Source organism: Gopherus flavomarginatus, chromosome 3 (genome assembly GCF_025201925.1).
Source record: "Gopherus flavomarginatus isolate rGopFla2 chromosome 3, rGopFla2.mat.asm, whole genome shotgun sequence".
Lineage (NCBI taxonomy): Eukaryota > Metazoa > Chordata > Testudines > Testudinidae > Gopherus > Gopherus flavomarginatus.
The window spans coordinates 123,722,671-123,784,634 of NC_066619.1; the positions used below are offsets into that span (position 1 = coordinate 123,722,671).

Genomic DNA, 61,964 nt, shown 5'->3' on the forward strand with positions numbered 1-61,964 from the left:
CATCGCCCTTTGCTTCTCTAGAGTCTCCCCAGGCCTAGGCATGGGGTCAGCATCAGACACTGTGATGGCTTTAAGCTTCTCACAGCCCCCACAAAACCAGATCATCCTGTCTCCCTTGGGGATCAGCCCCATGGATGAGGCCCATGGGCTGTAAAATGGCTGGATTCCATCTAAAGCCAGCATGTTCCTGACCTCTCTCTCCAGGTTCTGGGTTGCTTTCCCAATGACTCTGAATGGGGAACACCTGATGGGGAGATTGGCTCCCACCTCAGGGAAGAGATCCCCCCGGGGGTCTTCCCCTTTCTCCATCCAATCCTCCCTCTTCAGGTCCAGGGGTCCCCTCACTCTCCTCCCATCCAGCAGCTCAAATGGGAAGAGCCCTGTGGATTCCTGGAGCACCACCAGCTGCCTCCCGATTCCCCCCAGTTCTACTTCTCCTTGCGGAGCCCATTCCCGGTAAAGGAATCCCTTCTCCTGCAGGACTCTGTCCCTGCAGCCTTCCCCAAGGAGGTTTGCAGCTCTGTGGCCAGCAAGTTCTCTCAGCTTCTCCAAGGAGGGATCCTTCTGCAGCTCGGTCTGGGATTCAGCAGCTGGGGCAGGGAGTGGGACCTGCTCCCTCTCGCTGGCTGGGCCTGGGGTCACAGCCCCCCTGAGCCCTGTCCCTGGTAGCTCCCTCCCTGCTGTGTAATCACTTCCCAGCAGCACGTCTGGACCAGGCAAACCTGTTTGGCAGCTGACCTGCCCTGCCCGGGTGTTCCCCCACTCAGCTGGGGTCTCAGCTCCCCCCGTGCTCAGCGCTGCCCTTGCTGTCCCAGTGGGGGCAGGCAGCGAGCTCTCTGCTCTGGTCACAGCATCAGAGCCAGCCTGAGCCCCCTCTCCGGTGTGCAGGGGGGCGGGGAGCATCTCTCCCTCTCACTCAGCCCCAGGGGGCTGGTTATAAGTAGGCAGGTATCCTAAGCCCAGCAGCCCCTCCCCCCTGCCAGCCAGGTTATTTGCATTTTCACTGACCATTTCAATCCTAGCCAATTGGTTCCCTGGATTTGAATTCAAACCCTCGGCCGTTACAGGAGCGGGGCCTGGATCCTGTCCCATGGGAGACAGTCACCCCCCAACAGGGCCTCCCAGCCGATATCCTGGAGAACCCCAACTACCAGCTAGCCCGACCCCTTCTGGGTCTGTACAGGGATCTGGGCCATAGGCAGGGCGAGGGGCTTCACCCCAGGGAACTTCACCCAGGTCCCACAGTCCCTCAGCATCTGGGGCTGCACCACCACAGTTCTCTCTGTCCCAGGGTCTCGCCCCCGCAGGCGTGTTTCCCCACTGACCCCTGGGCAGCCCCCTATGTGTCTCTGCTCCACCATCACCAGTCCATGCTGCTGCTGCTTCTCATGCAGCTTTTCCTCGGGCTCTTGCTTTCTCTCACAGTCCTCTCGCTCTCTTGGGCTCTGCTCCCATCCCATCCATCTCCAATCTCCTGATGGGGAACCCAATCGTGAAGACCCTCGTCTGACTGGGGACCAGATTCTCGGGAATGCCTGGCTGCTGCTCCAGCTGCTCCCAAATTCTCTTGTAGCCCCATCGGGGTCAGGAATCTGCTCCTCAGAGTGGTCCTCCTCCTCCTCCAACTGCACGATTAACTGTGCCTTGGTGAACTTCCCCGTGCGTAACCCTCTCTTTGTGCACAGGATCACAATGTCCTTCTCAAGGAGATGGTGATAGGCCATCACTTCACCGTTCCCAAGTGGCTCTGGACTCACAGGCCTGTGTGCTCTTGGCTCCCCCATGGTTTCCAGGAAGAACCCCTGGTGTGCCAGCCCTTCTCGTGATCACCACCTCTTTGCCAGGGTCGAGCTGCAGACTCCTCCACCCCTGGGACTGCTCCTGCAATCCCCAGGGGAACCCTGCTACTGCAAAATCCTTCTCTCTCCCAGGGTCGAGCGGCAAGCTCCTCCGCCCCTGAGATTGCTCACTGCAATCCTCAGGGGGACCCCGTTACTCCAACAGTCCTTCTCGCTGGTCACACACTACCAGAGGTTAACTGCCCCCTGAAACTGTCCCTCTCTGAGCCTTCAGCACGCCTGGTCCTCATTATCCCTCCTTTGTTTTACTGCTCCCCAGTCACTTACTGCAAGCAGCGCCATTCACGGGGTGCAGTACGTCCCGCTGCTGCCACCAGTTGTCACGGAGTCACCGGGCGATGCTCTGGAACTGCTCCCCAACAAGCCAGTCAGGACTTTGGGGAGCCTCCTCTCCCTTGGAGCAGACTTGTTCAGGGCAAGAAGCTCACATGTCAGCTGGCACCTTTGCAGAGGAGGGGCCCAGGCCATCAGTTGCTAGGAGACAGAGTGTCAGGCATTTAGGTGCACTGGCCCTTTGCTCTGCCAAATACTTAAGAACTGCCATGGGGACACTGAGGCACCAACACAGTACTCAGAGAAAACATTAAGAACGTTCCCAGTTTGTCACACTAGGAGATTGCTTTGGACTCTAGGGCACGTGCATACAGAGGAAGGGTCAGTCCTGCGGTGGGCCCACTCACTTTAGTTAAGTTAGTCACATGCTTTGGGTCCTTCCAAGATCCAGAGCATAGTCTGTGCACACTCTGTGTATCTCTGGGTACTGCTCTATGACCAGGTCTACCCCTAAAAGTTAGGTTAACCCTGTTACATTGCCATGTATTTACGCCAATGCAGCATCGGTGTAGACCCTGCGTTGCTTATGTTGCCTGTTGATGGCCTTCAGAAGCTGTCCCACAATGTCCTGCACTGACAATTCAATCGGCACAAACGCTCCTGGGGAGGACATGCACATCAGCACAAAGAGCAAACTGTAGATGTGCACAAGTACTCTAACTGTATGTCAGTGTAAATTAGGCCAACTTAATTTTGTAGCTTAGACAGGCCCTCAGTAATGAACCGTTAGACTAGACTGTTTGAAATGTATTGTTTTCCACAATTAAAAGGCTGAGCTGAAACCAGACAAGAAGGACAGACTTTCAGGGACACTATTAGTGAAAATCAGATCAGTCTAACTCGTTAACTGCCGTAATCTGGCTCCATTGATTTCAATCTACTGTGAGTGACATCTCACTTCAGAGCTAGGAGGGGGATGGTGGTTAAGACAGGATTGCTACTTATTTCTTCCCCCCGACCCCCCAAGAAGAAACACATTCAATAAGCGCAATAGGGTATGTGACGTCCACTGAGGGGGAACCAAACCCACGGTGTCAAGGATTCTATTTGAAGTCCATCTAGCAGAAGTCACACTCAGTGGAGTCTAGCAGAGCACACAGGATCAAACTGTGAACATCTATGCAATCTGGACTGGTTGGAGCTTCTTTTGGAGGTGCAGTTTGGAAGAGTACCACTAATTTATTTATTTTTTTTAAATGTGACTCATGCTTAGGGCAGTGACCCCACTCCTGTGTATTTGCAGGGGTGGGGCCAAACAGAGTGTCTAGTTCATAGAGCCAGGGGAATTATTCAGTATTTTCCCCATAATTATTCACTCAAGCAAAAACTGAAATCTTTTGGGCTCTCTTTAAGCCCTATTTGTTTTTGTGAATACTCTAAGACAGGTTTTTCTGGGAGGAAGGTGCACATATATTACTAAGAGTATGCAAATAGAGTATATTAATGAAAAGTGACTTTCCAGGCATGTCCCTATGAGAACAGGAACAATGCCAGCTGCCATAGGTGTCCAGTGAAAACTGTTCAACACGGCTCCGTGTTTGACTTTTGGATGCTGTGTACTCACGACAAACTGCCTCTGAGCAATCTGCAGACCAAGAGTTATTTACAGAATTTATCTGACTCAAAATTCTGAGGCCATCCAGTACATTTTTTCTGATGTAAACTGATTGCAGAACAGAAAAAGAAACTAAATTTCTGCATATCTATTTTGCTAGATTATCACTGAGTTCTAATACCCCCCTCCCCAGTATTAGATTGTGAAACCCTACTCATCTGGGCAAGCACTTATTCATGTGAGTCAGTGGGACTAGTCATATGAATTAGACCTTGTCCAGATGGAAGTTTTACCTCTTAAATCAGTAGAAATCAGTAAATCAGTTTTTAAAACTAATTTAGTTAACTCAATGCAACTCCCCCTTGGGAACAACCTTTTTCGACAGTGGCTTATTTGGTTTTGTGTAAACCAATACTTAACTGCCTTACTAAACTGAAATAAATCTGAATTATGAGCATGCAGGAAGCTGTGTGCATCAGGTTAACTAAACAGCTGTGAAATCACACCTTTAATTACACTGGAGCAGCTTTCTTGAGTGGACCAGCCCTAGGTGCTCACCAGTGTGAAAGAGAGCTGCTCACTCAGGCCCTGTGTATTCAGGAACCAATAAAACATGTAACAGGGCTTGCACAGGGCAGATATTGATACTATGAGTTGGAATCATCAAAGGGGCCTTGGGCATTAGGTTTTCAAATCCTGTTGGGAGTTGGGCCTTTTCAATATCCACCCATAAGTCAGAGGTGATGTGTGTTTGTGTGGGGTCACATACCCACCCTGATTTCTACCTTTCATTTAGCACAGAGGTTTTCAAGCTGTGGGGTGAACCCCCTAGAACTGTCACTTCCTGCCAGGAGCTGCCAGAGTGGAAGCTGGTGGGAGCCACTCAAGCCCCTGGCTCTTCACGCTGTGGGAGCTGGGGCACTGGCTGGCTGCCTGGGAGCCCTTCCTGCTCAGCTCCCCTAACTAAGCCATCTCTGCATGGCCAGGAGCTCCCCAGGCAGGGTGGCTAGTACCGCACCGAGCTGTGCCCTGACACTCTCTTGCCTCTCCCTTGAAGAAGCACGGCCCTCCTGGAGCTGGCCCCTGCCTGTGGAGTCTGGCTGCTGTGAGATGATCCCCGAGCTGCTCGCTCGCTGCTACCCTGGTACTCCTGGCTGTGCTGCTGCTCTTCAGCCCAGAGACAATACGTTAGGTGGTCACATGCCCCCCACCCCCAAACCTTTAAATTGTGCCCCTCCCCACAATCAAGAGTTGCACATCATCTCTGCCATAACTCACTCCTTTGTATGAGGGATAAGTCCCAGTTTCTAAACTCAGTGGAAGCGGGGGGCTTTCAATAGGCTCAGACAGTGACAGTAAACACAGGGGAGCAGTCACGCAGATCCTCAGTTGCTGTCAGTTGTCATAGCTCCGCTGACTTCAAAGGTGCTGTGACAATCGATGGCAGCTGAGGATCTGCCCCATGTAATTGAAATCTGAGAAGCACTAAATTGAGTGTCGTGCTGTGAGTTACATAATTAGATGTGTAGACAGGGAGATCTGTTGGCACCATTGACGTGGAAGCAAAATACAGCTAAGAATCCTGTAGAGTAATGATAGAAAATGAAATACCATTTGTAACAAAAAGTTGACAAATACACTCATGTAGAAACAGAGCCACGGTGAATAATAAAACATACAGGTGAAAAATGTGTCCAATTAGTGAGCAAACAGGAGTCTGAATGAGTTAGCGGTGCTTTAAATACCATTTTTTTGAGTGTGGTGAAGGGTAGCGATATAATTAATCATTGCTTGTACGTGAACTGGGTGTTCATGTTATCTCACAGTCAATCTCAGGAATTCCTAGACTTACACAGAAAATGAGATCGTTTCTGGAGGGGTTTGAATCATCCCGTTAGAGTTCAGTAGAGAATTGTGTCCTTACTATAGGTTTCATAAGAGTGGACACAGTAAAATGATACAAAATAATGAACGATATGCTTGGAGTAGATTGGAGTAGATTGTTCACCTTCTCATGAGACATGAACAAGAGACCATTCAGTGCATTGAAAGGCAGCAAATATTTCACTGAGAACACGATCTTAACACAAGAACTGGATAGTTACATGGATAGTGGATGAAATCCTGGCCTGACTGAAGTCAATGGCAAAACTTCCAATGACTTTACCTGGGGCCATCATGAATAGCCTGAGTTATAACAGTAGAGTTAAAAATCCTGCCTACTGACAGTGACCAATGCCAGATGTCCCAGAGAGAGTGAATCTAACAGGTAATGATCAAGTGATCTCTCTCCTGACATCCATCTCCACCCTCTGACAAACAGAGGCTAGGGACATCATTCCTTACCCATCCTGGCTAATGGCCATTAATGGACTTAACCTCCATGAATTTATCCAGTTCTCTTTTAACGGCTGTTATAGTCCCAGCCTTCACAACCTCCTCAGGTAGGGAGTTCCACAAGCTGACTGTGCGCTGTGTGAAGAAGAACTTCCTTTTATTTGTTTTAATCCTGCTGCCCATTAATTATGGTGGTGTAAGGGGTGAGGAAAGGGGGCATTACTTAAATAAAAGGAACATGTAAGGGGCGGGTTGTGAAAGAGTTAGTTCATTGTTTTTCCTAGCCACCAGAGCAGAGTCTAATGATCATTGTAAAGTACAGCGTTCCCAGATTATAGTTCACTAGAGCTCGTGAGAAATTTTCCAGTTAAAGCATTTTCTGATGAAACTCTGCAATGAACCTGAAATGTCTCATGAAAAGATCTTGGGTTAAAAGATTTTTTTTTTGTCTAATCGCAGACAGGTTTCCAAGTCAGAATTAAATCAAACTTCAAAATATCAGAATTTCCCACAAACCAGAAATCTCCAACTCTAGTTCATACAGATGTGACATGAAGCATCCATCCACACTCCCAACCAATGCCGCAAAGCTCCCACATGCCCCTCCACGCAGTTTCACACACAGGATGTTAGGACAGTCCCTTCATCCCCTGAGCTGCCAGGTGAATGGAATGAGGCAGGGCTTGAATCAGACTGTCGCAGCATGCGGGATCATAGGCATGCACAGATGCCACTGTCTGGGAGTTTTGCAGGCAATCGAGAAAAAAATTCTTGGCAAATACAACTCACGTTGAGACCTCTGAATGTTGATCTACACAAACCAGTAATTGTTGACTGGCTCGTGTTTGTGGAACAAGGATAACAAGAGGTTTTTAAGGCCAGCCTCAACAAAGCCCTGGCTGGGTTGATTTAGTTGGGGATTGGTCCTGCTTTGAGCAGGGGGTTGGACTAGATGACCTCCTGAGGTCCCTTCCAACCCTGATATTCTATGATTCTATGAATACAAAGAGTTGTGGAAGGGATATAAAGACTTCCTACTGCAGGGCTAAGACAACCTCTAACTATGGGGATTAGAAGGAAACTTTCCTTGCTGACAGGTTATCTCATAACTGCTTACTGCTTCCATATTCCTCCCTTTGAAGCAGCTGATGCAGGCCACTGTCAGAGGTGAGATACTGGACTAGATGGATCATTGGTCTGACTCAGTCAGACAATTCCTAATGCTCATACAACCTAAAGAAGAATCTGTTACATTTCTGTAACTTCTTAGAGTAATTTTTATAGAACTTTGTTACATTTCTAACCCTTTTGGATTTATCCTTATTAAATTCAGTGTCACTTTTCCATATGGGAAGATACCAGTGAGAAAATATGACTAATCACACTGACACATACATTTACATGTGCTTCAAACAGAAGCAGCAGATGATCATTTTATCCTATACTGCTGAGGTTTGCTTTTAGATTCACATGTTTTCTTCTTTGATCCAGATGTGTAGGCTTTGGACTTCAATGATGAAAGTAAGGTCAGTGTTAAAATGAAAAGTTTGAAAAGTTCAGTAAGTTTATAGGGTCGGAGAACATATCAATCTAGGTTCATTTGAGATTCTGACAAGTTCAGGAGCATCTTGTTGGATAAGAACAAATTTTTTTGGCACTCAAATACTTTTATCTTTGAAATATTACTCTTTACATTTCAGAGTAGCAGCCGTGTTAGTCTGTATCCGTAAAAAGAACAGGAGTACTTGTGGCACCTTCGAGACTAACAATTTTATTTGAGCATAAGCTTTCGTGGGCTACAGCTCACTTCATCGGATGCATAGAATGGAACATATAAGAAGAGCACATATATACAGACAGAGAAGATGCCATACCAGCTCTAAGAGGCTAATTAATTAAGATGACCTGTTATCAGCAGGAAATAAACTTTTGTATGATAATCAAGATGGCCAATTACAGACAGTTGACAAGAGGTGTAAGGATAGTTATCATAAGGAAATAGATTCAAGTAGTGTAATGACTCAGCCATTCCCTGTCTCTATTTACATTGTTTTCCAAATGCTTCATCGACTTCCTTCAGTTAAGCACATGAGCCCCCTTTCCCCACTGACTCCGTTCCTTGCTCTTCTTGTGCTGGCTTCTTCAGCGTGTATATCTTCACTGTTTGTGTGAAGCTCTCCCGCAGCTTCTGCTATTTAGAACAGCCTGCCTGTATCCCACTGCCTCTTCAAATCCCCATACATAGTTACAATTCAGCCAGAAATACAGGGTTTCTCTTTTGCCTGCAATCCTTGCCTTCCCTTTCCTTCTACTGCTACTTATTATTTAAGGTCTTGATTCTGAAAACACGTGCTTACCTTTAAGCATGTGAGTAGTCCTATTGAATCTAACGGAGTGGCTTGTCTGAGTAAAGTTAAGCAAAGGCCTGAGCATTAGCAACAGCCTAGCTTTGCAACTGCAGCATATGACCTAACTAATGTTTCTGGGTATTTCTTTTTATGAAGGATACCATACGAAATAAAGTTGTTTTGTATTAATAAGTGGTGTTTAAAAATGCAAGACACATGAATGAGTTCATTCCCAAGCCTGTCAACTTTCAAAATTGCACAGGATCTGGTTTATCACTTATTTATGAGCCTTAATATTCCAAAGCACTTATATGCTTGCCTAAGCATTTCACCCGGTGTCTGAAGCTTCCTTAAAAATCTTCCCATTTTTCCTTTCCCTCGACCTAACTCTCTGCTGCCCTTCTCTTGTTTATAGTTCCCAAATCATTGCAAGCTTTCCTCCAGTAGAAGAGGGCTGCCTTTGGCTCCCCCTGGAGCACATGAATGCTACTCTATGGATTCACCAGAGGGGCCCATAGAATACTCTGAGGTGCTCCTTTTTGAAAGGGGCTGAGGGCAGTCCTTACATAGTGAATTTCAACCCATGTCAGAACAGACATAAGGAACTGAATTGAGTCTCTGCATAACAGTTCTGATGCCATCTCCAGCACGGTTCTTTCCTAGCTGCCTGTTTTTTACAAATGCTTTAATGCATCAGTGCAAGTATACCCATACCATGAGGGAGAGATATATGCAGATTGTTAGTTTCGGCAAGCACATTTATCACTCTGATCAGACCCGCTGTACCTCTTGTAGGAAGTTTGGTTTATGTGCACAATGTTTTAGTGACAATAAAATCACTAAAAATTGCATCGATTGACATACAGCAGTTATTCCACACCGCCAGGGTTTTGTCATAAAGGCTATGAAGTTCCAATTTAGAGATTGCAATCAACATTATTAATCCTGGATAACTGAAGAGAAGGTACTTAAATCCATCTTCAGGCACCTATATGGAAGTATTGATTCTTACATCTGCTGAGCACTCAAAACCTCCACTGAAATTAATGGAACATCTCTAAAAATGATTTCTTTTTTATTTAGGAGTCTAAACAGGGGCTTAAGAACCCAACTTCAGAGGATTTGAATACTTTGGCCCACAATTCTGCTGTTTCATAATGGCCTCAAATTCTCAAACATCACATGCTTCTAAGATGTGTTGATGCAAGAATGGTGCAATATTTTCCAGTTTGCGCTGTCTACTTTCCAGTTTTATTTCCTCCACTTTATAAGAGGAGCTTCCATTCATGGAAGGATTGTTAATGGTTCTATTAGAAGCATTTTTTTACTTATGCAACTTTATATGTTACAAGCCTTCAACTTTTGTCTTTTCAAGGTGACCTGCAAGTCTTTTTACTGAAGTCTTTCAGCTGTAACAATGGTGGTTGATTGCTCCCAGTAGCTAAGCTACCAGTGATATTCCACACAGTATTTTATAGCAATGCTCAAGATGAGGTGGTGACAGAAAAAGCTGATCAACCCTGACATTCTATGATTCTATGTAATAACTTATTGCTGAGAGAAATGGAGTGGGGACAAGAATGAGGAAAAAGTTGGTACATATCATGAGGCAACACAGAATCATCATCTTTCCCCTCCATCCCCCATGCCGTCCATTTGAGATCAGTTTTAAAACGGAGTTAATTTAGCTGAGCAGAGCTGTGATACATCCGAAAGTGTGGGACAATGATTCTAATTTTCCTTCTGTAGAACATCTTTCCGAGACTTGTGTTTGACGGATGATTTCTTGATTTTATCCTTAACTCTATGGATGCAAATGGTCTGAGTGCTCGATTCATTTCTAACCCCAAATAGAGCTGGTTCCAAATAGCCCTGGTTCCAAATAGCCTAAATGAGAAACTTTGGCTCTGGATCCAGAACTGCATACCCCAGGCCCATTTCTGAATGCAAAAAAATAAACTCAACCCCACATCTATACGGTGTGAGCAGTACTGTCACTTTTATTGCTGCAGCTGTCAAACTACAGATCAAGGCTTTCTCAAATGAAAGTGGCAAATATTATTAGTAATCCGTGAAGAGGAAGCTTTTATCGAGGGCCTGTCAAAGGATTACTGTTACTGGGGAAGTGCTTCTTTGACAACTTCCGCCTCTGCTAGGCTTGCTTTATATTGGAACTAGAGAGACTTAAGCAGTGTTCCCAGACTGGAAAGTTAGATAAGTTTGCCTTTATTTGCATGGTGGGATGTTATCTGTTATTCATATACAGTATGCTTTTTGTTTAAACATTTGTATAGTGCCTAACACAACGTGGCCCTGGCCATCACTGCAAGAACAGCAAAAGTCCCATGAGAAACAATTTATTTGGCTATCCCCTGAAACACTGATTCAGCAAGCTCCTTAAACCATACACATGGGTAGTTCCACTGACTTCAATACAATTGCTCACATGCTTAAAGTTATGCATATATTTCAGTACCTGATTGAACTGGAGCCCGAGAGAGGAATGACTCAGTGGCCTGAGCACATGGGTTTGAGAATTAGGGAAGCTGGGTTTCTAATCCAAGTTCTGTCATTGTGTAACCTCGGAAAAGACACTTTGCCTCCAAGTGCCTTAATTGTCCCCATTTGTGAAGTGGAGGTAATACTGACCTCACGGGGGAGTGGTGAAAATTAATGTTTATAAAGTTCTTCAAAAGTGTACTTGTGTGACAGCATATGAGTGTGCAGTTACTGCAGGTGCATGGGTAAGGTATTGCATGGGAAACCAGCATGGACTCTGAGTAAAATCACAGTAAGGGCCTGCCCAAACGTAGGTGTGCAATTTTGCATGTACAGGTGAACCTCCCTCCAATATTTCATCCTGTAAGTCCCAGGTATAGTATGGTTGTTATGTAATGGCTGTCAAGCTTGTAGGGATGACATCTAATGTCCACAACCATGTAGAAATTAGTCAGTGGTGTGAGGCTGAAGTGAGACAGAGGTGGATCTGATTGAATCAGGTCCGAGCAGAAATTCTTCAGCAGCAGCAATAATTTGTATTCCTTACAGCAGGAATTTCTTGAAGCCCCCAGGATTTTCCATTGACTTGGAGCCAAATTTGGAGATGACAAATTACAGCTTGGTAAATCAGTGAATGGGAGCATGAGCTGGTGTAATTTTTGCATGAAAGACAGGGGCAGACTAATTGGATCACTGCCCAGGATGTTCTGCTAGAAACCGGCCACAGCAGATGTACCTCCAAGCTAGCTCAGGCATATATCCTCCCTCTTCCCATCAGCACCCCTAGCACAAGAGAGGCAAACACAGGTCCTGCACACAGCCTGGTTGGTGATAGTGCTGGGATCTGGGTTCAAATGGGTGGTGCTTGGATCTCGGGAACAAAACACAGTATCTTTCTGATCATCCACGAAGGACCAGAGCTTAGAGGAGTCTACTGGGCCTAGCAGCATTTTAGACCCATAGTAAGAAAATTCCCAGGGGGACAAAAATGGTTCACATGTAGATAAAGTTAGATAGCTGTTGATTTCATGGGATGGTGAACCCCATTGTAACAGAAAGCAGAATTTTGTCTCTTTGCTCTCTGTCTGTTGTTGGTTTACTGATCATTCCTGGTATTGGCATGACTGTGAGACTTGGTAGTTACCATTTCCTTTCAGCAGAGCACCCAGAAACACTTCTCCATCCCCCATAGCTTGTTCAGAATGCACATTGACTAATTTGTGTGAACAATAGTGAACCTGTTAAGCTCACCCAAGGGGGGGAGGCCTAAATGCTCCTTGTGACAGCAAAACTTCCATTGACTTAAATGGGAGCAGAGTGCGGCCACCCCTGAGCACTTTGGAAAATACATATGTTCCATTCAGTGACTCTAGAATCTACAGCTGTTTCAGGTTTATATTGACAACCTATGTGAGAAGTGTTTGTGCTTCCCATCTTTCAGGATTCTCATAATTATGTCTTAGTTGACTGTGCGCCTATGCTATGCTGGGGTCGTAAAATGTTGAACTCATTCTCCATCTACTCACTTGTGTTACAATTATACTTGTAAGACTTTTCTTTTCCTAGGATGCTGTTCTGAATGTCTGCTCTTGGGGTCATGTTGATACTGATTTTTATTTCCCTTGTGTTATCATGTTAGGACCGCTCTAATTTCCTTTTTTAACTAATACCAGTAATGAAGGTGAGGGTAGCATTGTGTTTTAATTGCAGCAGAACTTTGATTAGGCAGACCTCGCTTACCTTATCTGGCCACAAGGTTGTTTTCTCCTGAGGGTTTCAGATAAGTGAGATTTGAACTCTTATTTCACCTCCTTTGGCAGAGAAGAGGGTCTTGTTTTATGGTGTTTCTTTCTAACAAAGAACATGGAAAACAGTATAGGTTGCTAGCTGGTTTATCTGAGACATATGGAAACCAAGAAGTCTTTAGGAGACATTACAGCACAAATTATTTTGAACAGAATTTACTTCAGTAAATAAAAACCTCCTCCTAGGTAAGCCTTCATATACTTGAGTCTCTTTGGTGCACGAAGGCTTCTCTTTGGTATGCTGAGTCAGCTTGTACTTATGGGGTAACTGAACTCATTTTAAAAGTGAATGATAATCAGGGGAGTAGCTCAGGGTGGTTTGCAGTGATTACTTGAATTTCAAGTGCCTGCTTTCAAGTGTCCCCCACCAAGGCCTTCTCATTTAGGTTCTGCTGTACATAGTATGTATTTTTTCACTTGCAGTATTTTAATTCTACCATACCTCAAGCATCTTGATGGAGGGGTCCCTTCAGAATAAAATTATGATTATTAAATCCTTAATAAGGAGATAAAAATAAAATACAAAAAATCTTGCTGCCAATTATGAGCAATAGGTTCCTCTGAAGAGACTGACATTGTATGTTAATAATGGATTTTGTCATGTAAAATTAATCTTGGCCTATCTGCTTTTAAATTGCAAACATATGCTTCTTGGGAGCCTACCTTTGCTATTGTTAATTTTTGAGGGAATATATGCAACTAAAAATTCAGTTTTCCATCCTTCCTAATAGGCTCTCCCTTCAAGTTCTCACTCAAGCAAAACTCTTTTTGTCTTCACTTGAGTCCAGATTGAAGCATCAGGGCCCAGAATGGAAATGCTCAGATATAAAATGCTCTGGGGATACTTTTGTAAGAGACCAGTCTACACTCATTTCATTTATGGGATGCATGTACAATAGACCCTTTTTAAAAATTCCTATTTATCCTAAGCTGAATAGAAATGCACTGGATTTCTCAATGACCACTCTCATTTACAATCCAGCCCCTTTCATTAAACTGATGAAGAAAATCAAGATTACCTGGAATGTACACAGCCACATCTGTTTCTTTAAATGCTCATGACTCACCAGTTTGTTCCTCATTTTTTAACCTTGTATTTTAGTTTGAAAGCCAATTTAAATAATGTTCATAGGCAATGATTATGGGCTTGTCTACACAAATATTTAGAGCACAGAAAGCTGGGGTGTAACTATTCACTGTGCTATACTAAAACTGTTCATAATGGACCCTGTTGATGCTCACTAACGGTTCCCCAGTGCACAGTAATCTACCTTGCTTTGAAATAGAAGTAGAGGTTGTTTTTCCTTCTGAGCTTATGATGGATTGGAAGTGTAAGAGTCCTTAATTTCAGCCAGTCATTTCAAGTTAGTCTAGGAAGGGCCTGGCTCAGAGGTCATTATTGCTTTGTTTGCTTTCATATTTATTTTTGATTCATAAAATAGGGCCCCATCCTTCTGAATGAAGGGAATTGGACTCAATTTAATAAAGAAAACTTAAGACTCAATTTTTCAAACTATTCACTAGGGCTTCCATTTGTGGGTACCCATCTTCAGATGCCTAGAAGGGGGCTGATGGTCAGAGGGCAGATACTGAGCACTGCTTGAGAGCCAGGTCCCCTTAAGATGGTTCATGTTGGGAACCCTGAAAATGAGGCACCCCAAATCACTAGTCACTGTGGAAAAATTGGGCCATCCTGTACAAATTTTGGATCTATCCATAACAATAGATAGAAGGAGATTTCCTGAAGTAACCCATCCTCTGTTCCCTCACCAACCCTCTTGGGGTCACCTGAGAAAAGCTGCTGGCCTTACACTGGACCCTGAAGGCCAGCAAACATGGTCTCTGTGGAGCAAATTCCATAGCTTGCAGCCCCTCAGTGGGAACACCTTGCGAGCAGCTCCCAGGCAAGAAAAATAATGACCCGAGTGAAGTGCTGAAAGCTTGTAAGTTGTATTACATGTTGCCATGGCTGGGGTATTCATTTCCAGCACTGGTCTTTCGCTAGCAGTTAAACCAGACTAGAAGATAGATTCACCTGGAATCTAGAATAATTCTATTGACTTCAATGGAAGCAGCACTGGACCCTCAGCCTCTGCATGGCAATGCCACAGAATCCTAGTAGATGGCAGCATTACAGAGATGCCTCAGCAGTCGATTTCTCCAGTGCCAAGTGAGAGCAAAACATGCATCCTGGTTTTGCATCTGTCTGGCATTCAAGTCAATGTGCTGCATTATTTCTTGGAGTATAAACGTCCTAAAAGGGGAACTTCATCTTTCAGAACAAGCTCAAGTCCCCCATAGGAAGAGGCTGGCTCAGCAGACCAATGCTAAGTCTTCATAGAATCATAGAAGATAGGGCTGGAAGAGACCTCAGGAGGTCATCTAGTCCAACCCCCTGCTCAAAGCAGGACCAATTCCCAACTAAATCATCCCAGCCAGGGCTTTGTCAAACCAGGCCTTAAAAACCTCTAAGGATGGAGATTCCACCACCCCCTAGGTAACCCATTCCAGTGCTTCACCAACCTCCTAGTGAAATAGTGTTTCCAACCTAGACACCCCCACGGCAACTTGAGATCATTGCTCCTTGTTCTGTCATCTGCTACCACTGAGAACAGCTGAGCTCCATTCTCTTTAGAATCCCTGTTATCAAATTCCCCCCTCACTCTTCTCTTCTGAAGACTAAACAATCCCAGTTCCCTCAGCCTCTTCTTGTAAGTCATGTGCCCCAGCCTCCTGATAATTTTCATTGCCCTCTGCCAGACTCTCTCCAATTTGTCCACATCCTTTCTGTAGTGGGGGATCCCCAAAACTGGACACAATACTCCAGATATGGCCTCATCACTGCTGAATAGAGGGAAATAATCATTTCCCTTGATCTGCTGGCAATGCTTCTACTAATGCAGCCCAATATGCCGTTAGCCTTCTTGGCAACAAGGGCACACTGCTGACTCATATTCAACTTCTTGTCCACTGTAATCTCCAGGTCCTTTTCTGCAGAACTGCTGCTTAGCCAGTTGGTCCCCAGCCTGTAGAAGTGCATGGGATTCTTCCATCCTAAGTGCAGGACTATGGTACTTGTCCTTGTTGAACCTCATCAGATTTCTTTTGGCCCAATATTCTAATTTGTCTAGGTCCCTCTGTATCCTATCCCTACCCTCCAACATATCTACCTCTCCCCATAGCTTAGTGTTATCTGCAAACTTGCTGAGGGTGCAATCCATCTCATCATTCAGACCATTAATGAAGATGTTGAACAAAACTGGCCCCAGGACTGACCTCTGGGGCACTGTGCTTGATACTGGCTGTCAGCTAGACATTGAGCTGTTGATCACTACCCATGGAGCCCAACAATCTAGCTAGATTTCTATCCACATTATAGTCCATTCATCCAGTCCACACTTCTTTAACTTGCTGGCAAGAATATGCATACCCTGAAGAGTCTTGAGCATATAAAGGGTCATCTAGAGGGTCCTCTGCTACCAGAGTAGGAGTATGGATGGTGAAGGGAGTGAAAGAGGGAAGGAGGAAGAGTGGCACTCAGGTAATTGGTAGCAAACTTGTTCACCAAGGATTGCATTGTCCCCTACACCAAACTTCTGCCAGGCTCCTACTGCATAGAGGATGGTGACCTTTCAGGGCCCAGTTCTCTGTTGCCCTGCTCCTTGTGTGGCTGTTAACATGACTTCAAAGCAGGTGTCAAATGGTACGAAATCAGGATAGAAGTGTTTTGCATTCACTTTGCTCTGGTGTAAATGTGCAAGATGCAGGGTGATGGGAAATCTGCCCCTCAGACTTTGTGCCTATGGAGTTTCTTTGAATTCTTCCCTTGGGAGGGGCAGGGCTTGATGCTTTCCAGCCTCCTCAGCACTAGCAGGGCTTTGGTTCCCTGCACCAGCAGGTTCCTGGGGATTTGTGGGAAAAGGCTCAGTCTCTGCAGTGGCTCCCAGCCCCATCTAGCCTGTTATCAGCTTTCTTGACTGCTGCTTCCTTTCTCAGGCTTCTCTGGCAGGAGGCATTCCACAATGTTGGGAAGGAAAACAGGTGGTTACCACTGCCAGAGTTAGCACTGACTCATCTGCTGAAGTCCCACAAGGTTGAAGGGTGTTGTGTTATCCCTACACCTTTCAGCCCAGTCCAACTGACAGTGGAGAGGCTTCTGCAGTGTGAGGGAATTGAGAGCACTGTGTACCAGAGGTGACCCTTCCCTGCATCTGCACAGTCATTATCCTCTTCAGAGGCAATATTTGCAGTTTCCATGCTATCATGGACAAGACCATATTATTCACCTGTGCCTTTTTGGTAGGTGTGCCTCTTGTGCAATGGAAAGAAAAGCTACTTACATTTTTATTAGGCACAAAGAGATGTGGTAAATTAGTCTAATGAATTCTGTTTTTAAAAAGGAATAATTGGCTCAATACTCAGAGATTCAGAATGTTGTTATTTACCTACACATAATGAATGGGCCAGGCACACTGCAACGCTCCAGCAGCTTCGCATCACGCAGGCAACACAAATCAGCCATGGAACGAGCGTAAGAGGCGGATTATAGTGGATTTATGGTTCATTTGTGCCACTGGAGTGGGATGAAGCAGCTGAAGTGTGCCAATGAATGTGGCCCACGAAATTTTATTTGTCTGATCCTGCATCGCTTACAGACTGTGAAGCCCACCCACGCTCCAGAAGTTTCAGAGCTCCCATGTCTACACGGCTCTTTTTAGCACTGTAGTGTGATCCCCAATCTGTAGACCTGGGCTCTAAGATTCACTGCTCTGGGCTGTCATTTGCAGTGTAGCTGTACTATAAGTCAGCAGCCAGGAGGAGCAAGAGCCTAGTCTTGGCGAAGCTGCAGACTGAGCCTCTAAATCCGGCATGGGACACTACAAGAGGATGGGTTCTCCGGCAGCAGAGAAAGGTGAGAAACAAACCTCTTCACGGCCTTCAAGTGGTTGGGTTCCAAGGAGAGAATTTGTGTCTGGTCAGTCTCCTTATATCAAACAGCTGGCACCTTACAAAGGAAAAAGTGGATGAAAGAGTCCAGTCTATGGATACTTTTGTCCACTCGCAGCATGCTGAGCTACAGAGTGAAGGAGAAAGGGATTCTGAGGTGAAAAGATAAAACCAGGCGCAAATGCTAGTCTTGGTCAGCATCATGGCCTCACAACCTGCTGAGTATAGAGATAGACCACAGGCACAAGGGAGCGGAGAAGAAGAAAATTCATCTCTGAAATTGGTAACTGTAGAAGTTCGACAACGACGTCGTGCTTAATGGAATTGAGTGCTAGGCTCTCTGCTATCCAGATGGTGCCCTTTTTGGAGGCTTCAGTCAGCAATATTGTTGAAATGACAAGTCATGACAAAGATCCAATATTAAAAGAATTCTTTACCTGGGTTACTAAAAGAGGCAGCTGAATAGCAGAAAAAGTGATTCATGAGCAATCATTAATGCACAGTGAATATTAGTCAGAGCAAATAATGTGAATAATTTCAGTTATTAATGAGCTCTCACTTTTGATTTTGATATTGTATGTTGGATGTCTCTTCTTTTTTCTTGGCAGTGGTGCCATTTAGTGTTTGTATGTTATTCTGCTTGGATAGTAAAATGAAACTGGCCAGTTTCACTTTCTCAGTGGCTCAGATTTATGAATTCGTATGTAACAGTTCAACTCTATTGTGTTTGGGTTTTCAACATTGGAGGGGAGTATTGAGATAAATGAACTCTGAAATGTTTTTTTTAATACATACATATTTCTTTTCATACTGGGCCAATTTAAACTTGGTGTAGCTCTGCTGACCTAATGGAGTAATGGTCTGTCCATTAGGTTTTGTAAAACCCAAGTTGAGGCATAAAGTACTTTCCCATGTATTTATCTGTACCCAATAATTGAGCATCTCCCAGATGTTAATGGATTTAGTCTTCCAGCTAGAGCTGGGAGGGAAATGTTTTTCCCAGTCTGTGAATATTTTTGAGAGTTTGAAAGTTTTTTCCTGTTTTTCACTGAAACAAAATGGATCCCTTTCAAAACTTGGATGGAAAACAGAAGGCGAGAGCTCCAGAATGGCAAATAGTACAGTGATTAGAGCACTCACCTGGGATGTGAAAGACTGGAGTGCAAATCTCTGCTCCAAATCAGGTAGTGTAGGGACTTAACCTAGGTATCCTACATCCTTACTGCCATACTATTGACTGTTCTGGGGTAGGAACGTCTCCCCTTCTCTCTCTCTGGTTTTAACCAGAAATTCCATTCTGGACCTGAGAAATCTTTGCGGATTTAGAGTTTCATTGAACCTGGTATGTTCCCATGAGCAGTTTTGGTTAGGATGAATCAGCAATTTCTGATGATAAAATCTGCTTGACACAACACTGAAGCATTATTCTTATTATCCCTGTTTACAGATGGAGAAATGGGACACAGGAAGTAAGTGATTTGCCTAATTTTACACTGTGAAAGTAGCAAAGAGTCCTGTGGCACCTTATAGACTAACAGACATATTGGAGCATGAGCTTTCATGGGTGAATACCCACTTCATCAGATGCATATACACTGTGAGTTTGTCATGGCCACAAACTGAATCCCAATACCAAAATGCCTTAACCACGCAAGATTATCATTACTCTTGACCGTGTCCATTTGTCTTGGAGTTTGCTGAAAGCTTTTGTTTCATTCCTGACAAATGAAGGAGTTGTGGCCATTTGTATCATGTGCATGGCATAGGGTGAAGGTGTCACGTGAATGGAGAAGTCAATGGGGTCACCCTGATAACACCAAGGGGAGAATCTGATGCCGGTGTGTTGAGACAAAAACATGAACAGTTACAGCATAAATAAGTGAAGGTAACAGCTACTATGAGAAAAAAATGGATTCTGTTCTTTTTAGGAAAGCCCGTGAGAGATGATTGAGGGCAAATGGTTGGATTAAATTCATTAACTCCTAGGCATCAATGCTAATATGCATTAGAGATTAGCTATGGCAAAGCTAATGTTAGTGATAGAAGAACCTCAAAGTTTTGCTTATCTGATCTATCGAAAGCTCTTGAGTTTGCAAAGCTGGGCTGAGAATCACAGAACAAACTTTCATGAAAGATTACAGTACTTCATAGAATCGTAGAACTGGAAGGTACCAGTCCTCTGCACTCATGACAGGAATAAGTATTATCTAGACCAAGCTTGATAAGTTTATGGAGAGGATGGTATGATGGGATAGCCTAATTTGGCAATTAATTTGGCAACTGATCTTTGATTATTAGCAGGTAAGTATTCCCAGTGGTCTGTGATGGGATGTTAGATGGGGTGGGCTCTGAGTTACTACAGAGAAGTCTTTCCTGGGTGCTGGCTGGTGAGTCTTGCCATTGCATCAGGTTTTACTGATCGCCATATTTGGGGTCGGTAAGGAATTTTCCTCCAGGCAGATTGGTAGGCCCTGGAGGTTTTTCACCTTCCTCAACAGCATGGGGCACGGGTCACTTTCTGTAGTATTCTCTGCAGCTTGAGGTCTTCGAGACCACAATTAGGACTTCAATAACTCAGACATAGGTTAGGGGTTTGTTACAGGACTGGGTGGGTGATATTCTGTGGCCTGCATTGTGCAGGAGGTCAGACTAGATGATCATAATGGTTCCTTCTGACCTTAAAGTCTATGAGACATACTGGCTGCCGCTTCCAGCAGCTCCCATTGGCCTGGAGCAGCGAACTCTGGCCAGTGAGAGCCGCGATCGGACAGACCTGCAGACGCAGCAGGTAAACAAACCAACCTGGCCTGTCAGGGTCTTTTCCTACACAAGCAACATCCCAAGTTTGGGAAACACTGATTTAGACCATCTCTGACAGGTGTTCATGTCACAAACAGATAGTTAAGGGTTAATGTCTCTTTTAGCTGTAAAGGGTTAAGAAGCTCAGTGACCTGGCTGACACCTGACCAGAGGACCAATAGGAGGACAAGATACTTTCAAATCTTGGTGGAGGGAAGTCTTTGTTTTTTGCTTTTTGTTTTGTTCATTGTTTGCTCTCGGGACTGAGAGGGACAAGACGTATACCCAGGCTTTCCCAATCTTTTTGAATCAGTCTTTCATGTTTCAAAATAGTAAGTAATAGCCAGGCAAGGCAGATTAATCTTATGTTTGTTTCCTCAACTTGTAAATGATGATTTTTCTGGAAGGACTTTTTACCTCTGTTTGCAGTAACCTTGTATCTAAGGTTGGGAAGGGGGTCCCTCTAGTCTATATGAATCTGAGTACCCTGTAAAGCATTTTCCATCCTGATTTTACAGAGATAATTTTTAGCTTTTCTTTCTTTAATTAAAAAGCTTTCTTTTTAAGAACCTGATTGATTTTTCCCTGTTTTAGAATCCAAGGGATTGAGTCTGAACTCACCAGAGATTGGTGGGGGAAGAGGAGAGGGATGGTTAATTCCTCTTTGTTTTAAGATCCAAGGAGTTTAGATCTGTGTAAGCCTCTCAAGGCAACCCAGGGAGGGGAGAGTCTGGGAGGAAAAGGAGGGGGAAGGTTAATTTTTCCTTGTTTTAAGACCCAAGGGGTTTGGGCCTTGGGTTCCCCAGGGAAGGTTTTGGGGGAACAGAAAGCGTGCCAGACACTGATTCTGGCTGGTGGCAGCGTACCAAATTTAAGCTAGTAATTAAGCTTAAAAGTAATCATGCAAGTCCTTACTTCTTGAACTCTAAGGTTCAAAGTGGGGAAAAAACCTTTTATCTACCCTGCTCTTAAAAATCTCCAATGATGGAGATTCTACAAGCTTCCTCGGCAATTTTTTCCAGTGCTTAATCACCTGACAGTTAGGAAGTTTTTTCCTAATGTCCAACATAAACCACCCTTGCTGCAATTAAAGCCCATTGCTTCTTGTCCTACCATCACAGGTTAAGGGCAACAATTCTTCTCCCTCCTCCTTGTAACAACCTTTTATGTACTTGAAAACTGTTATCATGTCCCCTCTCAGTCTTCTCTTTTTCAGACTAAACAAACCCAGTTTTTTTCAATCTTCCCTCCTAGGTCATGTTTTCTAGACCTTTAATCTTTTTTATTGTTCTTCTCTTGACTTTTTCCAATTTTGTCCACATCTTTCCTGAAATGTGGCACCCAGAACTGGACACAATACTCCAGTTGAGGCCTAATCAGCGTGGACTAAAGTGGAAGAATTACCCCTTGTGTCTTGCTTACAATACTCCTGCTAATACATCCTAGAATGATGTTTGTGTTTTTTGCAACAGTGTTACACTATTGAATCATGCTTAGCTTGTGGTCTACTATGATCCCCCAGATCCCTTCCGCAGTACTCTTTCCTGGGCAGTCATTTCCCATTTTGTATGTGTGCAATTGATTGTTCCTTCTTAAGTGCCAGTTAAAAACTGACTTTCGTGCAATAGTTCAGCCCTTGTCCTTTGGGTTCTGGCCAAAACCAGGCAGTATAGAGTAGACACAAGAATCAAAACCTTTTAACGTAGCTTTGTTAGTTTTGGATGGGCTTGTGTGTTGGGTGAAATTTTGGGTCAGTAGTTACTTTATCCCATATGGTTTCCCTTATTCCTATGGTAGTAGAGGCAAATTGGGACATACTGTTTTCACTTTTCTCACTTACAGTGGCATAAATCGAGAGTAAGTCTGTTTTCTTCAGTAGACTTACTCAGGATTTAACACTGAGCAGAATGTAGCCCGTTGAGACACATTCCTCCTTGTTGTAACTGCCCTGATCTTCATGGAGCTACATCAGTAATCGATTTGGCCTTTTGCATGGATTATGATATTATTAACAAGAGGAGACAAACAAAGCTCTATTTCTAAAGATACTCTAGGAATGGAAATAAATACTTTCACATGGCTGATACATGAAGAGCAGAGCTGGCCTGAAGAAGTGAGCAGTGATGCATGGATGTGCACTGACATTTTATAATGTCAACTGATTTTTTTTTATTAAGGAATATACATGGTAAAAATCAACTGGCTTAAGGAAAACTGGTGTGAAACAAACACCTGCAGTAACCAGTGGCACTGGCTAAAACCAGCACTACATATTCTCTAATGCTATGACAGAGGTTAAAAACAAAAAAAAAAGTACCGAAGACCCTCAGAGCTACGAACAGCTCGGGAATGGAACTTGTCTGTAGCTGTGAAATGTTCATAACTCTGAACAAAGTGTTATGGTTGTTGTTTCAAAAGTTTAAAACTAAACATTGACTTAATGCAGCTTTAAAATTTTACTGTGCAGAAGAAAAAGGCTGCTTTTTACCATCTTAATTTAAATTAAACAAGTACAGAAACCATTTCCTTACCTCGTCAAATCTGTTTTTAAACTTTCCCTTTATTTTGTTGGTAGTTTATGTTTAATACAGAATTGTGCTATACAGCATTTCCTTTTTTAAAATCTCTGCTGCCTGATTGCATATATCCGGCTCCAAATGAAGCGTGCGGTTGACTGCTCAGTGCGGAACTCTGGTGTTGGTCACTCTGAGGTTTTACTGTATATGTACCATTCATCTCTGAGCAAAAAAAATTGTCCTAGGACAATTATTCCTTTCTTATTTCTGATTTCAATCCAGTAAATACTTACACCTGTTGAAATAATAAAGGCAAGTTCCTTCATTTCTTTGTACTGCAGTTTGTAGATCTGCAAATTGGGTCTAATGTTAGTTAATTACCGAGCTACTGGGAACTGGGGCGGCTCCAGGAACCAGCGCAGCAAGTGTGTGCCTGGGGCGGCAAGCTGTGGGGGGCGGCCTGCAGGTTGCTTTCAGGGCGGGAGGTCCACCTGTGGCAGGGACACATGCGCGGCACCGGCGGACCTCCCGCAGGCTTGCCGCCGAGTCTGTGCGACCCGCAGACTGCCTGCAGGCGTGCCACCAAATCTCCGTGACCCGCAGACTGCCCACAGGCATGCCACCGAATCTGCGTGGCCCACGGACAGCCTGCAGGCGTGCCGCTGAATCTGTGTGACCTGCGGACCGCCCTCAGGCATGCTGCCGAATCTGCAGGGCCAGCTCCAGGCCACAGCGTGCCAAGCGCGTGCTTGGGGCAGCACGCCGCGGGGGTCGCTCTGCTGGTTGCTGGGATGGCGGCAGGCGGCTCCAGTGGACCTCCCGCAGGCATGGCTGCGGACGGTCCAATGGTCCTGCTGCTCCGGTGGACCTCCCGCAGACACGCCTGCGGCAGCTCCATTGGAGCCACTGGACCATCTGACCCTCCACAGGAATGCCTGCAGGAACTCCACCGGAGCCACGGGATGGGCGAACGGCAGATCGCCCCCCCCGGCGTGCCGCCGTGCTTGGGGCGGCAAAATTGCTAGAGCCGGCCCTGCGAAACTGCATGACCCACGGACCGCCCTCAGGCATGCTGCCGAAAGCTGCCTGACTGCCGTGCTTGGGGCCGCAAACACCATACAGCTGCCCCTGACTGGGATGTTGGGATGTTTTATTAATTGACAATTTTAAAATACTTTGAGATCTTTGGATGGAAAACACCACAATAGTATTATTATAATAATTAATAATAATAAAAATAGCCAAGGATCACTTGACGTAGTGTAAGACTGTTATCGTTCCCCACCTCATTGTTCTCTTCTCTAGACTAAGCAGGCCCAATTCTTTCAACTTTCCCTCAGAGAAAATGTTTTCTAAACTGCTTAGCATTTTTGCTGGTTTTCTCTGGACTATCTCCAATTTGTCCACATCTTTCTTAAAGTGCCCCAAACTGGACACTTTAATACATCTGGAAGCTTCACCTATGCCAATTAGAGTAGCTCAATTACCTTCTGTGCTTTACCTGTGACACATCGGTGAATACATCTTAAAATGACATTTGTCTTTGTTCACAGCAGCATCACCACATTGTTAGCTTAGGTTCAATTTGTTGATACCCTATAATCCCCAGATCTTTTTCTATAGCACTACCACCTAGCCAGTTATTTCCCATTTCATTTGATTTTTCCTTCCTAAATGTAGAACTTTGCACTTGTCTTTATTGATCTTCATTGTGTTGGCTTCACCGTATGTGATTTTTCCAAATTAATTTGAAGTAGGGGGCAAACTGGGTTGTCCCAGCATGCATCAGAAAGCTGCCATTCCTTCTAGCTATCTTGAGTCCAAAAATGTAAGGTTTTGTTTTTATAAAAAAATAAAGTCTCTAATTCTTATGGTTGTGAAGATAACCTTCAAAATGTTAGGCAGCTGGTATGCTGAGACCATTGCCTATCATGTTGACCGATATTGTCTCATTTTTTCCTTTTACTCCTCTATCTTTCCGTTGTCTTTTGTCTGATACTTAGATTGAAATCTTGTTGGGGGAGGGGACAACTTTTTGTTCTGTTTTTGTACAATGCCTAGCACAAAGGGGTCCTGGTCCATTACTGGGGCCCCCAGGCACTACTGTAATACAACAATAGTAATGGATACAGTGATGTCTGCCTGAATCTGCAGACAGCCCAAACCATGCTCAGCTGAGTGATTCTGAAGCATAATGACAACATAAATATCTGCATTGTTGGCTGTTGATTGAAGTATGCAGAAAAGAAGAGGGGCAATTGTATTATGAAGAGCTGCACAATGTGCTCCGAGTTTGACCTCATTTCTTCCTCCAGAGTGGATGGAGCTTTGGCTGTGAGCGGAGGTCAAGATAATCCCACCACTTACATTTTTTCCCATTCTGATTCCTAATTTCACCTTTGGGTTACACTGGTCTACAATTTTTGAGAAGTCGTCTGCTTCAGAGATAAAATGTGCTGTTTATTATGTATTTTGATGTGCTGAATTTAAATATGACAATTAAAACAACTGATTGGCTACTGTTTCTAAGATATTTAAGTTTTTACATTTTATGTCCATGTATATTGTGTAGATAGTAGAGTTTTAATCATAAATTGTAAACCTAGGTCTTTTCATGTGTTTATGGTTGCTTTACATGATCATATTTCACCTGTCCTGTTTCTGTAACACTTTAAAAATCAGCAAAAGGGTTATATAAATTAAATTTATTATGAAACAAAAGGCAAAAAACTATTATGTACATAGTTTAGTCCTATTCAGTGTCTACTCGGCGCTTCTTGGCTTGTCTCTTGTATTCATTAAATGGAGCATCTCTTGTCACTGTCCAGCAATAGTCTGCAAGCATTGATGGGCTCCATTTGCCCTGATAGCCTGCCAGGAGATTCCACTGCTGTAGTCTGGAGCCCAACAGCTCTGCCTTACTCTTGGGTAGTTCCAAATCCCTGACAAGGTCATTCAGTTCACCTTGTGTTATGAGGTGTGGTTCAGAGGAGGAGGATGGGAGAAAATGTGGGTCCTGTGACATTGATGGTTCAGGATCAGAAGTTTCATCCTCTTCCTCTTCCTCGTCTGACTCAAGTGAGAATGATTCTGGTGCATCAGGAACCGGTAGTCCTTCTCCGTGGGGTACTGGGTGTATAGCTGATGGAATGTTTGGATAATGCACAGTCCACTTTTCTTCTTTGACACACCTTTCCCAACTGGAGGCACCATGCAGAAGTAACAATTGCTGGTATGATCTGTTGGCTCTCTCCAAATCATCGGCACTGCAAAAGGCATAGATTTCCTTTTCCTGTTCAACCACTGGCCAAGATTTGTTGCACAAGTGTTGCAGCATATGTGTGGGGCCCACCTCTTGTCCTGATCTCCAATTTTGCAGCCAAAATAAAAGTGATAGGCTTTCTTAACCATAGTGGTTATACTGCGCTTTGTGATGCAAAAGTCACTTCACCACAAACATAACAGAAGTTATCTGCACTGTTCACACAAGTACGAGGCATCTCTGCTCACTTTGCCTAAACAGAAATGTGTCCCTTTGCAAAATCAACACTGACAAATAAGAGAGCACCACACTGTATGATTTCTAGAGCTAATATAGGGCAATTTGTTCAGCAGAGTGATGTAAGCTTCGTTATGATTGCATCATCCATGACTTCTAGGAATAACATGATGCAATTCATATCATGTATGATGCAATATCAGCTTCAGATTGCAGCATTCATTGTTTTGCCTAAAAAGCAAGTATAGTCCAAACCCAGTCATAGATTTATTCATAGATCCAGTCAAAGATGTATTTTAGTCATTTCTGGTTTAAATTGAGATTCCTTCCCTTTATAACTCACTTATCCTCCGCCATGCCCAAGTCAAGGGTCATATATACTGACCCAATAGCATATCTTGAAAACTAGAGCCAATCAACAATTTTAAGCATCATTTTCGTTCTCAGTGACCCAGAATTAGTAAAGTTGGACTACATTTATTTCAGAAGCATTTTGGCTGTATAGCACTGTTATACCTAGACCTGAATAGTAGCTGTAATGTGAACCAGCAAGCCTATTCAGCAGATGTTTTGAAAAGCTTTTAGAAAGACTTGTAGCCTAAAATTCTTGATTACGTGATCATGCGTGTGTTTTTTATAAGGAACTGAGCCGACAGCATTTGAATGGCTTGTACAGTCATTAAATGATTTTAAAATTCTCTAAGAATATCTGTCTGCATATTTTACTCACACAATACGACCTTAATGGCTGGTAAAATGTTTAATGTGGTCACAGATGAAAAGAAGGCAGAAAGCACAAAGCTTGTTAACCTATCTGCATTGTGGACCGTGTCTGCTATTTATCTGACATTTTCAGCACACTGGATGAATTTAAAGCAATTTGTTGGCTATTAGGAAACTTACTTTAGACATATCTACTGCCAGTTTTCTTTCAGGTAGATGACTTAGTTGTTTTGTCCTAGCATAGATCATCGTAAGCATAATCTTAATAAAGCATGTGTGAGCAAACATGACGTAGTGCACTCCAGGTTGCAAAGAATTCTTTTTTTTTTTTTTTTGCCCCAGATGACGGAATCAGGGAGTCAATGCTATGTTCTTATTTCTTAAATATGCACTGGAATGTCATCAGATAAAAACAATGTCAGCCATGGAGAATCAGAATGATAATACTTTCCATGTGTCAACTGCACCTGTTTACTGGCAGACTGTTGTATTACAATGGCTGAAATCAAGCACAGCTAGAAGTATGGAGAATTTTCTTTCTCCCAGTTGACGTTTTCTTGTGAGGTCCTGAGTTGCACTTGACTATTTTTGTCAACATGGGGATATAGCAATATCCACACTGGAACAGATCATTGGAACAGATCACTGAACCTCCACTCTGGCCAATGTAAAGGAACCTTTAGAGTGGGAATAAAGGCATGAGCATCTGACCCTCTGTATCTGACAGTGGCTGATAGATGGTTCAGAGGAAGGCATAAATCTCCTAGAATGCACTTAGAGCTTGATCCTGCACCACTGTAGCGAATGGGAGTCATGGCATTGACTACCACAAAGGCAGATCAAGTCCTTGTTACACAATGGCAAAATTTTTTCTTCCTGATCCTAGCTGGTGTCATGGAAAAAATGACCAAGTGTTGTGTTTGGATCAGAACAGCTTAAGGCCCCTTTATTATGAGCATGCAAGGGACGGGTACCAGTGAACCGGCAGTCCCCCCCCCCGAATACAGATTTACTACAGCTTATATAGTGAAAAACCACAATTAGCAACACATACTTCCTTGTTAACATTTTTGCCATAATTGGAATACACCTTCCATAAAAGGAAGACAGCACCAGCCAGTTATTCACAGTTTGCCCTTTGCGGTTACAAGTTTTCCTAACACCAGCAGCGGGCAGTTATATTTCATAAGCCTGGTGATTTAAAATAGTTCTGCTTTGTATTTTTCCATTGCCTTATTGCCACATAACCCCTCCCTCCCTTTCTTTTCTGCCTTCCGGCCACCCATACAATTAACTTGACCAAAGTTTTGGCCTGAGCAAATTTTTCTACCACACTGGTAATTACTACAGTTTGAGGATTGACCATTTTTATCATTGTATCCTAGCTAGTATAATTGTCCATGCTATCCACACAAGCAATAGTCTTCTCAGAAGTCTGACTTTGTCTGGAATCGTGTATGAAAGAAAGATGTAGCAGATACATTCTCTTGTTTGGAATTCATCCAAACAACTGAAACGATTGTTCAGACAGGAATAAAAATGTAAGGGAAACAAACTGCTAATACATAAAATACCAAAATAAAAATGAACACCACCACCACCTGCATCTAATACAGCACTTTTCATCAGTAGATCTCAAAGCCAGTTCAGTATCATCTCCTTTTTACAAATGGGGAAAAGCAGTGAAATGACTTGTTCCAGGTCACCCAACAGATCAGTGGCAGAGCTAGGAATTAGGGCTGTCAATTAATTGCAGTTAACTCACATGATTAACTCAAAAAATTAATCATGATTAAAAAAATTAATCATGATTAATCAGTTTTAATCGCATTGTTAAACAATATAATACCAATTGAAATGTATTAAATATTTTGGATGTTTTTCTACATTTTCAAATATTTGATTTCAGTTTACAATACAGAATACAAAGTGTATCGTGCTCACTTTATATTATTTTTTGTTACAAATATTTGCATTATAAAAATGATAAAAGAAATAGTATTTTTCAATTCATGTCATACAAGTACTATAGTGCAATCTCTTTATCATGAAAGTGCAACTTACAAATGTAGATTTTTTGTTACATAACTGCACTAAAAACAAAAAGTAAAACTTCAGAGCCTACAAGTCCACTCAGTCTTACTTCTTGTTCAGCCAATCACTAAGACAAACAAGTTTGTTCACATTTACAGGAGATAATGCTGCCCATTTCTTATTTATAACGTCACTTGAAAATGAGAACAGGGTTCTCATGGCACCACGACACTGCTAGGTATTTACGTGCCAGGTATACTAAACAATCGAATGTTCCTTCATGCTTTGGCCACCATTCCAGAGGACATGCTTCCATGCTGATGATGCTCGTTATAAAAATAATGTGTTAATTAAATTTGTGACTGAACTCATTGGGGGAGAACTGTATGTTTCCTGCTCTGTTTTACCTGCATTCTGCCATATATTTCATATTATTGCAATCTCAGATGATGACCTAGCACATATTGTTCATTTTAAGAACACTTTCACTGCATATTTGACAAAATGCAAAGAAGGTACCAACATGAGATTTCTAGAAGTAGCTACAGCACTCGACCCCAGGTTTAAGAATCTGAAGTGCCTTTCAAAATCTGAGAAGAACAAGGTGTGGAGCATGTTTTCAGAAGTCTTAAAAGAGCAACAGTGCGATGTGGAAACTACAGAACCCGAACCCCCAAAAAAGAAAATCAACCTTCTTGGTGGCATCTGACTCAGATGATGAACACGAATATGCGTCGATCCACACTGCTTTGGATTGTTATCAAGCAGAACCCGTCATCAGCATGGAACCATGTCCTCTGAAATGATGGGTGAAGCATGAAGGGACATATGAATCTTTAGCACATATGGCACATAAATATCTTGCAACACCAGCTACAAAAGTGCCATGCAGGTGCCTGTTCTCATTTTCAGGTGACATTGTAAACAAGAAGTGGGCAGCATTATCTCCTGCAAATGTGAACAAACTTGTTTGTCTGAGTGATTGTCTGAACAAGAAGTAGGAATGAGTGAACTTGTAGGCTCTAAAGTTTTACACTGTTTTATTTTTGAGTGCAGTTATTCTTTTATACATAACTCTACATTTATAAGTTCAATTTTCATCATAAAGAGATTGCACTACAGTACTTATCTTAGGTGAATTGAAAAATACTATTTCTTTGTTGCAAATATTTGAAATGAAAAATAAATATAAAGTGAGCACTGTACACTTCCGTGTTGTAATTGAAATCAACATATTTGAGAATGTAGGAAACATCAAAAATAATTAAATAATTGGTATTCTATTATTGTTTAAAGAGTGATTAATCACAGTCAATTTTTTTAATCGGGCTATTAATCGCGATCACTTTTTTTAATCACTTGACAGCCCTACTAGGAATAGAACCCAGGTTTGAGTCAACGTATGATGATCTAGTCACTAGGCATTGCTGCCTCCCCTTTGTATAGTTGGACTGCATAATAGTCACCTTTGACCAGTAGGTGGCAAGAATTCAGCGCACACAGCAGCAGTGGCTAGACTATGGTAGTGGCACATGGTAGTGGCTAGAATATGGGCAGAGGCACCAAAGTGGTAGGCAGGGAGGAAAGAACAACATGAAGACAATAGAGGACCAGTTTGTCAGATAGTGTACAACACTATAGATCAAGCTGAGAATTTGGCCCATAATATTGATGGTGCATTTTTAACATGTATTTTTTGGAGTGTGGAAATGTGGCAAGCATACAGCAAGTTCTTGTTTTTCCTTCTGAAACTAAGAGCAGGAAACTCTGTTGGGCCAAAAGCATATGGGGTGAGTGCTTCCAAAGTGAATTTTACATGGAGAGTATAATATTCATAGGCAAAGTTACTGGAGAGCAAGGAATGCTTAGGAATAGTTTACTCTGTGGAGCGCATGTGAGCACAGAGAAGTTAAATGTCTTTGAGCATTAATTCACCTCCCCTCTGTTTTATATTGATGTTTACAGGGGGCTTTAAACAGTGTTTTGTGCCTGTGAAAGTAGGTACTGAAAGAGAGGTTTCTAACCGTTTTTGTATTTTACTTTTTCCAGCAAAGGACAGCCAAGGGAATATGTATTTCTTTTGGTGCCTTAGTGATTTTTCACCAGAACTGGAGTTCCTTCTAAAGATAAAACGGTGCTTTTTCACTGGTATACAGTAGTTTACAAGACATGGATTCATAGATCACAGTTAGGATGTGGATTCATTCTGTTAGCCTGAGACAGTGGGAACTAGGTTTTACTATACAGAAGATAGGCTATCTGCAATGTTCTAACCACACCACATCTATCATTGGTAACTGTGTAGTTAAGACAAAGGCAGATTGAGGTTGCAAACAGTCAGGTGGTATTTATTAAGACTAACAATAACAGGCTAGGACCCCCCCTGCAAACTAAGATACACAATAACAGCTCGGTTGTTAACACAAATGATGTAAATGGGGGTGAACCCCAGAGCCCCGAACCCTATACACAATGGGGTACATAGGACTAAACAAGAAAGACTATACCATATCTTACAGACATTGGACTGCAGAGCAGGAACACAGACAGGAACCAGGATCTCAGGGACAGGTACCAGGAACAAGAACACGGCAGGAACTGGACCTCAGGAACTTTGGTGACAGGTAAGTAGATGGTTTCTTCTGTCTTCTATTCTTGATCTCGTCGTTCTGCGTGCTGAATGCGGACGCTATCTCACGTGATGATGGAACTGGTGAGTGGAGGTAAGTTAAGGGAACCTTGGTAGGTGTTACTGGTTCACCTCAAGTCCTAATCCCTCAGGGCTCTAGCTAATAGCAAAACTGATATTCTGTGGGAGGGCTTCTATGCCTCGCTGGAATGACCAGCTTTCACAGCATCCAGAGACACAGAGTGCCCTTAGAGGGTGATGCTCCCTTATATGCGCTCTCTGTTGCTAGGCAGATTCTACTGCCATGAGAAACTATCTTTCCTGCCTTTTTCTTGTGTTGGCATCAAAAGTTGAAGGAGAAGGGATGCCAACATGGAGGACAGGTTGTGCTTTTACCAGTCCAAAATGGCGACTGTGTACACTTAATTAATTGAACCTTTCCTACCCAACAATTCCAGGGTTGTTATCAGCTCCTGGCTCAGGCACCAGCATTCCAAAGAATGGTCTCTAATGCAAATCTTCTGTGGTGTATATTTAAAGATATATAGGGCCATTCTTGGATTATTTACATTACAGTAGCATGTACATTTATTTATACAATTTGGGGGTGGGGGAGAATGCATTTTTCTTTTCAGTCAGGAATCATCTTTTAAAAATCATAATGCATATTTTCCAGACAGGAATAAAAGTTGTAATAGAAACAGTTTTTTATAATGTTTCCCTGTAATCTATCATGGGCAGGAGGAAGAACAGAGTCATTAAAAGTAATTGTACCACTTTAGGTTAGCTATACACAGTATAAGCTATCAATAAGCCTTTCCGTTTTCTTTTTTTTCTAAGTATAGAACTCAAGATTCAGTACATTTTTATGACATAACAAAACATCTTAATAAAAATATGTTAATTTGTATTGCAGTAGCGCATCAGAGGCTTCATGAGCTTCAGCGTGCTGGGCACTGTACACAGACTTACTACAAGGCAGTCCCTGACCCAATGATGAGTTTACATCATAAATAGACAAAACAGAGAGTGGGAGAAAGGAAATTTTAACTCTTTTTTACAGATGGGAAATGGAGGCAGAGAAGATTAAGTGACTTTCCTGAGGTGAAACAGGAGATCTGTGGCAGAGCCAGGACTGAACCCAGATCTAGAGTCTTAACCGCAAGTCCATCATTCAAATTAATGAGTGTAAATTAAGTACAATGCACTTTAACAGAAGGTGTAAACAACCTGGATGCTTTTCTTTTCTCTTAGGCCTTTTATATGCTATGGGCACTATAGCAGCATAGCTATGATGCCGTTGCTTTGCTCTGTATGTGTGTAATATAGATGCAGACTACAACAATAAAACGAGCTTTTTCATTTGCTGCAGGAACTCCAAATCCCCAAGCAAAGATACTTAGGTCAACAGATGCATTCTTCCATTGACCTAGCTACATCTACACTGGGGCTTACGCTAGCATTGCTATGACGTTTGAGTGTGGATTTTTCACACCCCTGAGCACTGTAGCTACGTTGACCTAACTTTTATATGTAGACTAGGCCTTAGCCTTATATTTCAGTGGAAAGGGGGTATTTGGTAAACACATAGCCAAATAGACCATGGCTCTCTTTAAATTTGGAGAGATCTTACCACTTGAAAACTTGATATTGCTGCCTTCTAATTAATTTACCCTGTAATGACAGTGAAAACATCTGGTTATAAAGACAACACTTTCTGATTTGCTTTCTTTAGACCAACTCTCCTGGACAAAGTTTCCAGGCCAAATTCTTGACTTTGTTAGAATTACTCTGGCTTTAGGACGGTGTCAAAGAGAGAAAAAAAAAATTGATCTGGCTGGCTTAATTCCCTCCAAAAAATAGATATTAAAGACCTTTGCTTCGGTGGTCTAAAAGGAGAGAAAGAGAGGAATTTTGTCTCTTGGAAACCTCATAAAAATCAGTGCCTTTATTCCTTTTGATGAGTTTACTTTAGCTTCAGGCCTCCCAATAATTAAGAGACTCCCCCCTCTTTAAAAATGGATACAGCTCAGTTCACTTAAGAAACAGGTGTAGCTACTCATCATACTGCATTTCAACAAGCAGTGATCAGCACACGTGACCTGATCACCCTGCGTAAACTTGGATTGGTAGAAGTCTGGAGGAAAATAAGCCTGGAGAGAGCAATGATATGCCCAGTCTTTGTTTCCTCCCCCAACTAGAGATGGAAAAGGTACAGAGAAAGGTGGCAAAAATGATTAAGGATACAGAACTGCTTCCATTTGAGGAGAGATTAAAAAGATTGGGACTGTTCAGCTTGGAAAAGAGACAACTGAGGGGGGCTGTGATAGAGATCTATAAAATAATGAATGATGTGAAGAAAGTGAATAAAAGGAATTCTCATTTACCCCTTCACAAGAGCCAGAAGTCACCTAATGAAATAAATAGGCAGCAGGTTTAAGACAAGCAAAGAAGTACTTCTTCACACAATACACAGTCACCCGTGCAACTCATTTCCAGGCTTTGTGTGAGAGCCAAAAGTAGAACTGGGTTCAAAAAAGAATTAGCTAAGTTCATGGAGGACAAGTCCATCAATGGCTATTAGCCACGATGGTCAGGGATGCAAACCCATGCTCTGGGTTTTCCTAAACCTCTAACTGCCAGAAGCTGGGATTGTACTACAGGGGATGGATCACTCAATAATTGCCGTGTTCTGTTTATTCTTTGAAGCATGTGACTTTGGCCACTGTCAGAAGACAGGATAATGGGCTAGATGGACCATTGGTCTGACTCAGTATGGCCGTTCTGGATATTCTTATCCTGACCTTAGTTAACTTTTGTTTTGATTACATCAGAAAACCCCCCACCCATAAATGGATTTATTGAAGACATTGAACTCTCTTTAAAATTTTGCCTTGACTTGCATTTCACAATAACTTTACAGCCATTAATCTTATAACATCAAAGCTGTGAGATAATAGATGTGCTGGATTTTGTCTAATCTGTCTTCGAAGGAATAAAATATAATGGCATGGACAGGGAAATTCTCTGGAAAACTTGCACAGCAGTCTCATCTACGAACGGGCCAAAACACTGATACTCAAGACTGCATCAGTTATTGATTACAAACTGCCTTATACACAGTGGGCCCAATTCTGCTCTGGTTGAAGTTGATGGGAGTTTTGCCATTGACTCCATTGTGAACAGGATTAAGCAAAGAAGTACTGGAGTAATTTACTGCGTAATCTGCACTGTCAAAACATTGAGGAAATGCAGTTAGTCAGTGTCCATCGTGAATGAACCCCTCTTTATGATGAGTGTGAACCAGTGTATGGAGCTCAGCAGTTGTTGGACAGGGCAGTCTCTCTGGTGCCCATCACCCTCATATCTGACCTTCTTCTTTACCAGGAGATTCCACAATACTGAGATCTGCCTCATGGTAGCAACTTCTACATGTTCTGTTTGTTAAAACCAGATCTTCTTGGCTCTGATTTAAGGCAAGTGAGGCTCCAGTGAGACACATTACCTCAGAGGTATTGAGGTTGTGAATAAGATTTAATAAAACTGATCTGGAGGCTCTTGGAGGGTCATTTGGAAGCAACAAGTAAAAGGGAAGGCTTTGATGAATAAAAGACAAAATTGGTAATAGATCTGTATCAAAATACAATATGTCAGGGCACAGAATGCCTTTATTAGCATCAGTGTTGATGCAATTGTTTTCTGGAATTATAGTAGCCAAACACAACGGATGAGAGAACTTAAAAAGTTTCTGACTCAGTCTCCCTATTAAAGGCTCTACCAGTGATTAACTTGGCCCATCGTAGAAAAAAAGTGTTCCCAAGACTTCAGCTAATGCAATGCCAGAAATAAACACCAATATGGAAAATGAAACAAAATAATCATAGTGCAATAGAAACATGTAAAAGAATAACTCATGTTTGTCTAAAGAATACCTTTGGGAAAGGCATCCAGTCTTGATTTGAAGACTATAAGGGATGGGGAAGCCACCTCTTCCATCAGTAGTTTGTTCCAATGCTTAATAAACCACACTGTTAAAAATGTGTGCCTTATTTCTAATGTGAAGGTATCTGGCTTTAACTTCCAGCCACTGGTTCTTCTGCCTTTCTCTGCTTGATTAAAGAGGCCTTGAGAGTGCTGACATTTCCCCCATCCCCGCCTTTCATAGCTTTGAAAATCTCAACCTTATCTCTTAAGATCAACTCCCTCAGGGATGCTGTTTAACCTCTGTTTATAGAATTATAGGAAAATAGGAACCACCAGACTGGATTGGATCCATGGTCCATCAAGGCCAGCATCCAAACTCGGACCATGGCAGCACCAACTGCCTCTAGAGGAAGTTAGAAGAAATCTTGCAGAAAGCAGATGAGATAACTAGCCCACAAAGATAGTTTTCTTCTAGTCTCCCATAGTTACTGGTTGATTTATGCCCTGTAGGATGAGTTTATATCCCTTTTAAAACTTATAGTTATTACTGTTCTTGATCCATTTGCATGCACACTGTCTTTTTATCCTTCTCACTTGCTATGTGAGCTTAGCTCTTCCTTTGTTTCCAGAGAGCATAGTTTATATCTCTTTTGTATATCCAATATCTTGTCCCCTGCCCCACAGCCCTCCCCATTTATGATTCCTTTGCTAATGATGTTTTGCGTCTTCCAAATGCTCCTTGCTCTGATGGAGCAATGTTGTTACCTGCTGTTGCTGCTTCCGCACAGAGCACATGGCCATTGGTGGGTTTGGCCAACATCAGACCATGTAATGGAAGCTTCATTCAGAAAACTGTAGTCTTTGCCCAGGCCCACCGATGGGGGGGCAAAGGGAGAAATTGCCCAGGGACCCAGGGTGCCCCAACCTCCACCACAGAAGGCTTTTAAATCACCAGGGTGGGCTGAAGGGCTCCTAGGTACGCATGGGGTGGTACCAGGGGCAGTGAAGGCAGCTGGGCAGGCATGTGGAAGACTTCGCCATGCTGGAAGGGCGCCCATTGACTGTTCTGCCCTGGTGCTGGGAATTGCTGTCAGCAGCCCTGTCTTTGACAGCCAAAGGAGTGCAAAAAGGGAAAGGTGCCTTCAGTGTTTGGAGGTTGAGGGGAGTATGTTATGCCTCTGCAAAACATAATGCCTTCTAAGAAAAGTCAGCTGAGCCGTGGCACTGTTGGATCTTTGGAAAGGCATAGTCAGCGTTCTCTCAATACATCCCTGCAGGAGCTTAGAAGTGTGCAGTAGTGGGACTGGGTTCTCTGGGAGATGGAGTGCTGCAGTCAGCCCTGGCTAATCTACCCTTGTGCTCGTGCCCTCATGTTCCGTGTAGCCAGATTGTGGCAGCTTTCTGCATGGGTGCATAGGAGAGATTGGTCTCTGCTCTGGCTACCCAGATCCAGGGGTAGCAGTGGGGAGAGGAGAGCTGCCTTGGTGGGGTTGCTATGTTTCTTAGCCACATGGACATGGAGCAGGAAATGGGTAGAGTCTTGTGTAGTGATAAGAGGATTTTAATTAAATGGTTAAAATATAGGTTCAGGATCTACTCAATGTATTTACCTTAACCTGTAGTAGGTTGTTTTCTGACACTGACATTTTGAGAGAGGAACCAGTCTTGTTGCTTTTATGGTTTTATTAAAAGAATAAGCACACAAATATAATTAATTTACTTCCAGTTTCCTTAAACTAACCAAATATAACCTGAGGGGCAGAGATGCCTCCTCTGGATACTCTCTGGTGCTTTTTTGATTTCCCTTGGCAGTGGAGTTCTCCCTACAGTCTGTTCATGTGGACTGTTACCTCTCTGTGTTGCTGTTCTGCTAGATTTTGAGAGGTCCTGTTACCAATAAAGCATTCCCCACACTCTGTGTATGCAGGTAGACTGTCTCCTCCCCACATTCATTGTGAAAAATCACCTCTGTGTACAAGGCCCATACAAGCCTATGCATCATGTAAGTCCTATCAAAAATGTGGGATTTAAGTGATTATGGATCCTCTGCATAGGGGATGGCATCCCTTTGCGTGGATTCTTTGTTGTATTGAACTTCATTCGTAGTAAAGCTTTCCTCACATTCAGGGCATGTCAATAGGTTCTCCTGGGTATGGATTCTTGGCTGTGCTTTGAGATATTCCCTATGCACAAAGCTTTCTCCACATCCCATGCATGTAAATGGTTTCACCCTGATATAGAGTCTCTGTATTTTGACATATATCTTGGATTAACAGCTTTTCCTACAGTCATGGCATACAAATGGTGGCTTTCCTATACGATCTATATTGCGTTCTTCAATGGCAGTGAAACTTTTCACTCACTCGGTGAAAGAAAATGGTCTCCTACTGCATGGGGGTCTCTGGTACATCCAATGTGTTCCTTTGGCAATAAAGGTCTTCCCACATAGACGGCATCTGAATGGGTTCTCCCCTGGGCAGATTCTCAGGTGTTTGGAAATTTCCCTTCTGAATGAAACTTTTCTCATACTTGCTCTTTAGGCCAGATCCTGAGCTGGTAGGAAATGGCCTAACGCTATTGAAGTCAGTGGAGCCACGCTGACTTACAGCTGCTGAGGATATCTGGCCGTATCTCTCTTGTGAATTCTGGGTTAATACATGTAGTCCAGGACAGACATTGCTGAGAGTGCTCTCTATCGTTTTCCATTGGGAAAGAGAGTGCATCCTTTTCTTTCAGACTCAGACCTCACCATGATTATCTGTGTTTGCCGCCTCAATGATGAATTATTTCAATGTGCTACAAATAGGGCTACACCTTAAAACCATTTGCAAATTACAGCTAGTGCAGCAGGTGGCTTGCCAGCATATTCAATAGTGGTTCCCTCTGGGGGTGCACATTATGTCCAACGCCCTGTGTTCTTCACAGGAAGAAGGAGCTAAATTCTCCATATTTGTTGTCCTTTCATTATATTTTCAGTTTCACTTGGATTCCAAGCTCCTAAGAGCAGGTATCTTGGGTGCCATTGTGTTCTCAGTTACACTAGTCTTACCCCCATTGACAACACCTGAGTTACACTGGTGCGGATGTGGAATAACTAATATCAGCATCTGACCCCTGGTGTGTTCTATAATGGTAGTGAATCTCCTCAGAATGAGTGTATTAGACATTCTGTGTCAGGATCTCTCCCCCTCCCCCGAATATTCAATCTCCTGTTATCTATTTCGGGCCAGGCATTTCTTGTCTATTAATATATCTAGATTGAGACATCCATATAAATCAGTTACAATCCTTCTAGTATGATGGGCATTTTGTCTTTGGCTTCTTCTTTTCTTTGCCTCAGCACAAGTCTAGGTTAATACCTTTTAATGGTTGGTCCATTTTCCGTGAGTGCAGTCATGTGCACTGTATACCACAATAGATGCCAGCTGTATAGCCTTACAGCAACAAAAAGATTGAAAAGATTCCAAGTAATTTCAACTTTTAAGTGAGAGGGAAATATAGTTTGAGTACAGGATGTGGAGACGGAAAATTCTACTTTGCCCTAGTCACTAGTTCCAAGACTTTTGTTCTTGGGTGCCTAAAATTAAGCACATACGTCCATATTTAGGACACTTTTGTGTAGGTGCCTGAATTTTAGAAGCTGAGAGCACCTGGATCAGGACTATAACCCCTTTACACGGGGACTCTTTCTCACTATGTGCTGGTACAGCATCTAGCAAATACAACAGGCACTGATCTCAGTTCAGGCTTCTGGACACAAATGTAATAATAAAGATAAGTAATAACTTATGTTCTAATAAGTAATATTAAACACAATGATCCAATCTCATTCCTCCTGTAAATCCATTGAGTTCAGCACAATTATACCAAGGAAGAATTAGTCCCATTATAACTTTATCTTCATCAGTGGAATCGAAAAAGAGAGAGAGTGTTTATAGAAAGGTCAGTTGGATCTTTGTTCTAGACATGTATATTTGTCAGACTGTATTAGTTTGTTTGATTATTTTTACATGTGAGACATATTAGTTATATGTAATAGCAGTTGGTGCTGTGAGTTTGTTTTTGTTTTAGATATTTAGTCAAAGGAACCTGCTTATTCAAACACAGAGTAACATGCTAAGGATCTGATTCTGGAAGTTCTCCAAGGACAGACTTCCTGCGACGTTAATTCCACATGCAACATTGGGCCCTAATTGACCAAGCGTCTTTGCTTTCGGTCATTAAAGCAATATAGAAAATTAATGTTTCATACATCTTGTGTCCAGGTAGTGAATAATGTTGTTGTTGATTGTTAATATCAACAGCTTGATGCTGCATTCCTTGCACATTCAAAACGGTCATCAACTGACTTCACTGATAAAGGTAAAGTCATTTTTCCCTGGTGCAACTCCATAAACTTGGTTTGCATAAGGTAGGGATTTGGCTCAGTTGTTTAATATTGTTTGCTGCAACTTAATAGAAATAACCATTATAGAGTCTCCACTCAGAAATGTGGACCTCTTTATTTAATGTCCTTTTTGTTTGTACACACCACATTGTCCGAATGCCTGGCAGTTGTAAGAGCTGAATTGGCCTATGTTTTTCTCAAAGTTCTGTTCGCTCATGCTAAGCTACATCCTACAATACCCGGCAATAGTACAACTTGGCATTTGGCATGAGCAGATAGGAAACGTGTCAGAATCAAGATATATTTGTTCTATGTTGTGGTGCAATCTGGGGAGATATCTTCACAGCAGGGCCAGCTCCAGGCACCAGCCAACCAAGCATGTGCTTGGGGCGGCCAATCTTGTGGTGGCGGGGGGCGCTCGGGGTTTTTTTGTTTTATGTTTTGGTTCAGCTCGAGGTTTTTTATTGTTGTTTTTGTTTCGGCGGTGTGGCGCGGCGCTCGGGGAGGGATGTTTCAGTGGGGTGGAGCTCGGAGGTGTGTGTTTCGGCGGGGCAGGGCAGCGCTCGTGGGGGATGTTTCAGCAGGGCGGAGCGGTTTTCTTTTTTTGCTTGGGGCGGCAAAAAAGTTAGAGCTGGGCCTGCTTCATAGACCAGTATCTGGAATGCTAGTAGATAAGGAAAGGTACAGAACAACAAATTGAGGTACTGAGATGAACTGATGGATTTTAGCGGTGCATAAGAAGTTTTGTAATTTGTACAATCATTCTATAAGTACTTACTCTTAGCTGCAACGTGTAACTCTGAGAGCACATCTTCCGTGCAAGGTGAATTTTTAACAATGTTGCATGAGATGGTTTCCCACAAATTGGTATTGTATTGAACCTTTCTTCCTCTACTCTACTGTTGTTGACTTTTAGCAACAAACCTGACTGATATTGGCTATTTTAGACTCTTTAATGTATTTCATAGTGAGCCAAAGTGTGGTCAAGCAATTGACTGTACAACTTAATTTCAAGGAAGGAAAAAATCATGACAAAGAGAAAGATGCAGCATCTTACTGTCTGTTCTATATGCCTTTGGTTAAAAGATGCAGGCCTTTTTCTGTACGTTGAAGAGTGAGTCCTGTCAAAAACCACTTTCCATGCTGTACAAGCTGTGTGCATAAAGAGAGGACTCCAGCCTCCAGGGCTCTCCATCCTGGAACCTTTCACCAGGACTAAATTCATTCAGAAAGGGCTGGGGGATCTCAACTGGACCAAGTATTTTCGCTGCATTGCCCATTTATGCAGTGTCTTTTCTGAAAAGTGCAGGGGGTGATTAACTTAAAGGAGAAGACATACTTCCCAGATATTACAGAGGAAAAATGCAGGATGAACAAGATGTTTCTGGCACTGGAGGGTCTCCTGTGATTTTTTTCAAGGGAAACCTGTTTGAGGGATTGTGAATTGGAAAGAAGAATCTTTGGAAATTGCGATAAAACTGACCTATGGGAGAGTACAGTATGTCAGATGTTCCACAGCTATTATTTTCTATGGGACCTAGTAATGAAGTAGGTCTTGCAGGATCAGATAATTTTTCCCCCTTTGGAATCGGGGAGATTTTTTAAAAGGCCAGATTTCTATATAATACAGAGGTATGCACCATCATGTATAATGAGTCTAGGAGTTCATATCATTTCAGGAGGAATTCCATTATAAGTCTAGGGAATTTTTTTTCATTTTCAAATACAAAAGGTGCCAGTGTAATTTACTGAATGAAGCAAATTCCTTATTCAAACTGCTACCTCATGTGCCTTCAGGCCTTGGCCGCAGGCCAAATTATCCCTGGTGTAACTTTATTAAAGCCAATGCAATTATATCAGGGAGTAATTGGGGACTGTATGTGCAGTGGACAGAACACTGAGCTGGTAGTTAGAGATCCTGGGATGTGCATCCAGCTCTGCATTAGTGTGCTGCATGACCTCTGGTAACCCATCATAGAATATCAGGATTGGAAGAGACCTCAGGAGGTCATCTAGTCCAACCCTCTGCTCAAAGCATCTCTGTGGACCGTAGTTTGCACCTCTGTAACATGGGGTTAATGACATTCACAGGGTTGTTGGAAAGTTTACTAAATTTATGTTTGCAGGGTGTTTTTAGAGCCTGAAAGTTCCCTGTGGAGCCAAAAAGTAAAAGTAGCAGCAGCAGCTCCTGAAGAATGATTGGTCCATGGAAGCGAGGTGGCACAGTGGATTGGGACAGTGCTGACTTGCAGGCTTTGTTCAGGGTAGGCTCAAACAAGCCATTGCAGCAGGTTTTATAAGAATCAAACCCTCCACCTCTGCCTTTCAGATCACCTCCCATCCTTGCAGCCACCTTCACTGCCCCAGCTCCCGAGACCTACCCCACTTGGGACTCATAGACTCTAGAACTGGAAGGGACCTCGAGAGGTCATCGAGTCCAGTCCCCTGCCCTCATGGCAGGACCAAATACTGTCTAGACCATCCCTAAAAGACATTTATCTAACCTACTCTTAAATATCTCCAGAGATGGAGATTCCACAACTTCCCTAGGCAATCTATTCCAGTGTTTAACTACCCTGACAGTTAGGAACTTTTTCCTAATGTCCAACCTAAATCTCCCTTGCTGCAGTTTAAGCCCATTGCTTCTTGTTCTATCATCGGAGGCTAAGGTGAAAAAGTTTTCTCCCTCCTCCTGATGACACCCTTTTAGATACCTGAAAACTGCTATCATGTCCCCTCTCAGTCTTCTCTTTTCCAAACTAAACAAACCCAATTCCTTCAGCCTTCCTTCATAGGTCATGTTTTCAAGACCTTTAATCATTCTTGTTGCTCTTCTCTGGACCCTCTCCAATTTCTCCACATCTTTCTTGAAATGCGGTGCCCAGAACTGGACACAATACTGCAGTTGAGGTCTAACCAGCGCGGAGTAAAGAGGAAGAATGACTTCTCGTGTCTTGTTTACAACACACCTGTTAATGCATCCCAGAATCACGTTTGCTTTTTTTGCAACAGTATCACACTCTTGACTCATATTTAGCTTGTGGTCCACTAGGACCCCTAGATCTCTTTCTGCCATACTCCTTCCTAGACAGTCTCTTCCCATTCTGTATGTGTGAAACTGATTGTTCCTTCCTAGGTGGAGCACTTTGCATTTATCTTTATTGAACTTCATCCTGTTTACCTCAGACCATTTCTCCAATTTGTCCAGATCATTTTGAATTTTGACCCTGTCCTCCAAAGCAGTTGCAATCCCTCCCAGTTTGGTATCGTCCGCAAACTTAATAAGCGTACTTTCTATGCCAACATCTAAATTGTTGATGAAGATATTGAACAGAGCCGGTCCCAAAAACAGACCCCTGCGGAAACCCCACTTGTTATACCTTTTCCAGCAGGATTGGGAGCCATTAATAACTACTCTCTGAGTATGGTTATCCAGCCAGTTATGCACCCACCTTATAGTAGCCCCATCTAAATTGTACTTTCCTAGTTTATCTATAAGAATATCATGTGAGACCGTATCAAATGCCTTACTAAAGTCTAGGTATATCACATCCACCGCTTCTCCCTTATCCACAAGGCTCGTTATCCTATCAAAGAATGCTATCAGATTAGTTTGACACGTTTTATTCTTTACAAATCCATGCTGGCTATTTCCTATCACCTTACCACCTTCAAGTGTTTGCAGATGATTTCTTTAATTACTTGCTCCATTATCTTCCCTGGCACAGAAGTTAAACTAACTGGTCTGTAGTTTCCTGGGTTGTTTTTATTTCCCTTTTTATAGATGGGCACTATATTTGCCCTTTTCCAGTCTTCTGGAATCTCCCCCGTCTCCCATGATTTTCCAAAGATAATAGCTAGAGGCTCAGATACTTCCTCTATTAACTCCTTGAGTATTCTAGGATGCACTTCATCAGGCCCTGGTGACTTGCAGGCATCTAACTTTTCTAAGTGATTTTTTACTTGCTCTTTTTTTATTTTATCTTCTAAACCTACCCTCTTCCCGTAAGCATTCACTATATTAGACATTCCTTCAGACTTCTCAGTGAAGACCGATACAAAGAAGTCATTAAGCATCTCTGCCATTTCCAAGTCTCCCATTACTGTTTCCCCCTCCTCACTGAGCAGTGGGCCTACCCTGTCCTTGGTCTTCCTCTTGCTTCTAATGTATTGATAAAAAGTTTTCTTGTTTCCCTTTATTCCCATAGCTAGTTTGAGCTCATTTTGTGTCTTTGCCTTTCTAATCTTGCCTCTGCATTCCTGTTATTTGCCTATATTCGTCCTTTGTAATCTGACCTAGTTTCCATTTTTTATATGACGCCTTTTTATTTTGTAGGTCACGCAAGATCTCGTGGTTAAGCCAAGGTGGTCTTTTGCCACATTTTCTATCTTTCCTAACCATCGGAATAGCTTGCTTTTTGGCCCTTAATAGTGTCCCTTTAAAAAACTGCCAACTCTCCTCAGTTGTTTTTCCCCTCAGTCTTGATTCCCATAGGACCTTACCTATCAGCTCCCTGAGCTTACCAAAATCCGCCTTCCTGAAATCCATTGTCTCTATTTTGCTGTACTCCCTTCTACCCTTCCTTAGAATTGCAAACTCTATTATTTCATGACCACTTTCACCCAAGCTTCCTTCTACTTTCAAATTCTCAACGAGTTCCTCCCTATTTGTTAAAATCAAGTCTAGAACAGCTTCCCCCCTAGTAGTTTTTTCAACTTTCTGAAATAAAAAGTTGTCTGCAATGCAGTCCAGGAACTTATTGGATAGTCTGTGCCCCGCGGTGTTATTTTCCCGACATATATCTGGATAGTTGAAGTCCCCCATCACCACCAAATCTTGGGCTTTGGATGATTTTGTTAGTTGTTTGAAAAAAGCCTCATCCACCTCTTCCACCTTATTAGGTGGCCTGTAGTAGACTCCCAGCACGACATCACCCGTGTTTTTCACCCCTTTTAGCCTAACCCCGAGACTCTCAACACTTCCATCTCCTATGTCCATCTCCACCTCAGTCCAAGTGTGTACATTTTTAATATATAAGGCAACACCTCCTCCCTTTTTCCCCTGTCTATCCTTCCTGAGCAAACTATACCCATCCACACCAACATTCCAGTCATGTGTATTATCCCACCAAGTTTCAGTAATGCCAACAATGTCATAGCTGTATTTATTTATTAGCACTTCCAGTTCTTCCTGCTTATTACCCATACTTCTTGCATTTGTATATAGGCATCTAAGATACTGGTTTGATCCTGCCTCCCAGCTTTGCCCTGACCCTCCTTTCTCTCTGCCATTATAGCCCACGCTCCCTCCTGTTTCTGACCCATCTCCCAGGTCTTGTTCCCCACCTACCTGTGGGGTTGGCTCACCTGTCCCCGTCGAACCTAGTTTAAAGCCCTCCTTACTAGGTTATCCAGTCTGTGTGCAAATAAGGCCTTTCCCCTCCTCAAAAGGTGAACGCCATCTCTGCCTAGCAGTCCTTCCTCGAATAGCATCCCGTGGTCGAGGAAGCCAAAGCCCTCCTGGCGACACCATCTTCGCAGCCAGGCATTCACCTCCACGATGCATCTGTCTCTGCCCAGGCCCCTACCTTCGACAGGAAGAATCGAAGAGAATACCACCTGCGCTCCAAACTCCTTAACCTGTACTCCCAGAGCCCTGTAGTCACTCTTGATCTGCTCAGTGTCACACCTCACAGTATCATTTGTGCCCACATGGATGAGTAGTATGGGGTAGTAGTCAGAAGGCCGGATAATCCTTGACAATGCCTCTGTAACATCTTGGATACGGGCCCCTGGCAGGCAGCATACCTCCCAGGATGAATGGTCAGGGCGACAGATGGGTGTCTCCATCCCCCTCAGCAGAGAGTCTCCAACCACCACTACCCTACGTTTCTTATTATCAGTGGTGGCAGCAGACCTCCCAGCCTTAGGGGTACGAGGCTTCCCCTCCTTAACTGTTGGGGGTGATTTCTTCTCTCCTGTATCAAGAAGAGCATAACAGTTATCTATTACCACAGCAGGAGGGTTCGCAGCAGGGGTGGAGAACTGCCTGCTGCCAGAAGTAACCAGCTGCCAGTGTCCACCCTGAGCCTTCTCTTCCTCCACTGGTGTGTCAGTAGTCCTGTGAACTGGGACAGCTACGTCAGCTGTCCACATGGATACTGTCCAGGAATTGCTCATGTATACGGATGTTCCTCAGCCTAGCCACCTCCTCCTGTAGCTCTCCCACCTGCTGCCTGAGAGATTCCACCAGTAGGCACCTTTCACATTGGATGCCACCCCCAGCCTGGATATCAGTAAGTGGAAATTGCAAGTTACAGTCTTTGCAAACCCACCCCAGAATCTGGGTAATAGCATCCATGCTTTGGTGCTCTGTCTGGCTACAGGCGCAGGTGGAGGAGACAGAAGCAGTGCTGCCACAGGTGTTGCGGGTCCTCCTAACAATTGTAAGCCTCCCTCTGTCAAACTCTCTCAAATTCCTGTCTGCAGCTCCCTGTCCGCTCTGCTCTGCTTTAAACAGAAAGGTTTTGGATGTGGCTTGGTTTATAGGTTCAGGGGGACCAATGGGTCACAGATGAGACCGACAAGGGACCCCCACTCCCTTCCTACTCCCCTTCCAAACTCCCTTGCGAAACTCCCTGTTAGCAGCTCCTGTTCGCAAAGCTCCCTGGTTGCTTGTGCGCAGCTTTATAAAGCCCTGGCCTGAGTGAATGCCCCGCCCACTGGTTAAGGCTCAGCCAATTACCAGAGGCTTCTAGCTTTCGAACCTTCCTTGGTAGCTCAGCCTCCAACTGCCAGCTACAGCACACGGTCCTTCAAACAAATAAACCACCACAACAACCAAACAGACTGACAAACACAAGCTCAGCACACAGCAAGTAACCCCCAAACACAAACACACACACTGCAGACAGTCACTTACTTACCCCACAGATGCTGTATTTGCTCCTCCTTCACCTGGAGAACCGAAACTCCCTGTTAGCAGCTCCTGTTCGCTAAGCTAACTTCTTCCCACAAACACACTCCCATCTGTAGCTGAATGGCCTCTCAGTGACTCCTTGTGGGGCTTTAGGGGTACTGTTTTCATGTCCATTATCTTCTTTAGGTAGCCACCCACTAAGACAGCAGTGTAGCGAAATTGTCATGGCACTTACCTTCACTTTACCTGGCTAATTAGTGGGAAACACTTATAAATGCCCTAACTTCACTCTGTTTAAAAATAAACATTTAGTCATTGTTTGGTGGTTTGCCTGCTCATCCTTTGCCACACCAAATTGTCTTCTCTGGGAGTAGTAGCACGAAGAAGGAGATAAGCAGAGATTGTGCTAAAACTAGTAGAGAGGTGCTGTGAAATGCAGTCATTTAGGTAGAACAATATTGTTTTTCTCCTTCTGGCACAGGGTGCTGGGAAGAGTTGCTTTCTGTAGTGCACTACTCTGCTGACTGTTATTGGAAACAATGCTACCCCACCTGTTCAATGTTGTGCTTAATTGGCACCAGGAGCAGCAACATCTCCTGTCAGTGCCTGACATGAACGATGTACTGCATCCGGAAGAACTGACAATGAAAAGTGTGAGATGAGCATAACTGAGGGAGATGTGACAATGGGAGAGGATTCAAATGTCTGTGGTGACAAATCTGTGGCCACGTAGCTTTTTTCTGTGCTAGAGTTTTTAGTCTTTACTTTAAATATGCTCCAAGTTTGGATACATTGAGGAGATTTCTAGGTCCAGGAGTTTGGGTGAAGTAAAAAATATTTTGGAAAAGCTTTTGAACCTTCAGAAAAAAAAATGTAAGTTTTTAGTTACTTTGAGAAGGAGTTGGTGCTTTGGTTTTTGATGCTAAAGAAATGTATACCAGAAATTTGTTTTTTATTCCCAATTTGATATGAAACAGTTCCAAGTTATTGCATCACACGTGAACTTAATTTTGATTTCTAATCCAAATTCACCTAAATCATTCATAAATTTTCTGTTTTGCCTCCTAACTGATTCATTGTTACACTTTTCAAGTGTGAGTCCTCAGAGCCACTGCAGTTAACCCTACACTCTGCCTTGCTGCTTTGTTATTAATTTCATTTTCATGCCTGACCATGGGCAGGCTTGTAGCGAAAGGATAAATGTCTATTGAATTGACTGATAGAACACCTGCTGCAAATCCTTCTAAACTCAGATTTAAAATAATTCATTTTAGAATCAGTGGCTGAACTCTTCTACTGGAAAAGTTAAAGTTATAAGCTATCGCTTCACATTTTTAGGGTATTCCCGGTCCTGCTTTCAGGCTAGGGCAGGCATGGGCAAACTTTGTGGCCTGAGGGTGACAGCTGGGTAGGGAAATTGTATACAGGGCATGAATGTAGGGCTGGGTCAGGGGTAGGAGTGTGATGTGCAGGAAGGGGCTCAGGACAAGGGGTTGGGGTGCAGGCTCCCACTTAGTGCTGCTTACCTTGAGTGGCTCCAGGGTAGCAGTGGGATGAAGGCAGGCTCCCTGCCTGTCCTGGCCCTGCACTGCTCCTGGAAGCAGCTGGCCTGTTCAACAGTGGCTCCTGGTGTGGTGTGGGAAGGCAGCTCTGCCACATACTGTCCTTGCCTGTACACCACCTCTAAAGCTCCCATTGGCTGTAGTTCCCTGTTCCTGGCCAATAGGAGCTGTGGGGGAGGGGGCAGGGGCAGGGCCAGCACATGGATCCCTCTGCCTCTCCCTTCTCCAGGGACATGGTCTACTTCAGCCTTGCCATGCCCCTGGTGTGGCAATCCCACAGACTGGATTGAAAGCCCTGACAGGCCTTATCCAGCCTGCACTTTGCCCTCCCCTGGGCTAGGGGCTTTGTAAGGAAGCATGTGAACTGGGTCTTCCTGCAATCAGTCTGTAAAGAACCAGCCTAGAGGAAGATAGGGTGGAGTTATGCCTCTGTGCATTAAGGATGTGACAGCTCTCTCTCTGGCTGTTTAATGTTCTTGACTTTAAGAAATAAAGTAGTGTTATTTTGCAACCTTCCAGAGAGATTAAAAACAAGAAATATTCTAAATTCTGTTTGCATGCTGTGAACATAAAATAAGGAAAGGAAAAATGCTAGGAGCAGGACAAAGCAGGCCACAGGACTCCTGTTTTTTAAATGCATCCTAATCCTCTCCCAATCAGCTTCAAGGCCTGCATTCTCCAAAATAAATCTTGGTGTCTCTTGACACCATTTATCTTGATTTACTGCAGGCACCTTCTTAAATAGCCCAAAAACATTCTCTGTTCTATGAGATTTTGAAAACCTTCTCCAGGTGCCAATAAGGTTCCCAACTGAAGTGGCCTTTTACTAAAAAAAGTTTTCAAAAAATCAGCTCATAATTGTGGTGATGTTGAATATTTTTGAAAATCTGGTCATGTACATTTATCATGCTCGTCATGAAGCAGTTCTGTGTGAGTTCCATATTTACTCTTACAGAGGTATATTCTTCCCATGATTTTTTGGGGACCTCATCCTCTAGTGCAACCATTTACATGCATGCAGCCTGGCTGTAAAACATTACTCCTGTGCAAATTGAGTGTGCAAGAGTAGTGCTACACATACTATAGTCCACTGTCACTTTACAAACAGAGGCACACATGTCTAATACACAACCATACTAGTAACAAGGCAATGGGGAAATCTATATTAACTTCACCAATCCCATTCATGTATTTGAAACTGCAGAGTAGGTCAGCTTGAAGTCTATGCTGTTTTATTTTATTGCTCTCAGCTTCAGAATACAGCAGGTTCTGAATTTGCCCTTTGGTAAGTCTTCAGCAAACTTATCTAAATCTCTGGTTTGTGTCTCAGACTAGATATTGTGTGAGTATAGAGCTGTACAAATAAGGTTTTCAGACTGCAGTTTCACTTGGAAAAGAGACAGGGCAGCTTAAATTTATTGTGTCCAGTTCCAGAAGCAAATTAACAAACAAGAGGAACGGATGTCCAAAGACTTCCCCCCCCCAAAAACTAAAAAAACCCCTAAGATAGGTTTAGTTCAGCCAGTGTGTCTTACCCTGCCTGTTAAAGAAGGCAGAGGTTACAAATCAGTTCTAGTGGAATGCAGACGTCAGAAAAAGCCTTACTTTGGACTGGCATCTGTGAAGACAGACTGATCTCCAGGCCTTCTGTTTTGTTTGATCAGCAGGGTAGGAGGAGATCCATATTTTTCACAGCTATGCTTCCCTATCCTGCAAGATCCATTGCTTTACCATGGCCACTTCAGGGCATAAGCTGTGTAAAGTGAAGTGCTGGAATCATTAGGAAGGCATGAGAATGCAATGCAAAGTCAAAGGTTTCTGTATATTACCTGGTGTTTACCATACCATCTCTCCACTTACCTATTTCTTAGGTGAGTAACCCTTTCTATTGAGGGCGACCCTTTATTTGGGACAGGTTAGGCATAGTCATGCTTTCCTGTATTCCTTCAGGAATTACAACATTGTTAAACTATTTCACTACCCTCCATTTAGTACCAAGGTTATTTGTAATTCAACCCCAGCCAATGTTGATCACTGACACTATATCTGCTGAGTATGTAAGTTTGCTCCTGCTCTGCTATTTACATAAACACACCCAGAGTCTCTCCCCATCCCAGCAAGCTGTAAGGAAAGTTTTCAGTCAGACCCTGCTTGCACAGGTATTGATTAGACTTTAAATTTTCACAGCAAGCAGAAGGCAGTGTTAGCACTTTTCTTTTTGAAATGCACCAAGACCTGCAGAAAGTCCTATTCAGAAGGAGGACCTGCTCCCAGGGGGAACCTAAGCCCACTGTTTTTCACATCAATAGTTTTATGCCTTGTCTCTCCTCCTCACTGTAGCTTTGGTGTATAATTGTGCCAAACTGGAAAGGATGCAAACAAGCTACTTTTAGAGGAAGATTGGCTATGCAACAGCAGCTAGGAAGGTTACATAGTTATCCTCAGTTTGGAGAATGTAGTCGTGAGAAAGGGAACATTGATCAGAAAAGTTCTAGTAAGGGAAACTGAATGGGGCACTTTCAGCTGAGAACATCTGCTCATATCCAGCTCTGAAGCTCACAGCGAGTGGTCTTCAAAGAGGTGGTTGTTCAGTGTGTAGTAAAGCTTGCCAACTACATCTTGTTTAGGTGATGTCTCACTCTTGCCAACATTTAGGAATAGCACTAAGCAATGAAGCCCTTGCTAGGCCTTCTGGACCAGGCTGATGCTATGTTTGAAGGGATCAAGGAATGAAGTCAAGAGACTTATTTTAGAATGCAGGTAGTATTTATTTCATACAATATCATTTGACATATAGCAGTGGCATGTTAAGCAGAACCTATCACTTCCCTTTAAGTGAGGCAGCAAGACAGTTGTTACAGAGAGATCAAGTCTAATCCTATTTTGTGTTTGGAGTCTAGTAGATTGACAGCCATTGTTAACTTGGTCTTTTGCACCAAGTCTCTACAAGTAGAAGGTTTGTTTCCAATACAAGATGCAACCTGAATTGGTTCTTTTGCCAGAGATATTTCTCCCAGAAACTGCAGTCATCAGTTTCTGACCAACATGCTGACTTTTGGGCATTAGGGTTACAATTTGGAATTTGCTTTGAGCCTCACAGGCAGCCAAACTATCATACACTAGACCTGCTCATAGACTATTTGCACATGCAGGAGTATACAAGCCAGCAATTGATTTGATGATTGCAAATGTGAAAAGAGTCTATTTCAGAACAAAAAGTTCCTGACCCATTGAATTGGTCAAGAGATGTTGTATGGATGTCAGTTGCCTGCAAGGAAAAGCCACATGTTTATATTATCTGTAGTATGTCAAACTTAGGCTGAAGACTAAAGACCTATAGGTCTGTCATGTCCTTACAAGCAGAGTTCAGAGCTTGTGTTGTCCTCCTTTGTCTAGATGAAGCTAGGATTGTCTAGTCCTTCTCCACTTTATCATCCACTGCAGAGTCTCCAGCTGGAGCAAAGGGTCCCACAATCCATGTGAGGGGAATGTTGTGCACCACATACTCCAGCAGCTCATTCAGAGACTCCTGTGCTTTGGCCACCTTCTCTCTGCTCTGGGAGAGGATATTGCTAGAGAGATCTTGGAATGAAGCAGCCGTAGAGAAGGAAGCATGGAGGTCTTCTAGGCCAGTTAGGATCTGCTGGACCTGATCCTGCATGTTGGCTGGGAGGCCCTGGATGCTGGATACTAGGGTGAGACAGATGGCCTGCAAGTGATGAATGATGCTACGTGAAACAGCCAGTGTCTGAGACTCAATCACCTGTGAAGCAGCAAGTTAACAATTAATGGGAAAAACCATGTATAAAACATTCATACATTCTAATTAGAGTGCAGGGTTGAAGGCATGACATCTGAATACTACCCCTGAATTTAACTACTCATAGTCTTGAGCTTTAAACGCTAGAGGTAACCTCAAAATTCCAGACTGTTCTTCAGTAAGGGTGATACCTCTGGCTTTGCAGAGTCTTCATCCTCACTTGCTCCTATCTCCCTCCTGCTCCACTCCTGCCACATTTGATTCAGCTTCTCTTGGCCATCATGAAGCTTTGGACCCACAGCCTCTTTGGCATACTCAATCTGGAGAAATTAAAAGAAAAAGGGATGAGGTGCTTGAAGTCTGACTTCAGTGAGAATCAGCAATGTCTTTAGAGAGCTGTGGATTCCTGTGAAAATTCTGTCATCCAATACAGAAAGGTGGGATGCTTCTGCTGTCTTGGTGAGAAGACAGCTCTGGTTATTGGTAGATCACCCAGCCAGAGAGGAACTCAACCAGAGGGGAACTAAGGGAAAGAATGTCAAGTGATGGATATTTTAGAATAAAAAGACTGACAGGAGACATCTGAGCTCTCCCCATCCCATGTCAAGTTGTCCTGTATGCCATGCTAAATGCTTTCATGGAAACATTCATGAGAATCACAGCTCATTACAGGTCTGTTGGTCTTGTCTTAGGATCATCTTGCAGAGTACACGGGGAGACAGTGAGTTCTGCAGTGTGCTGTGAGCCACGCTAAAATTCTGCTACAGCTTCATTTTGACTAGAAGTTTAAGTGAACCAGCAACAAAATGGCTGTCTTTTACATCTTACCTGGGAGACATGAAAGGCAACATACATCTTGTGCAAAAATGTTTGCATAGTTTACAAAAGTGTTTAGCAATTAGATGTGTTGGCATCTCACTTGAATGTACTCAGATCTAAAGGGACACTGTTTTAGAACACATGATTTAGGTTGTCTGCAAGAGATGCCATCAAATCCTGGGGACAAGAAATTGATTTTAAAAAAACACTGGAAGTGTCAGAATCAGTTTAAACTGAATCAGATTCTCGAGCAGAAGTCTGTGTTAGAGGCTGGATTTCACAAGACATGGCTGTGAAAGCGAGTACATGGGACCCTGCTTATGATTGAGAAAGCTGTTTGCTCACCTCTATTTTCTTAAATAGCAAGAGAGTCCTGTGGCACTTTATAAACTAACAGATGTATTGGAGCATAAGCTTTTGTGGGTGAATACCCACTTTGTCAGACGCACATATCTATTTTCTTAGTAGATACATGCACCACATGACTGGTGAATCTGAAAGCATTTGCAAGTTTAGAATTGGTGGCAAATCCTGAGGAAGCAGTATTTCTCCACCTCTCCAATCCCCCTTGCTTTTACAGACTGACCTGTGAAGCAGGATCCACCACCACAAATGACAATGCTCTAAGCCTTGCTATTGTAGACAAATATAGGCATCCCACAGAAAGCTAGTCATATATAGGGACAGGGTTCAAATCACTATACAACTCCATGACAGAATGCTTTTAGGGGAAAAAAAAAAGCCAAACTATGATTTGCATTCCCTACCAGATCAATGGTTTGCTGAAGCTGGAAGAGAGCCTCCTTTGTGCTTTGTCCAACTTGTTTCACCTTTCCCAGGGAATGCTGGTAGGCTCGTTGGCGGAGTTTGGTTGAAAGGGAACCCAAACGCACATAGTAACTCTTTGGCTGTCTCTGCTGCTTTACAGAGGCCACTTCAAACCCCTCCAGAGATGTTGCAAGCTTAACTGAAAGGAATGAGAAGAAAAAGGTTTAATCCTAGCCAAGGCTGACAGAGTCAGATGAAGTACCATGGTGATGGGGCAGGAGGACAAATTCTGATCTGTTGTAATCACTCTGGTGCTAGGAATCCTTCCCCCCCCCCCACAATTCTTGCTTGTGCAGCACAAACACACATTCTTAGTTAACTCTCAGTACCCAGAGGATTTCATTTGATACACTAAGAGCCAAGCAGGGCATATAATTGAACTAAAATAGGATCAGTCATTTATAGCTAATGACAGGTGTTCATGTTAATCTAGTCACCAGAGGATTAGTATTTGTGCACTACTGTAATAAGCAACAGACTCCCAATGACAGCCTATAATGGGGCTATTCCAGTTACAGCAAAGTGCCTGCAGCCAGTCTCAAGTCAGCCTCTTTAAATGGCTTTAGTACAAGATTATTTGGGTAGGTGGGAGCCACTACCTAGTGGAGTAGTAGGCTAAGATCATCATTGCAAAGGTCTGACAGGTTATCCTGATTAAGAAACTGCCTTTAAGAGCTGATCAACTAGTAGAGTGTTCATGCTGCTAAAATACCCTGTATTTAGAGTCCAGACCAACTGTGAAATCTGTTCACTCAAGAGATTTTATACAAAGCATTACATAAGATGGGCTACAATGGAGCAACACCTGCATAGTACTCACCTGTTTAGAAAAGGAAGGGGAACAGGAGCAGTAAATAAAGCTATTTTAGCATCTATTGTATAGAGTAAGCTTTGGGATGGTAGAGACCTAGATGTGTGAACAATCACTATCAACTCTGTAGTACCTGCAGCTATACCCTCACCCACAAAATCCTAAATTCAACTCAAGTTTGCTGCAGACAATGCAGTACTAGGAAGCCATGCCAATCAGCCCCATGTTATGGGCCAGAAGCTCAAAGCCTGCACCAGGTAGCCTCAGTGAAGACATGTTAATTAGCATCTTGAGATTAGAGATGCATGTTCATTTCTGTAGAGCCAGAGTTGTACTTCTGATCCTGCATTCCAAACACCTTCCCCCACTCCTGGTTTAATGCATGCTTTATGAAAGGGACATTTGTTTGTGAAGATACTACAAGTGGCAGATTATACAATTAAGGTATGAATAGACATTTAACATTCTCCTGGAAGTCAGGGTTATATCTCCTAGATTTAGTGTACTGGGAAAAGTGCACTGACCTAATTCTTCATCTGTTATTGGGAGGTAGAAGTCCACCAGTTCCTCTGATTTCCCCAGCAACGTGTCAATGCTGCTCACAACCTTCTGCCCCACACTGGATTCCATGACAGCACTCATGCTGCTAGTCATTACAGATCTGGTGGCATCCACACTACCCTGCACAGTCTCTTTTGTCTTGCTCATTATTCCAGTTACTACATCCTTTGCTTCTGTGACAGCACCGACAACTGCATCCTTGGTGCCTGTTACTGTGGAAGATACTAGCTCCTTGGTGCTTGAGATCACCTGGGGGGGGAAGTGGTGTTAACAGATTATGAATAGGTACAAGAGTGGTATTAGTGGGGATATGCCACGCTCGATCCATATAGATTTCTAGTCTCAGGCTTCAGCACTAAATTCACTTCCTTATTTTCCCCACTAGTAGTTTCTTCCATCAGAAGAGCCTTCATTTGGGGGCAGCTCCTTACTGCCAGCCTTTGTTTCAAGCAGCCATGTGGTTTGGCCAAGGCCTTATGACCAGGGACTGCTCCTATGACTGACATCAATAGCTGCTCATTTAGATTATTCTAAATCAAAGTAAGACTGCTGCATCCTTCTTGTCAAGAGAACTGTTGGACAAAGTTACCTTATCAGCTGGCTGTTGAAGAATTGGCAGTTTCTCCTCCAGCTTGTCCAGTCCTTTGCAGGCATATTCATTTACTGCTGCAACTGTAAAAAGCCAACTTTAGTCCCTTAATTCTTTTCAGTTTTAGCAGAGTTCAGGGAAAGCTTGGAACTGGGACAACTGATTTCGAGAGTAAGTCAGAGGAGGTCCTGTTACAATGTTTACAGTGACTAGACAAATGGGATTTGTCCTATCATTTAGGACACCGAGGTGCTCCCCTACTACAAAATAAGAAGATTATGGGTGAGAAGTCTATGGCTTGCTATACGTCTAGGAAGAGGCTGTCAGTAAGTCAATGTTTAATTATGCAGGTACCTTGGAAGTAGTGTTTAGAATCATAGGCCTGGAAGGGACATTGAGAAGTCATCTAGTCCAGTCCCCTGCACTCATGGCAGAGCTAAGTATTATCTATACCATCCCTGACAGGTGTTTGTCTAATCTTCTCTTAAAATCCCCAGTGAGGGAGATTCCAACCTCCCTAAGCAAATTTATTCCAGTGCTTAACCACCCTGACAGTTAGGAAGTTTTCCCTAATGTCCCACCTAAGCCTCCCTTACTGCAATTTAAACCCATTTCTTCTTGGTGTATCCTCAAAGGTTAACAAGAATAATTCTTCTCCCTTCTTTGTAAGAACCTTCTACATCCCTTCTCTTTTCCAGAAGAAAAGAAACCCAGTTTTCTCAATCTTCCCTGACAGGTCAGGTTTCCTAGACCTTTAATCATTTGTTGCTCTTCTCTGGACTCTCCAGTTTGTCCACATCTTTTCTGATATGTGGTGCCCAGAACTGGACACAATACTCCAGCTGAAATCTGATCAGTATAGAGTAGAGCAGAAATATTACTTCATGTCTTGCTTACAAGACTCCTGCTAAGACATCCCAGAATAATGCTTGCTTTTTTGCAATAGTGATACACGGTTGACTCATTTAGTTTGTGGTCCACTATGATCCCCAGACCACTTTCTGCAGTGCTCCTTCCTAGGCAGTTGTTTCCCATTGTGTGTGTGCACAACTGATTGTTCCTGCCTAAGTGGAGCACTTTGCATTTGTCCTTATTGAATTTCATCCCGTTTACTTCAGACCATTTCAAATTTAAATGCACTCCAAAGCACTTGCACCCACACCCAGCTTGGTATCATCTGGGAACTTTATAAGGGTACTCTGTGCCATTATCTAATTGAGATATTGAACAGAACCAAACCGAGAACTGATCCCTGCAGGACCCGACTTGTGATGCCCTTCCAGCATGACTATGAACCACTGATAACTACTCTTTGGGAATAGTTTTTCCACCAGTTTTACACCCACCTTATAGTACCTCCATGTAGGTTGGATTTTCCTAGTTTATGATAAGGTCATCCAAGACTTACTAAAGATATGCCATGTCTATTGCTTGCCCCCCCCCCCACCCCTCTCACAAGACTTGATACCCTGCCAAAGAAAGCCATTAGGTTGGTTTGGCATGATTTGTTTGACAAATCCATGCTGACTATCATATTATCTGCTATTGTAAATTATAAGTTAGTAAATCCCTACTTAACTTGTGATATTGAGGCTTCTGCACTATTAGGCTTTCACTGTCATTTTGCCTGTAGGAGCTCTGTGTTACTGTTGACAGAACCCCCCGCCCCCTACTCTCAGCTGTGTATTCCCACCAAGAGTGGAAAATTGCAGAACAGTAATGATTTAATTACTGCAAATAAGGTCCATTACTATTTTTCTGCAATTTTCCATACCTTCTCCACAACCAAGCCACAATTTTGACAGTCATCCCACAATTCAAGTAGGGCCTTACAAATTAGTGTTTGGCTATGGCAACTCAGACTAGGTTTTTAATGTTGCTATATTGCCTTTAGAATCTAAAATAAAAACATTGTCATGTGATTTAATGGAGAGCAGGATCAATGGCAAGACCTTTGACTTCAAATTAAGGAATCTAAACAGTGAATCCTAGATTAGGGTTGGAAGAGACCTCGGGAGGTCAGCTAGTCCAACACCCTGCTCAAAGCAGGGCCAACCCCTGACTAAATCATCCCAGACAGGGCTTTGTCAAGCCAGGCCTTAAAAACCTAAAGATGGAGATTCCATCACCTCCCTAGGTAACCCATTCAGTGCTTCACGACCCTGCTAGTGAAATAGTGTTTCACAATATCCAACCAAGACCACCCCCACTCCAACTTGAAATCATTGCTTTTTGTTTTATCAATAACCTAGCTCTGTCCTCTTTGGAATCCCCCTTCAGATAACTGAAGGCTGCTATCAATCTGCCTCTCTTCTGCAGCTAAATAAGCCCAGTTCCCTCAGCCTCCCCTCAGACATGTGCCTCAGCCCCCTGATCATTTTTGTTGCCCTCCATTGGGCTCTCTCCAATTTGTCCACATCCTTTCTGTATTGGGGCCCAAAAATGGAGCAGTACTCCAGATGTGGCCTCACAAGTGCCGCATAGAGGGGAATAATCACTTCTCCTTGATCTGCTTGCAACGCTCCTACTAATGCAGCCCAATATGCTGTTAGCCTTCTTGGCAAAGGAGGACACACTGATTCATATCCACTCTAATCTCCAGGTCCTTTTCTGCAGAACTGACGCTTAGCCAGTTGGTCTTCAGCTTGTAGCAGTGCTTAGCATTCTTCTGTCTTAAGTGCAGAGTCCTGCACTTGTCCTTGTTGAACCTCATTTCTTTTGGCCCAATTTATTGACATTTGTCAGATTTATTTGTCCTGGCAAAACCACATCTCAATGAAAACTGCTTAAGGTTTCCTCTTCTGTACTGCTGGCTGCATTTCATCTGATTTATGTAATTGAGTTTTGTAGGCCAGTACTGTAGTATTTAAGGTTATGCTTTAGCTGGTTAAGTTACCCAGCAGTTTATTGGCTGGTAAGTAAGCTGTCAACTTGGACAGGAATAGATAAACTTACTGTAGGTTTTATGGATTTGACTGTAAAGTTGAGCAATATTTGTTTGGTATATTTAATAAGACAGAACATCAGTTTTGATGAGCAAAGTTGCCAAAGGTCAAGACAAAACCCAACTGCCAAGATTTAAAACCTATAAGGAAAGACCTGTTAATAGTTTGCCATCTCTCCTCTGTCTGCATGTTTATTTACATTGTAGGTTTTTCAGAGCAGGATTGGTCTTAAATGTCTATGTTGCCTAGTAGTTTTGGGTGCTAAATAAAATATTTTATTATCCTCCTCTTTGGAGGTGATGTCGGCACATATAGTGTGAACCTGTGCTATTTCACATGGAAAGGCTGCTTCACCTTCTTCAGTTCCCACCCAATATGCCTTTTTGCAGAAATGCCCCTGTCACCGAGGTACAGCTTTACTCACTCCGAGGTTCAAGTGTGGTCAGAATTGGTTGTACACCTCCAACTGCAGCAGTAGCAATTGTCTTCGCTCCCATCTCTGCAACACCACAGACTGACTTGATGAGTGAATGGTCTTCTTTAGCAGCAGTGTAAGTAGCAGAAACCTTGTCATAGGTAGAGCTGACCAGTGGCAGATTGGCCACCCTACTCACTGCACTCTAAGAAAGGGAGAAAGTTAGAGTCTAGCTGGTTAAAACAGATTCTCAGTAACACTTGCAGATACCCTGGGTCACACCTTGAGAATCTTAGGGCTGCTGAATCAGTATCTCCTAACATTTTCAGGGACTCCAGCAAAGGGTAAGTTTCTCCTCCAGATACTTCCTTACCAGCAGTCTTTTGCTGAGAGGCCAATGCAAGAACTAATCTATCACTTGCTATTAGTTTTGCAAGTCTGTTCCTGGGATAGAACTAGAATGTTTGCAGACTGAAGAGAGACTTATGTCAGATGTCCCATCCAAGATGCTCTGAAGTCCAGGAAAGCAATCAGATTAGTTTAAGGTGCTACTAGCCACACCTGTAGGCAGTGTTGAAGCTTGCCAAGAGTGTATAGTAGTTTGATCAGTAGGTGCAATTAGCACCAATCACACAAAAGGTAGGACTTCTCCTTCACCAATCCCAAGAAAGCTTCAGATAAGAGACAAGAGCAATTTTGGGGGGGGAGGGATAGCTCAGGGGGTTTGAGCATTGGCCTACTAAACCCAGGGTTGTGAGTACAATCCCTGAGGGGGCCATTAAGGGAACTGGGGTAAAAATCTGGGGATTGGTCCTGCTTGGAGCAGGGGGTTGGACTAGATGACCTCCTGAGGTCCCTTCCAACCCTAATAGTCTATGAAGATTGTGGCATGAGCTGAAGCTTCAGGGAGCCACTATCAGCTACCAATTATGCTCAACTCCCTGTGAAGTCTGGCTCTGGCAGACCCAAAGGGAATATGTTAGAGACCAGATGTGATTTCATTGCAAGTTCATTATGGCAGTGGTCATCATTTCTTGTTTAACGCTCATGAATTAGTTTAAGGCAAGAAGGGACTGTTGTGACCTAGTTTTGTCCTGCAGCAGACAGGCTGTAGAATTGCATCCAGTAGTTTGTTCTCATGTCTTTGGGAAGAATTAGAGTATTTCTTTTAGAAAAAAAGAGCCAATCTGATTGTGGTTATAGGCTAGTTTACAAGCCTGCTTTAACTCTACTTGCTTAGCAACCAATAATGTACCTACCTGCTTCTCCAGATCAGTCTCTAGGACAGCAGCATTTGTTTTTTTTTCGTCTAGAGACATGATGAAGTTAGATACCACTGAAAAAGAATGAAAAAAGGTGAGGCATTTTATCCTGAGCCATACCACTCTCTGCAAGATTGAGCTCTAAGTCCAACAGGCTAAAGATTACCTTCTACTCCTTCCTGCTTTCAAAGCTTATTGTAAAAAAAGGGGGCAGTGCTGTTCCAAATACAGAGGGGAAGGGGGAAAAAGGAGAGAGTTCTCATCCATCAGGAATGAAGTCATCAGGAGACTTTTGGAGAGGATAGCATATTGCCTATAGCATTGCATATTGTACCTGACATGGTATGATCTATTTGGAGAAAATACATGCCCTGCCATTCTTACATTTTTTAGGAAACAAGAATTGCTGGTTTCTTTAGTTCTGGTCACAAAGTCAGTCTCTCCTTCCTAATTGAAAGATTAGTCTAGAACTTTGTAAGTGGGGGCCTGGTGTTACTCACCTAGATAGGGCCAACTCTGAGAGTAGTCAAATACTGACCACCAGAGGGCTAGCCTTTGGTATGTCCAGTTAGAGGGCTTCTTCTGACAGGTGGTTCAGGCTAGGTCAGCAGTACATAGTGTCAAGGTTGTTTTTTAAGCTTGATGTAGTGGGAAAACCAAAAATTTAGCTGAAAGATAGTTGAGATGGACTAAGGAGTCTCAACTACACAAGCTAAAAATGAAATAGAGGGTAACAGTTGAATTATGTTTGGCAGACAATTGTTGTACCACTTCCATGTGAATTTCTGGAAGACTTATTCAGAGAAGTCTGTCTCAACCAGAATTTCTATTCCTGCTTTCAGTGTCACCCACTGCCTCCCCACATTCGGATGGGCATTTCTTCTGATTTTGTTGGAGTCCAAGTCAAGACATCACCACATTAGAGTGAGTTTGGCCTCTAATAGAGCCAGTACACCTTATAAATAGGACTTTCCATAGCCATCTAGTCCAATATACTGTCTCCAGCAGTGGGAAGAGCCAGATGTACTGTTCTGAATTAACATTCATATGGGAAGGTGAGGTTCTTAACCCAATACCTGATTGCTGGGCATTGGGTGCTGAAGCACAAGTCTAGTTATCCTTAGTTGCCACCATGCAAGTCTAAATGTTTAGCATTGCTAAGCTCTGAGTATGTCATTACAAATGGAGAGAGTCCAGCATAGGACCAAAAAAAAAAAAAACACCAACCAACTAAAAAAACTAGGAGGTTGGGGCACATGACTTATGAGTAGAAGTTGAGGGAACTGGGCTTATTAGTTG

The 61,964-nt window shown here is 43.1% G+C and overlaps 1 protein-coding gene across 1 annotated transcript; it reads right to left on the bottom strand.

Moving 5' to 3' along the window:
- Positions 1–51,437: 51,437 nt before the first annotated feature.
- On the bottom strand, positions 51,438–60,722 carry LOC127046299 (perilipin-3-like). The gene is made up of 7 exons (XM_050943155.1): positions 60,663–60,722; positions 59,413–59,608; positions 56,044–56,126; positions 55,418–55,703; positions 54,022–54,221; positions 52,627–52,755; positions 51,438–52,438 (listed from the first exon to the last, which is right to left on the bottom strand). The coding sequence occupies exons 1-7, from the start codon at positions 60,720–60,722 to the stop codon at positions 52,088–52,090; spliced, it is 1,305 nt and encodes a 434-aa protein (XP_050799112.1). The 3' UTR covers positions 51,438–52,087.
- Positions 60,723–61,964: the final 1,242 nt, after the last annotated feature.

Excerpts from the sequence above, each read along its gene's own strand:
- LOC127046299 (XM_050943155.1), bottom strand. The coding sequence starts at position 60,722 with ATGTCTCTAGACGAAAAAAAAACAAATGCTGCTGTCCTAGAGACTGAT. Across the intron at positions 55,704-56,043 it reads TTCAACAGCCAGCTGATAAG|GTGATCTCAAGCACCAAGGA; the intron begins GTAACTTTGTCC and ends TTCCCCCCCCAG. Across the intron at positions 54,222-55,417 it reads AATAACAGATGAAGAATTAG|TTAAGCTTGCAACATCTCTG; the intron begins GTCAGTGCACTT and ends CATTCCTTTCAG.